The sequence below is a fragment of the Lygodium microphyllum genome, chromosome 6 (assembly GCF_053477565.2).
Source record: "Lygodium microphyllum isolate KBCC chromosome 6, Lygodium_microphyllum_v1.1.10, whole genome shotgun sequence".
Lineage (NCBI taxonomy): Eukaryota > Viridiplantae > Streptophyta > Polypodiopsida > Schizaeales > Lygodiaceae > Lygodium > Lygodium microphyllum.
The window spans coordinates 78,863,228-78,935,316 of NC_141140.1; the positions used below are offsets into that span (position 1 = coordinate 78,863,228).

The window sequence follows — 72,089 nt, forward strand, 5'->3', positions numbered from 1 at the left end:
TTGATTGATGGAGGCTCATAGTAATCATAATGACAGATGTGACAATACAGGATCTAGGCTTGCAAGGAATGCAATCTACAAAGTGTCTTATCAGATTGGCAGAACAAAGCAGAATCAAACTGTTGGGCATCCTCCCTTACATAAAAGAACCTTGTAGGAAGAGACTATTGGCTGACATATTTGGTGGTCAAACCAAATTCCTATGGGGCCTGATACCCTCTGTTGTTGGGAAGACCTTGGCTTTTTGAAGCAAGAGCAAGGACAGACTGGGTCAAAGGAACCCTAACCCTAGGTAGAGGACCCAATAAAGTGGTATTGAAGTTGTATGGATCACAAAAAGGTAATGAATCTATGTCCATCAAAGTCATAAGAGACTCCTCCAATGAAGTACCGGATGGCACATCATAAGATAAACTCGGGGGGTTCACTATATATATATTCTCTATATAACATACATTTATGGCCTATTTATAAATATCCTAATCTATAAATTTTTCTTGAATAAAAAACAACCCTTTTCTATTCAATATATAAGTAACCCCTTTATATGATATCCTTCTGTCTGTAAAAAATGTATAAAAATGACATTTTAAAAACCCCTTATTTTGAACTCACGTTATATATACATATATACATGAGTGACCCCCCCCCCCAAGAAGACGAAGAGGCTGTCAAACAAATCTTTCCAAGGAAAATAGAGGCACATTCCCTAACAGTGGGCACTATAAGCCAACTACCGAAGGAAGCAAAGTCTTTGTCCATGGGAGAATACCTCTTGCCTAAACCCGAAATGACTTCTAAAATCACCTCTAGCAGTGAAATAGAAGCATGGATGTATTGTTCTCCTTGTTACATAGTAGTCATAGTCACAAAAGGCAGAGACAGAGTCAGAGACAAATTCAGAGGCAGAGACAAAAGCAAAGACAAAGATAGAGTCATAGGCAAAGACAGAAGTAGAGACACATACAGAGATAGAAGCAAAAGCAGAAGCAGAGGACATAGTAGAGAACTTGTTCTTCTTTCATAGAACACCCACAGATGTAGAAACAGAACCTAAAGAGGATGAAAAAGATAATGCAAACGAAGAATATGAAAGAGAGCTAGAAGGATCTATCCTACTCAGAGAAGGCAAAGATGAGGAAGACATTCCTAAAGCCTTAGAAGCAAAATATCCATTTTTGTTTGACAGAATTATTGTGGAACCCTTTGGACTGACCCATGAATCATGTCATACACAAAGCCTTTATAAGAAATGGATTAAGAATAATAGGCCTTCCTTCAATAGTGGCTCTTGTCGTCCAAAGTTACCCTTAAAGAAAATGATGACAATGCATCCTACCAACAACCCCCAGCCCTGCAGCTCAAACAAAACACAAAAAGTTCATGTAATGTGACATTCTTGGATGCATCTTCAGAAGACGAATCCTCAAACCAAGAAATAATTTATTCCCAATCCAAACCCAAAACCTTAATGATACCCTTTCAAATTTTCAATGAGCGAGCTCAGCCTTCATTAAATGTTCTTGGTAAGTTAACTTATTTTGACTTGCTCTTTCCGTTGGGTTTTACCTTATGGTATCTTAACCCTAACCCAAATTGTGAAATATACATTAATGCCTCCGACACAAATCAAACTTCAGCCATGCTACCTTCTGGCCGCGAGCTCATTGTTGCACAAAGCCTTTCAAGGTTTTCATGAAGTGCTCCAAGAAGAACATCCATCACGTATGGACATGTCCAACAATCTCCACTTCATCTACAAGATGTACAAGAAGGTGGATTTGTATCATGAGCATGCTGGTGGGTAGGTATTTCTCAAAGAGACAGACCATCTCCACTACTCCTCGCCTTGCAGATTCAATAGAGGATGTCATGATCTCCTTCTGTGAGATCCATTACACTAAATTTGACAACCTATAAATCACCCCACGTATTTTTGGAGTAAGGCATCCTATGATCGTGATCGGTAGTACAATCTGTCACAAATGAAGAAGCATTATAAACAATGATTACACTCCAAATAGAAAAATACGTAGACCACTTACAATCCATTCGTAGTAAAAACCTGACGTCTTATGCCAATCATGGGATTTTAGCCTTGATAATTGGTTATCTTTAGAAAATGCGGACTTGAGGAAACGCATCATACCCATCATAGTGCGGATAGACTTGATAATTTGCTTCACAATGCGCTCTTCTTTAGTGGACAAAACCCAAGGAGTGTGAGGTAGCTTCAAGTGACCATCAGCACTCGACTGCGGCCAAAGTGCCTTCATCTTGCCTACCTCCTTCAAATCCATTCGTGCCCCTAGAGTGTCTCTCTTTCCTATGATGTGGTTCCATAGTAAGATACCCACATTCTTGAAAATATGCATGGGATCCATCAAGTGGTTGATCTTTTAGTGGATCCAATACGACAACTCATAGAAAACTGAGAACCATCACATTCCATTTGAAGGTGACTCCATGTGGACCATTTTCAGAACGTACTAGCTTTGGGTGTTCATATGTGCTGGAGGTTATCCAAGAAAACCTTCCCTTATCAGTTAATAACCCTTCGAAAGCAACATGTCCTTGATATACCATCGTCTTCATGGGTCGTGACCTTCGGGAGTCTAATTGTGGCCCACACAATGGATATGCATGATAACTTGAGGTAACCAGACCTGTCCCAATACCTCTATCTAGTGAATACAAACTTGAATAAGCTATGATAGATATTACCAATGAGAATGGAAGCCTACTTACCTAAGCACTCCCGAAATCCCAGAAAGTCATGCATGGTCCACATGAGAATGGCTCCAATATTGGCGGACCATCGACCATCGCGCTTGCTCATATCTTCCATGGTGATCCCCTCCTCCCATAAAATCTTAAGCTCATTGACTAATGGATCAAAATACACGTCCATATTTTTGACTTTGTAGCGGTCATGAATGAGCAAGATAAGAATGAGGTGCCATTTCTTCATAGAAAGCCATGGAGGGATGTTGTAGTTGACAAGGACTACAGGCCACACACTATAAGAAGTTGTGAGCACAGACTGAGCACAAACTGAATGGGTTCATGCCATCCATAGTAAGATGGAGCCGAAGATTCCTTGGCTCTCGGGCAAAGCCTAGAAAGGTAGAGTCAATGTGGCTCCATGCGCATGAATCTGCTGATATTAGTTGAACTCCATCTATGGATCTATTTTGCACATGCCACATTGTCAAGCTCTCCATGCCGGACGTACGAAACATGTGATTTATGCAGGGAATAAGAGAAAAATGTTTAATAACTTTTTGAGGATGGTTTGCCCTTGCAAGTCCTCTCGATACCTGCAAGCACCACACTTTGGAAATGTCCCTATAGTCTCGTATTCTCCTCGAAACAGTATGCAATCATTGATACATGCATTATGCTATTGTAGTCCATGCCAAGCTTTCGTAAAACATGTCGCACATCATTACGAGACTCAAGCATGGTATTTGCAAGTGGTAATATATAATATTTTAGTAACCTTAAAAAAATCATAAAACACCTTGAAAAAGCACAATTTTATGTTATGATAGTATCGAAAAGAAATCAACAAATCCTATGTACAAGGTACCTGAACAACTCGGTCACACTCACATCGCTCCACCCGTATTTTTCTTGCACACTTAGAAGTGCAAGCAGTGTCTTCAGGCAAGATACTCAACACCCATTATTTAATGGTATGGATGCTTCCTCTCTAAGTGGATCAGATGTCTTGACATCCATGGGCATCAATGCATCAATCATTGCCTCCATCTCACACTCCAAGATTGTAGGAAAGTTTGGAAGGTTGTTTGTCTCCTCTGGTATTGATGGTATAGATTGGGTAGTGCCTTCCAAGTGGTGGATTGGCTCAGGCACTCCATCCATCGCACGCCCATGAACTCTTTTAACTGGCCGCAAAGGGTGCACTCCTCCTTGGGATGAGACGTCACCCCCCTCTAATAAATTTGTCAGCCACATCCAATGTTTTTGTATATGATATTCAATTAGTTTTCAAATACAATGCATGATTGATATACACTTTTCTTACCATTTGCTCAAAATCTGAGATCTCCTTTTCAAACTTGTCAAAGCGTCGTAGGTGTTCTATAGATAATCGATGTTTTCGTCTAATTTCCAACTTACATTGAGAGCAAGGACATGGGACACACTGATTAAGATATGCCTCGCAATCTTGAACATCATAGCCTTCATTGTTTTCCATTTGGTCTATGTCACGACAAACAATTTGTTTTTTTATCATTATTTTTTTCTTTCTTAAATTATTTGAGAAGGTATTTCATCTCTTGTAGCTCAATAAAATTAATGTATGTAAAGTCTCCACCCACCTACAGATGGTAGGCCTACAGTATGTAAAGTATAATATGCTATGCATGGGGACGAGGGAGTAGCTACCCTATGTCGGAGTTCCTTGTCCCGTTGCGGTGATGTTATGAGGACACAGCGTGAAAAAGTATAGAATGCATCATCATCCAACTTCTTTATTGATCTAGAGAGTCAATGTGATTTGAGCCATTAGTACTAGTGTGAGTTGCATGGATTATCCAAAAATACTAGAGTTCTGGATAATTTTAGTCTATTTTTTATATTATTTATTATAAAAATCCAAAAAAGTTAGAAAAAGCTTCTAGATTATGATGGCATGCAAAAAGCTAGTTTCTTTTTCAGCCAATTATGGGATTTTCTTAAGAGGGACAGATGGACGAAATCACGCACGTCACAATCGCTATAAATAGACTGAAAACTGTAGATTGAACTAAAAGAAGGAGTGATCTGGGAGATCCGTGACCATGCGTTTTGTTCTACGAGCACATAATCAATGTGATTTGGATTATCCAAATATTTGAGGCTCGTAATTTTGAGGCACGTTTTGTTCTACATGAAGAAGCTCCAAGAGATCTAATGCCTGGAGATTGCTTCTGAGTAGTGCAAAGATTCCAGGTTCTTTCAATACATATTGATTCAATTCATTGTGCTTTGTCTTTGTAGTGTTTACCACTTGGGTATTCTCTATCTTCACTTCCATCTCCTATCTCTACTTCCTTCTACTTCTAATCCTCGGTGGATTTGACCTTTCAACAAAAACCCCTCCAACATTGGTGAACCTGACGTGAAAGGTCATTAGAAGAAGGAAAGACAAGATGGGAGAGTCTTTGAATACAATCTCTAGTGATGTTTTGCAACAGTTGGTGCAAAATATGAATATGCTTATGCAGGTACGACAATAACAATAGGTGATACAAGCTTCAGCTCAAACAGAAAGCATTGTGATGAATGCTTTGCAAGCATTGAGCATGAGGTGAAGTTATTCAATGGTAGGAATGTATCTACATATGTACATACCTATGCTCAGAAGATGGAATTCTTTGGGGTGGCTCAATTTGCATGGATCCGGCATTTTGTATGTGTTACTGTTCATGAACTGAAAGCACAGATTATTGAATTATACTTGCATGATGCTGATTGGGTAGCCTTCAAGAAGACACTCAGTGAAGAATTTTACATTGAGAACTCCAGTTTGATTATGCACAAGACTTTTCAAGTGTGGGTTTTACAACCCAATAATGGTCTCGTGGCTACGGAATTGTTAAGAGAATTTGAAAGTAAATTTGAGCAGTTGGATCTTGCAGAACAGCAAGCTCTTGCAAGTCAGAAAATTAAATTGTTTCTACAGGCAACTGATCCTGAGCTTCAAGAGAAGCTTGATGATTTGCTGGAGGATCAGACTATAAAGGCAGGTTTGAAAACGGAGTGGAGACATGTCAAGGAAGATGTTACTACACTTGTGAAGAAGCATAGAAGAAGAGAAATATTGCATGTCTCTAGCTTGCCCACTGTTATGGGCAAGATAGTTGAAGTATCCAGTAAGCCACCTACTTCTGTGACTAACTCTACGGTTGTACTTGCTATTGTTCCCTCTGTTAGGGAAGATGTCTTAGATGAATTGGTCAAAGGCATCTGGGATCTTCAATTGAAGGTTGCAAAATTGGACGAAAAAGGACAAGAGGAAAGGGGACGGGCAGTAGCCCCTAAGCCTGGAAAAAGATGTATGCGGTGTGATAGTTTGCAGCACGAGAGAAAGGATTGTGCTGCCTATTAGGAGGCCTTGGCACGATAGCTCATCTTTTGGAAAGATGGCAAGATCCATGCACAAGAAACGGGATTGCCTCTTGCTTTTAATTTTGGAAAATGAGGTATGTAGAAGTTGTTGAAAGACTTAGCTGTCCGAAATGCTTATGCGGCGGTACATGCTTCTAGTTTTGGTCTACAGTTGGATAGAATGCATGGCCAAGTGATGATTGGTTGAAAGGCTGAAATATGGACACATGCTTTACATGCAGCTGAAAAGAGAAAGGTCACTGATAGTGAAATGTGTCATGTAGGGCAAGACATTTGTGGCATAACTGGTTGGGAATCACTGATAGATGCATATTCAATGTATGCATATTTAGCAAAGGTACAAAACATGGATGTACTTGTAGAAGAAAAACAAAAAAGAGATGAAAATGAATCTTAAACAGTCGGGTGGAAATTACCTTGGGAGAGGTGCTTGGCATTGCCAAGTGAGAATTTCATGATGAGATCATTGACATAATTAAAAGGAAGCGTCAGTTTCTTGGTGATACCACTAGTGCATTGCTGCAATTTGAAGAGGAAACTGGTTTGTTGGGTATTCGGACTGAATATGAGCATGAACTAAGTACAGGATTGTCTATGCAGGATGCTACTAATCAGTGGATAGCATGTGAAAAAGAGAAGAAAGTGGCTGAAAATGCATTGTTTTGTAGCAATATGCATGGTGGAGTAAGGCAAATGCAACAATATGGAGAAGAGACTCTAGGATTTATTCCTTGAAGTCACTACACAAGAAATCATTGGGCTAGAGACCGTAGTGAAAATAGGGGAGCGTGAAACTCCTTGTGTTGCTTTACTTGACCATGGGTCTAAGATAAATGTCATTGAGCGTGGATTGTATGAAAATGGTGCTTGGCCTTTAGACACTGATCAAAGTTGGTGAATGAGGGCTGCAAATAATTCTTTAGGGGAGCTCTATGCTGCATGTCCTAATGTAAAAGTGACAATTGGTGATGTACACGAAGAGCAACACTTCTTTGTGCAAGATAATTCCTCATATGTAGTGATTTTGGGGCAGCCCTATATTACAGGTGTGCATATGGAAACAAAGGTGCTTGATGATGGTTATGATTATGCAAGAGTTTGAAGCAAGCATGGGTAAAAAGCAGTCCAATTTCTTAATGTTTGTGTTAATAATCCTAGAAATCGGGATATGCTTCAAGAGTCTCCTTTGGTTCCAAATGCAAGGGAATTCAAAGACTTGGATTTTCACTAAGCACTATTGTAATGCGGGGCTATAGTAGTGTTGTTCAAAGGATGTACTCACCTCTTAATGAAATGAAGCATGTATTTACTATTGGTAATTCTTAGTTTATAGCAAACAGTTCATGTTGGTTTAAGCCTATGGAAGCTATGTGCAGGGCTGAACGCATATCTATGAAACGGGCTACTAAGGAACTGAGAGTATTGGGACTATTAGCTGAAAATGAAGGCAATTCAAGCATGTTTTATGGGCTGAATATTAATGACACTATGGCTGAAATTTTGGCAATTATACATGCAAAAAATGAGATTGAAAATAGAGTGTTGTCAGTATGTTCTTTGGACATGTATGATGTTATAACATTGTTTTCTCAACAGGAAGGATTACAATGGGTTGAAGCACTTGTGGAGACAAAGTAAGACATTTGACAAAAAGGTGAAACCAATTGCTTTGCCACTTCCACGAGAGAGTGAGGGAATGTATGAAAAAGTGTCAAGGCAACCAAGCTTATGGGATCCTAATGATATAGGTCATCAATTTACATTTGAAACATTACAAGAATTGAAAGTTGGTGCAGAAGCGTTTCTTTTGCCTACTGAGAGACACTGTTTTATGGGTATGTTGGCTAGACACAGAAAGGCATTTGCATTTCAGCCAAGTGAAATAGGTTGTGTGGATCCAAATGTTGTCTCTCCTATGGACATATTTACGATGCCACATGTACCATGGAACTTGAGGCCTATTCCAATGCCTAAAGCTTACTTGCCAAAGCTGATGGATTTGCTAAATGAAAAGATTCGCATGAAGATCTTGGAGCCTTCTTCATCCCCGTACTCAAATCATTGGTTTAATGTGCCCAAAAAGAATGGGGCTTTGAGATTTATTCAAGACATGCAATCGATCAATAAAGTAACCATAAGAAATGTGGGTGCAGGTCCTATGGTTGATGAATTTGTAGAGGCTTTTGCAGGCAGAGCGATCTATTCTTTGGGTGATCTTTACTGAGGTTATTATCAGTTTTAGCTTACAATTGAAAGTAGGGATATCACAACCATGAAGATTCCCTTGGGGTGAGTACAAATGTGTACTCTCCCACAGGGAGCAACAAACTCAGTGGCACACATGACAAATGCTATGAATAGGATACTCAGGGATTTTATACCACAATTGACTATGCCCTTCTTGGATGATGTTCCAATCAAAGGGTGTGCAGTGGATGAAAAGAATACTTGATGAATCACTTATAAAAGGAGAGGAAACCATATAAAGAAGTGGTAGTGAGGGTTGTAGGTCAGTCCTTTCTACATTGCACCTTTTTGGAGCTACCATGTATACAATTTTCACTCCTAATATACCCCAAGTACTCCATTGATCTTTTCATGAATATGCACTTAATTTCTTTACCAAATAGCCTATGCTCTCTCAAGACATCAAACACCCTTACACATGCTAGGTGCTCATCCCTTGATCTATTTTGTAAATAAGAATGTCATTAAACAATATGAGCACAAACTTGAAAAGAAAGGAGTGTAAGATTTTATTCTTAAGGCTTTGTAGGGTCATTCATCAAACCAGAAGGCATAACTAGGAAATTATAGGGCCCACAATCAGTCTTGAAAGGTGTTTTTACCTCATGACCCTCTCTCATACATATCTAATGATAGACAGATTGCAAATCAAGCTTAGTAAAGTACCATGCCTCTTTTGGCTCATCAAGAAATTCATCAATCCTAGCGATAGGACACCAATTCTTGACTATGATTTGTTCGAGTCCCTATAGTCGATGCACATGTGAAAAGAGCAATCTTTCTTCTTGATTAACAGGGTAGGGGACATAAAGCGAAGAAGCTAGCTCCATAATTCCCATCTCAACTAAGTCCTTGACTTGCTTTGTGGCTTCTTTGCGCTCAAGTTGGAGAGTCTATAAGGTGGCTTGTTTACTAGCTTAGAATGGGACTCTAGAACAATAGGGTAATCTACGTGTCTCTTAGGGGGAAGGGTTGTAGATATCTCAAATAAGTCCTCGTACTCTTTTAGTAACACTTTCAGTACTGGATTCTTAGCCACTTTTGAGGATTGATCTATTGAGATGGCAAGCTCAATACGTGCGGACATTGATGATGGACTGCCTGGCTAGATGGGTCCGCACATCTATGCTTAGCACGTTGGTGGTCATTATGATACTCACATGGCCACTAACTTATCACTTATTATATTTAATTTGTTACACCTACAACTGGTAAAGATATAACGCCCATCGATTAGTGTAGTCGGTTATGCATTGTTTGACTTAGAAGGCCACTTTCCTTTATGTTGTATCTTATCTATACTTTGTGTACATTGTATAGTGTGTGGAAGAAGAAGAAGAAACCATCAAGCAAACGTTTTGGCCTCCATCTCTCTTCTTGTGTTCTTGAGTGAGCTTCCTCTTGTGTACATAGTGTGTGTTTGGCGTAGCAGCTCAAGCACATCCCCCCATCCGTGATTCTTGACATGGTATCAGATCCACGCCATTGAGAGAGGCTAATTTCGAAGGCTGAAGTGAAGGAGAAGAAGCAAGGTTCGTGCAAGCAAGAAATGGGTAAGAAGCTCTCCTATTCTTCCACTCTCTCTCTGGATAGTGCCTCTGGAGGCACCGGAAGTAGGGTCGAGCAAAAATCTCAAATTGCTGTGAGATTTGGTGTGCAAGTAGATCACTGTATATTTTGCAAACGACCCCCTCAGGGCTTCCCCGTAATTATTTTGGGTGTCTTAGACGGTTTCAGGCCCCGTTTTAGAGTCGCAAGGTTGCGGACAGCAGTTTCAGGGTACACTGTGATTTCGGCTATATTGACCGAAAATGGGTGCAGAGGTTATAGATTGCAAATTTGTAATTTTTGAGGTGTTTACAAGAAGAAAACATAAGGTTTATCTACAAACAGATTGTAGATTACATGTACTATTGAGCAATCTATGAAAAAGGTTGTTTGGTGTATTGTTGTGCATGTGTTGTGAAAGATTGCAGAAGACTAGCTTGTTGTGTTGTATCGTTGTTTGTGATAATGACAGAGAATAATGGAAATCCCATTATTGAGAAGCTCGACAAGAACAACTACCCTTCATGGAAGTTCCGTGTGACGAACTTCCTCATTGGAAAGGGCCTTTATGAGTTTGTCTCAAGTGAAGAAAAGGAGCCAAAGCTGGGTATCCCCGACTGCAGATGAGTTAAAAACATGGAAAAGTGGAATGTGAAAGACAAAAAGGTGATGTGTTGGCTATCTACAGTCATTGATAATACTATGCTAGGACATATCAGGAATGCAAAAAATTCACATGCAGCTTGGACAATTTTTGAGAGCATGTTTTCAGTAAATACAAAGGCACGAAAGATTCAACTCAAGCAAGAGTCTGACAGATGTATTATATGTGCCATCAATTATAAAGAATCTAATGTCTGTTGGTCAAATGGCAGAGCAAGGGTTGCAGGTCCGATTCAATGCAAAAGGTTGTTTTGTAGAAGACTTCAATGATAAGTGCAGGTTGTTCACAAAAGAAAGTAGAGTTGGCCGAAGCCGAATGTTCACTTTAGATGCTGGAATTCCAACAATGGATGCTCCTATGTATGCTAAAGGAAAAGTAGTAGTTGTAGATATTGAAATATGGCATAAACTATTGGACATGCAAATGTGCAAAGGCTGAAATTAATGTAGTCTAAAGGATTGATTACAGGGTTGCCTTCTTTTAGAATTGCAAAATTGCATAAAATCTGTGAAGCATGCCAGTTTGGTAAGCATGCAAGACAACCCTTCTTGCATGATAGAGGAGTGAGTAGAAATATACTTGATGTAGTACATACAGATGTTTGGGGGCCTACATAGAATTGTATCTCTTGGTGGTAGCAAATGCTTTGTCATATTTATTGATGATTGTTCAAGGAAGCTATGGGTATACTTCATGAAGGAAAAGAGTGATGTGTTTGAGCACTTCAAATCTTTGAAGGCAGCTGTTGAAATAGAAATAGGCTTAAAAGAGAAGTGCTTGAGATTAGATGGAGGGGGAGAGTACCTCTTTAATGAGTTCAGTGGCTTCTTGAGGACTCATGGGATAAAGAGGCAATTCAGTTGCACGTATACCCCATAGCAAAATGATGTTACAAAAAAAAAACAGGCATATTGCAGAAGTTGCACAGGCATTAATGGCTAAAAAGAATATGCCCAAACATTTTTGGTCTAAGGCTATCCATACTGCTGTCTACATTATGAACAGAACTCCCATAGTTGCAGTTCATGGGATGACTCCTGAAGAGTGCTTTACAAGCAAGAAGCCCAATGTATCGCACTTGAAGGTATTTGGATGTGTTGCATATGTTCATGTGCTAGATGAGCTACGGAAGAAGCTTGATCCAAAGACTGAAGAATGTATTTTTATTGGGTACTCTTTAGAGCAGAAAGGGTATCGCTGTTATAACCCTGTCACAGGTGAGTTTAGAGTGAGCAGGGATGTTAACTTTGATGAGATGGGCAGCTGGTATGCACCTACTGATGATGTATTAGATGATGATAATGATCAAGACAGCTATGTGCAAAATGAAAAACAAGAATCACAGAGTCTTAGTGGACTAGAAACATCATCTGGTACTATACCTACAGTGAGCCCTTAGTCTGGGAGACTAAGGAGTAGCCCACATCTTCAGGTGGATCTATAAGTGTTGCAGGGAAGGACAAAGGAAAGAAGAAAGTACTAGATGGTAATGATGCATCTACTAGTCATTTGGGATTTGACGGAGATTCTAGTGGTTCAGAGAGTTTGGATGATGAGTTGGGTATTCCTTCAGTCAGGACACCAAGTGTATAGAGAGCTCATAGTAATGTAAAGGCTCCATTGAGTGATCCGATGGTACGTAGATCTAGCAGGGTTAGATACCCTATTAAAAGATTTCGTTTTAAAGGTTATGTAGCTCACCATTATGCTTATATGGTGAAACTAGTTGAGGATGTTGAGCCCACTTGTTTTGAGGATGATGTTGGTTATGCTCATTGGGATGCAGCCATGGATGAGGAGATGGCTGCATTAGAAGCCAATAAGACTTGGGATTTGGTACCCTTACCTAAGGGTAAGAAGGCTACTGGCTGTAAGTGGGTTTACAAAGTCAAGCATAATGCAGATGGTTCAGTTAGTAGGTATAAAGCTAGGCTAGTTGCAAAAGGCTATGCTCAAACATATGGCATAGATTATGAAGAGACATTCAGACCACTTGCTAAGATGGCAACTGTTAGATGTGTGATTGCCTTGACAGTAGACAAAGTTTGGAGTTTGCAACAAATGGATACTAAGAATGCCTTCTTGCATGGTGAATTGCAAGAAGAAGTGTATATGGAGTAGCCAATAGATTATGAGAATTTAGAGCATCCCACATATGTGTGCAGGTTAAAGAAGGAACTCTATGGGCTGAAGCAAGCACCTAGAGCATGGTCTAACAAGATTGGAGAGTATCTTGTTAATATTGGATTTTGTATTTCTGATGCTAATCACTCACTTTATGTGAGAAAAGGAGATGCAGGTTTGGTCATCATAGTCATCTATGTGGATGACTTGATTATTACAGGTGACAGTGACAATGGGATTGCTAAAGTTAAGGACTTCTTGAAGAAGAAGTTTGAGATGAAAGATTTGGGTGAGTTGAAATACTTTCTTGGTATTAAGGTGATCAAATGTGATGGTAGTATATGGCTATCCCAAAGGCAGTATGGCTTGGATATGTTATCCAAGTATGGTATGACACCATGTAAGGCTCTTTCAGTACCATTGGAGCAAAATGTGAAGCTAAGTGCTGATGTTGGAGATGAGATAGGAGACCCTACTATATTCAGGAGGATAGTAGGGAGTTTGATTTACATGACTATCACAAGGCCAGACTTGAGCTATGTTGTTGGCCTTGTCAGTCAGTTTATGTAGATGCTGAGAAAGCCTCATTTGGATGCAGTTAGACATATATTGAGGTATGTGAAGTCCACTTTACATTATAGACGTTTTTATGAGGCACATAAGGACATATAGGTCTTTGGAATACATAGATGCAAATTGGGCTAGTAGCATGTCAGATAGAATATCTACAAGTGGATTCATGTTTTCCCTTAGTAGTGTAGCAGCTACATGGAGCTGCAAAAAGCAACCTACAGTTGCTTTATCAAGTATAGAGGCTGAGCACAGAGGTGCTGCTATGGCAACATGTGAGGTGGTATGGTTGCAAAAGTTATTAGGTGATTTGGATGTGTAGGGAGATTGTTTAGTTGTCATTCATTGTGACAACATGAGTAGCATACCGTTAGCTAGGAATCTAGTGTTCCATGCTAGGACAAAATACATTGAGGTGCACTACCATTTTGTGAGAGAGAAGGTACTTGTTGTAGGAGAGATTGACTTGTTATATGTCAACACACAGGATCAGATAGCTGACATTTTCACAAAGGCATTGGGTGCAGAGAAGCTTCTAAAGTTCCGAAGCTTACTTGGAGTTGCAGAGATAGAATTGAGCTTGAGGGGGAGTGTTGAGATGGCAAGCTCAACACGTGAGAACATTGATGATGGACCGCCAGGCTAGATGGGTCTGCACGTCTACACTTAGCACGTTGGTGGTTATTATGATACTCACATGGCCACTGACTTATCACTTATTACATTTATTTTGTTACACCTACCTACCACTGGCAAAGATATAATGCCACTCGATTAGTGTAGTCGGTTATGCATTGTTTGACTTAGAAGGCCACTTTCCTTTATGTTGTATCTTATCTATACTTTGTGTACATTGTATAGTGTGTGGAAGAAGAAGAAGAAACCAACAAGAAAATGTTTTGGCCTCCATCTCTCTTCTTGTGTTCTTGAGTGAGCTTTCTCTTGTGTGTACAGTATGTGTTTGGTGCAGCAGCTCAAGCACATCCCCCCATCACGCGATGCTTGACATGATCTATGTTCTCCTTATTCAAGTGAAAGACAAATATCTATTAGCATACATGTGTACTTATTTCTTCATCACCATTTGTCGCTTGAAATGTCAGGGGTGCTCTAATTTTCTAGAAAGAAAATTTAGCATATCAACAACTAGTTTATTGGCAAAACCTTGTGTGCTACCACTATCCACCAATATGAATACATAGTTTTGATTGATTTTCCCTTGAATGGTAGTATACTTAGGATCCTAGGGCATGTCCATGCATCCATGGAGATGGATCACATGAAACTGGTAGCATGAGAGGGCATAGTAGGAGTAATAAAATCAATATCATGAGGAAAGCAACCAATTGGGTCGAAGAGAAACCCAACCATCCACTAGATCATAGAACTATTCTTGGCATAGGTTCTTATCATAGTCCTCCTTTTCAAAATGTACTAAGTTATTTCTAGCACTTAAAGCATTTGATTTCTCATCTTAGTTTAGCTAATCATCCATAAAATATATGCTATGAACTTTGAACTTTGTTGTTTTGTTGGGGCATTTTGTGGCATGGTCCATCATGTACTTATCTCCTCACTTAAGACATAAGCCCTTTTTTTTTTCTTATCCTTCACAGATGAGATAAATTTTTAACCACTTGGATCACTCTGGACTAGTGAATTTCTTGGCCTAATTTAAGCATACTTACCATCTCCATGTGGGTTAAGTGCCATTTTAAACTACTTATTTCCTTTCATCATTAAAGGGAGCATAAATGGGGATTTTTGGGCTACTAATGGGCATGGTATTTCCTCTATAAACACAACCATATTGGTCCTACCTCATTGGAGTTCTCGGATGCACAAATCTTTGTTGAAAATCCTTATTCTTATTGTACTTTCTTGCATATATTTTAGCCAATTCAATTTCTCATCAATCTGATAAGTGCTTGATGGGATGCCTTTACTCCAAGGATATATCCTATAGGCCATGTATTGTGGCTTGAATGGTGGAGGCCTTCATGTTTCATGCTTGGACTCATTTGCCCTCTCTTGCACTGAAGTGGTGGCTAATTAGGAAAAAAGAGTGGTGAGTTGCTCCATTTTTGTTGAATCTAATAGTTGGAGAGGGCCACTTGCTTGATTTCTAGGTCAATATTAGATTGCATTTGATGATAGTTGGAAACCATGTCATCATACCTCTCTATATGATGTAGCTCATGCTAGTAGGGGTACGTATCTAGAACTTCTTCTTGCATTACACTATTATAATCTTCGGCTAGGCTAGATTCAGCATTCATTAATGCTCAAGAGTCTCTAATCTCCCTTTGGACCTTGTCCTAGGTCTTTGCTTTGCCTTTATGCCTTAGCATATGCAGTCTAGAGGACCCTACTACACAAAAAAAGGTGTGATTTTCAATTTGTTAATCCAAATTAAGAACTTTTTTATTCAATCCAAAGAGAGGAATTCCTTATATGAGTTGATGTAACAATTTTTATGAATAAAAATATTCAAAAGTTTGTGTAGCTCACTTTCTGTATTATATAGGGGCTATCTGCATCATGTCTCACTTGACCACGTACACAAAAAGGCCAATATCTTCCCAAGAATAGCTTTGATCATGGAGGTTGTTTATTTTAAATGAAGATGGTGTTTCCTTTTAAAGAGGAGATATAGGGCCTTTTCCTAGTAGCAACACTCAATTTTCTATAAATGGATTACTGTAGTAGTTCTAAAAGTCTTGCACCTAGTACACTACTTATTTTGACCCAAATTTGCACTTTTCTCATACCTCAAGACTGAAAAGCATATGCCATGTCTTGATCAAAATAAAATAAATTATTAATACCATGAACATCCATGTGAGGCTTGCATTAATGAGACAACCTATGCATGCATTCTCAATAGTAGTGATATATATCTTCATTCACTAAATATCTCCTAAGAGCATGGCATACATGACTTGACAATACAATTTCATTAGTATATTTCCTTTGAGATTTGGGTTCTTTGTTGAATTTACATGTACCTGTATATAACTATCAATCTTTGGATCACTGAGGGGTGGGTAAAGATCCCCCAAGTGGGTTGGTGCATCCCTTCAAGATCTTTAGTGGTAAGGGAGGGTCATCTTAGTCTTGTCTTGCAATCTTGCCCATCATTGGCCTTTATCGTAGCTAGTATGTGTACATGGCAAACATTTTGAATTAAGGAAATTAGCATGAGATGCATGTAGGAAATGAAACTTTGGTCCTTTTATAAAGTGCATAGAATGGGTAATGGATGGGGTGGAAGAGGGGCTTATCTTAGTAGTCCAGTGTGCCATTGAATGCCAGCTTATCATTTTACAATGCCTTAAAAAAATTTAATAATCAAATCAAAAAACACACCACAATGGAATTTTGAGGTTAAGCATCCACCAAATGGTCAAATTTTCCATGACTAATCTGATTCCTCATACAATAGTAAGAATAACGAAGCTATTGATTTCAATTGGAAAACATTCACTCAATAAAAATACTCCAAATACAAGGCAAGATTAAATCCTTAGGTATCTCTAACAAGTAGATTTAGCTCAAAAAATTGATTAGAAAGAGAGATTAGGATAAAAATAACATAGCTCTTCAATGCTTGGAGTGGATGGATGAAGCATCACCAATCAAGAGGCCCAAATCCTTCATCAACTCAACCTGGGAAAGCAAGATACCTTTGTTATATCATACTCTTCAAATATTTGAGGCATTCATTGATGGGGAGACTCTCCTAAGCTTGTTCCATCTTCTTTTCCAAGATTTGAAAGCTTTAGGTGAAGTTTTCATGGCTGCCCATGAAGAATCTTTGTATTTAGAGCTCCATGTCTTCAATCCCATACAAACTTGGTCAAGAATGGTTGAAGAAGATCCTAGGGATTGAGATTTAAATGTTTTTTGAGAGTTTGAGAGCTTGGGTTGAGTGGCTATGGATGCCCTTTGCTACACATAGTATGGTATACTTCAAAATGGGGATAAACGCCAAGAAGAAAGGGGAAGTAGGTCATTTGCAAGTCTAGAGGCTACCATTGGTGCTAATGATACAAGACTAGAGCACCAAGAAGTGGGAGAGGAGTAGTAAGAGAGAAAAAGGATGGCATCACAAATCATGCTAAAAATTATGGGAAATATCTTGGGAGACGCATTGACCTACATCACTTGAAAAGGATGCTTAGGTTGGTCTTAAGCAAGTGGATAAGGCTCTTGTGAGCTCATTGATTCATCTTGAGGGCTGATCTTGAAGATAAGTGGAGTTTTCCTTGCATGATGATCCATGGCAGCATGAACAAAAAGAGAGAGAAAGAGTCTTGAACAAAAAGTAACTGAAGTTTGTTCCTTCTCTAACTTTTTTTAGGTCTTTTTTTTTTCAAAAACTCCTAAATATAAGCACAAAACCTAGTGATGACCTAGTAACTTGAACATTTTACCTCTAAAAAAGTTAAAATATCTAGCCATAACTCTTGCTTGTCTTTGAGAAAGCTAGCAGCCAATAGTAATACTCCTTTTTCTACCATACCTATATCTTTTTCCTGCATAAATAGGGTTTCTTGTTCTGAAAAAGAGAGCTAGTTTGAGAAAAGGAAATAGTAATACTCCTTTTTCTACTATACCTATATCTTTTTCCTGCATAAATAGGGTTTCTTGTTCTGAAAAAGAGAGCTAGTTTGAGAAAAGGAAAATGCTCTATTACCAATTGTAGATAAGAGGACAAGAAAGATAAAAGGGAAGAGATAGAATATTGGAAAGAGGGGGGAAAGAGAGAGAAAAGGAGAGTGAAAGCCTAGGAAAGGATAGAGAAAGGAAATAAGAGAGATAAAGGAGAGAAGGAAGCCATGAAAGTTCAGTGAATGTGAAGAGACTATTATTTGATCATTTGTGGATGCCCTATACTAGGTCTCTTACACCTTTTATACCCTGGTCAATGTGATTGGTTATTTACCGATGTGAAATTTAGGCACTAGAATCGATAGAAAATTCCAAGATACAAGAGGGATTTATCCAATTTTATGTGTTGAAATATAGTAGATCCATAAAGCACTATCTCTATACACATGCAAGAAAATCCTTGCAGCCAATCTTCAACTCCTATAAGGACTCTGCCATAAAGAGATGCTCAATATTTTTCAAATCTCTCAAATTTGGTTCACAAGAAGCTAATTCAATATTTTTATCATTATCAAAAGGTAATGGCAATGCAATAGGTTTAACCTCTTTTGCCATAATTTTATATGTTATTTTAGCCCCTGCTTCAACCCTTTCATTCAAACACATACATTCTTGTTTTGCAAACACTTAAATCATCTAGTAAATATCCACATAGCATGCTTTGGCCATACTATTCCCAATATTCAATTCAAAATCTCAGGGGGACTCACTATATGTAAACCATTTATATTACATGAGTTCAAGGCTTATTTAAAAATACCTTTATCTATGAATGTTTTCTAAGTAAAACACATCTCTTTTCTATTCAATTTATGAGCAACCCCCTTATATGGACCCTTTTATACATAAAAATATATTTAAAAATGTATTTTGAAAATTCCTTCTTTTAAAATCATGTGATATACTTACATATATAAGAGTTTACCCCCCCTCCCCCTCTGAGTTCAAAATTTAGCATAGTTGAAAGTTTATCCATAGTATCAACATAGGATTATCTCATTATACATTCATGAAATACATTCCTTAGCTTCAACCAAAACACGTGCCTTCATATCTTCCTATTTATTATGAATACAACTCTTTTTAGCCCTACACATACTTTCAAAATTCTAGAAACATATTGTATTGTTTGTTGAAAACGCCACAAAATCTGTAGAAAAAGCACCTCTCTTACTATATGAGGCAAAATCCTTTTCCAATTTGCACCATTATAGTCTCACTTGACAATGGTATCCACATTGAAAATCCATTTTCTTACAAGAAATTTTGAATTCTTTAGCATTGGGAGGTAATGGATTGTCTCCCATACTATCATAATTTCTTGAATGATTAAGACATAAAGCTAGTTCAAATTGCATAGTCTGCTTTCCATAATGGTTCTAATTCTAGCATATGCAAAGCCATCATCCAAAAAATTGGCCTCCATGTGAACCACTATGATATATGGCTACCCAAGATTCAAATGATATAAAGAATGATCTCGTACGAAAGGTGTTGTTCATCCTAGACATCCCCAATAGTAACATTCACATTAGGACATGTTGTATACAAGTTTCATGGTGAATTATTCATAGCTTGCATCCTCTATCCATGCTCTCTATCAAATGTCCATTTTCCATTTTCATAAAGAATCTTGACCATAACATTAATTTTTGACCCATGATCAATCAAGGAAATGAATGGTACCTCAATATCTCCCACATTAACTCTGGAGTCTTAGTGGTTTATCTGGCCAAGTGACTCATGATGTATAGTGACTTCTAAGAATAACTTGTGCTACCTCATTTTCATTGAAATGCATTTGAATTATCCCTCTTGAGGTATAACTATATTTTCAGTATCAACAATTATATTTTGCAGTGTCATTATCATCTTCCTACATTACTTGTATACCCTACAAAATTTGGCCTTCATTTCCCTGCTATAAGGTAGAATTATTTGGATCTCCAACAAGTTGTCTCTTTCTCTTTATAATATAAAAATTCATAACCTAGTGTCTTTCCTTTCATCTTACCATGATCCTGCTTCTTTCCTTTGACATATTCTATATACTTCTTAGGTGGAGGCTTGACAAGAGGTGAAGGTTGATCAAACTTAAGCTTGCCACTCCCCTTTGTTTCTATAAACCTAGATTCCCATCATTCTACTCTATCTTTTCCTCTACAATGGCCTTAGTATTCTATATACATAGAGAGAGAAAGAATCCCTAGGAGCATGGCATTCTATCATTTGTTGAATATGGTTCCTTGTCTTGTTCAACTTATCTCTCAAAATCTTGTCTTTCTTTGTGGTATGCATTGCATGCGTCCAAGGTTCTATCTTCTTTCCAAACATAGTCTCGCATCCAAAATCCTTCTAAAAAATATTCTCAATCAACAAGCCAAATGTTTCAACCTCTATGGCAATATATGCATCTTTAAAAGTCATTTTATCTACCAGTTCTTACATAACACCCTTTCAAAGCTTAAATTGAGTGGAAATATAGTTTCATGCAAATTAATTTTCCCATTTTTTAAGAAAATTAGATATTTATCTAAATCATCCTTATATGTTGCACAATATTTGTATTCATGCTTTACATTATCACATCTACCCACAAATCCTTTAGAAATCTAAACATTTAGTTCTCTAGACTACCCTTTTTTTTCATGTTTGCAAATTTGAGCTTTAAGTCTTGCATGCCCTTCACCAACTCATCCATTTCATCATCCTTCATCAAAGACACAATAGTGACTCACTAATTATCTATTTTCTCAATTTCCTTGTTTGCAAGTGAAGGGACACCACTAACATGCATCCTTGACCTTCTCCGCTGTTGCTTCACTATCATAAACATATCATCTTTTACATCTTTCCAATTTGATTGCAATCCTTTCTTTCTAGTTTTATCCTCCAAAAGTAGCTTAAGGCTCAATTGCAATCATGTAGAGTCTGCCAACTCAATAAGAAACTCATTCTTTTTTTATTCAAGAAATTGCTATACTATATCATCCAATTGGATATATATGTGCTCAAATTCATGAAGCAACTATGTTATAGCAAACCCTTTGTCGGTCCTTTCAACCCACTCCATGAAATATTATTTTTGTGACCCCTACATCTTCTATAAAGTTTTCATTTTTTAGTGCTTACTTGAAATCATCCCATGTTGTTTCCTAAACTACATAAAGTTTATTTATGCATGACTTGAGTTTATGAACATTCAACTTTTTTACATAGACCCTCAAATACAATGATACATTCCTACCATCAAATAGTTTCATTGTAGTTTATATAGCTTGCAATATTATCAAGATTGAGTCAAGCTTAGTAGTAGCCTACTATTGTTGGAATTTACATATCTTCTTCTTTGCTATTAATGTTATTGTAAGTACAACTATTATTGCTACTCCTATTATTATTGCTCCAAATACATATGTAAGATCTAAAGCAACCATCTTATGTCATCTAATTGCACTACCTGATCCCCCATCTTATAAAAGTATTTCTTTTACCTTTTAGATTACGTTCACCAAAGATATGACAATGCTTGAAGACACACTAGTTTGAGTGTGTAATTGAGAAGAATTCAAAGCTTCTTGGTCAAGGTTGGTGAGACAACTAAGGGCATGGCAATTGAAGTGAATTTGGTTCATTGAATGGTAAGGCACATGAGGAATCATTAGCAAAGTTTGGTAGTCTATGATAGTCATGCTGATTGCATGGGTGAGTCATACAACGTGGTTTGTATAAAGTCTTATCTCCAAGATTAAAGCAACAATATAAGGGCTAAGGACCTTGACGGACAATCAAGTGTTATCTACCACATGAGAGAATTATAGCTCTCAAGTTCTTTATGTCATATATTTTCTTTGTTGACTTGAATAATATGTGTGCTGAAAGTTTACATTCACTACCCTATGGATTAGATCCATACGCCAATTTTAGGATTTTTCTTCGGTGGTTGTCATAATCCAACTACTTCCATCTTTGGGCATCTTATACTTACATTCATGCATTAGCAATATTCATTTATTTTAGATTCCTCTTTCTTTTCTATTTTTATTTTATGGGTTTTTATTTATTGTGTCCTTTTTGAGTTTAGTCATGTTCATAGTATGGACATGTCCCTATAGTCTCGTATTCTCCTCAAAATAGTATGCAATCGTGGATACATGCATGGATGCTATTGTAGTCCATGCCAAGCTTTTGTAAAACATGTCACACATCATCACGAGACTCAAGCATGGTATTTGCAAGTGGTAATATATGATACTTCAGTAACCTGAAAAAAAATCATAAAACACTTTGAAAAAGCACAATTTTCTTTTATGATAGTACCAAAAAGAAATCAACGAATCCTACGTACAAGATACCTGAACAACTTGGTCACACTCATATCACTCCACTTGTATTTTGCTTGCACACTTAGGAGTGCAAGCAGTGTCTTTAAGCGAGATACTCAACACCCATCATATAATGGTTTGGATGCTTCCTCTCTAAGTGGATCAGATGTCTTGACATCTTTAGGCATCAATGCATTGATCATTGCCTCCATCTGACGCTTCAAGTTTGTAGGAAAGTCTATCTCATTTGGTATTGACAGTATAGATTGGGTAGTGTCTTCCAAGTGGTGGATTGGCTCAAGCACTTCATCCATCGCACTCCCACAAACTCTTCTAATTGGCCGCAAAGGGTGCACTCCTCCTTGGGATGAGATGTCACCTTCCTGTAATAAATTTTTTGGCCACATCCAATGTTTTTGTATATGATATTCAATTAGTTTGCGAATACAATGCATGATCGATATACACTTTTCCTACCATTTGCTCAAATTTTGATATCTCCTTATTGATGATCTCTGATCAAAGTGTCATACATGTTCTATATACAATCGATGTTTTCGTCTAATTGAGAGCTTACACTGAGAGCAAGGACATGGGACACACTGATTAAGATATGCTTCACGATCTTGAACATCATAGCCTTCATCGTTTTCCATTTGGCCTACGTTACAACAAACAATTTGTTTTTGTTATCATTGTTTTTTTCTTTTTTAATTTGTTTGAGAAGGTATTTCTTCTCTTGTAACTCAACAAAATTAACGTATGTAAAGTCTCCACCCACCTACGGACGGCGGGCCTACAGTATGTAAAGTCTAATATGCTATGCATTGGTACGAGGGAGTAGCTATCCTATGTTGGAGTGTTTCCCTATCCCGTGGTATTGCACTAGACCTCACCACGTTTTTTCCTTTATGTGCACCTTTAACAAAACCTCTCTCTCTCTCTGTACTAATACCACTACTATTACTAGTACACGCCTTTCTGAAGCATCGAACGCACCCAAGATCCACCCTAAATAAAACCTCTCTCTCTCTCTCTCTCTCTCTCTCTCTCTCTCTCTCTCTCTTTGTACTACTACCACCACCACCACCACCACCACCACCACTTCTATTACCACCACCACCACCACTACTACTCTACTATTACTACTACTACAAACAAGAAAAGAAGAAGTTAAAGACAAGATCTTACCCTCTCTTTGTTTTTTATCCATTCATTCTTCTCTTTCCCTCACTCTCTCTCTCTTTCTCTCTTTCTTTATTATGTTTCATGTTTATTCCCTCTCTCTCTCTCTCGTTCCTTCTTTCTTTTTCTCTCTTCCTCTTCCTCTCCATCTCTCATTTCCTTTAACAAAACCTCTCTCTCTCTCTCTCTCTCTCTCTCCCTCTCTCTCTCTCTCTCTCTCTCTCTCTACTACTACTACTACTACTACTACTACTACTACTACTACTACTACTACTACTACTACTACTACTACTACTACTACTACTACTACTACTACTACTACTACTACTACTACTACTACTACTACTACTACTACTACTACTACTACTACTACTACTACTACTACTACTACTACTACTACTACTACTACTACTACTACTACTACTACTACTACTACTACTACTACTACTACTACTACTACTACTACTACTACTACTACTACTACTACTACTACTACTACTACTACTACTACTACTACTACTACTACTACTACTACTACTACTACTACTACTACTACTACTACTACCACCACCACCACCACTACCAACAACAAGAAAAGAAGAAAAAACTACTACTACTACTACTACGAAGAAAAAACAACAACAACAATTACTACTACTACTACTGCTGTTGCTGCTGCTGCTGCTACAAACCGAAGAAAAAGAAATTAAAGAACAAGATCCTACCCTCTCTTTGTTTTTCATCCATTCATTTTCCTCTCTCCCTCCCTCTCTCTCTCTTTCTCTCTTTCTTTATTATGTTTCATGTTTTTTCCCTCTCTCTCTTGTTCCTTCTTTCTTTTTATCTCTTCCTCTCCCTCTCTCATTTCCTCTCTTTCTCTCTCAGTACACATCATTTTTAACAAAAACAAGCAAAAGAAAAGGAGGAAAAACAAAAACAAACCAAGAGGGAATAATGCGCACCACAAAGGCCCAAGGATGGATTTGGCATCTCCTCTTTGCGACAGCGGCTCCTCTTCGCCCTCCGTTGTCGTACTGCTGCGCATCTGAGGTGTGGAATCCACCAAAAAGTTGTGTGTGTGACATTTGTTACTCTGTACATACTTAGTCGTTGTGTTTGCATTTTTGTTCTGCATGGGCAATATAGTGGAGAGGGGTTTGGAGCAAGAGGAACTTATCTGTAATGCTCTGGTTGACATGTATGCAAAATCTGGCATGCTTGGAAAAGCCCAAGAAGTATTTGACAATATTTCAGCTCGAGATGTCATATCATGGAGTGCATTGATTACAGGTTATGTTCAACATGGATATGATGAGCAAGCAGTGATGTGTTTTGTACAGATGTAGCTTGAAGGCATGTCTCCAAATGGTGTTACATTTGTTTGTAGCTTGAAAGCCTGTATTAGCATAGGATCCATGAATGCAGGCAAACAATTATATATGGAGGTTGTGAAGAGAGGTTTGGAAGTGAATATATTTGTGGGAAGCATAGTGGTGGATATGTTTGGGAAGTTTGGCTCAGTTTCAGAAGCACAGGAAACACTTGAACAACTACAAGGTAAAGATATAGTGCCATGGAATGCCATGATAACTTGCTACATTGATAATGGCTATGGCAATGAAGCATTAGCTTTTGAACAAATGCAGCTTGAAAGTCTATGGTATGGTAAGAGCAATAGAAAGAGGCCAGCAATTATTCATCAATTGTTTCATTATACATGGTTTAGAGAGTAGCCCCTGTATTGGAGGTGCTGCAATAGATATGTTCTGCAAATGTGGCTTACTAGCAGAAGTACATGAGGTGCTTAACAAGCTGCCAGTTTGAGATGTGGTTGTGTGGAGTGTGTTGATTGCAGGGTACGTTGAATATGGACTTGCTAGTGAAGCACTGCACTACTTCAAAGTAGGATGATGTTACTTTCGACCTGCTTTTTGGATTCAGGTGGAAGAGAGTGATAAAAAAGGGGACGACCTTATTCGAAAACATGGGGTGTTTTGGCAGCAATGCACATACTTGTGGCAGAAGACAATCCTATATTGCAAAGATTAACAAAGACACAATTGATTCGTTTAGGGGCAACGGTTGAGTGTGTTGATAATGGTGCCGAGGTTGCACGACAGGTTCTAAAGCACCTATATCGTGGAAAAGTTTCTTCCTCTAAGGAAGATGGGAGGCTTTCAAAAAATCAAGCAGAAGAACGAACAGAGTCAAAAGAGGGCTTTTGACTTGGTCCTCATGGATTGTGAGATGCCCATTTTAACTGGTTATGAAGCAACCCAACGGATTTGAATGGAAGAAAATAGATATGGTGTTCGAACTCCTGTTATTGCACTGACAGCTCATGCAATGGCCCAGGATGAAAAGAAGTGCATTGAAGCAGGAATGGATTTTTATTTAACCAAACCACTGGGCATAATCATCGAAGGAAAATAATCTCAAACCACATAAAGAGGCATTTCTTGACAATGGGTTCCAATGGGCATGCCATCATGAAAAAGAAACTATGCTTTATGCTGCTAAATTCCCTCCCAATATATGCTTTTCAAGCATCAGATGCATCCTCTCAATCAATGTCTGTGTATGAAAGTTTGAAAGGTGCATGGGGGGGAATGCTGAAATGGCGGTCTTGCTATTTTGCATTATAAAGGGCCTCCAATTTGGCTGGAGACTAGTTTGTGCTGGTCATGTTTTGTTCCTTGGTCACATAGTCTTTATCAGATCATGAGCTCTACCTAAGGAAGATTCGAAGGACACTCAGTCTGGTTCTGGGATTCAGCAACAACTGATTTGAATTACTTCTTTGGCATTATTTCCTTTAGAGAATACAAAATTTAAGTACAGTCAGCCAGCAAGATGATGCAATCATTGATGGACCCATATATGGATTTCAAAGTGGAGATTGACTGTCCAAGTAGAGAAGAATGCAGTGTGACTGCAATAGATTGGACTTCATGAGTTTGCTGCTTTGCTATGGAATGGGTGGATGTACAAATTTTATGCCAAGTCTCATGTGGACATTCTCAGAATGACTAAAAGCAGTATACATTGTTTGTATTTACTGGAAGGATGTTATTGATTGTAGTGTACATGTAAGCAATCAAGTTTCATGTTTCATGGGAAGAAAAGGTGTATGAATACTCCAGTATTCGAGTAGATTTTCCACAGCAGATTCACTTGAATGGGCATCTAACTTCTCTACAAAATGCAGTGTTTTCTACCATCCAGAGTATGAACATGCTCTCTGTTTTCTGTCGCTTTTGCTATTCACAAATTCTCTCATCTTGCTTATTTGTATGATTGATCTTCTATCCTAAAATTAGTCAAGGTCCTCTGTGGTCGCGACTTTGCTTTTGAAAACCCTTTGTCATCTTTGGTGAACCCAACGTGAAAGCGTTGCATGTAAATTTTAGGATGGGAGATACTTCAGCATCAGTTTCAGCCTCTTCTACGATTCGTGCTTTGTCCTCTACTTCAGCTTCATCATCGACTTCTGCTTCAAGTACTTCTACAGATGATTTAAAGAAAATTTTGTAGAATATGTCTATGTATATGCAGCTTCAAAATCAGCAGACACAATTATATATGCAGTAGCAGCAGCAGTTACATCAACAACAGTTGTCTCAACAAAGGCAACTATATTCGGAGCATGAGAATGAAATTAGTGCGACTAAGGCGATTGAAGCAGTTGAGAATGAAAAGAAGTTATTTGATGGCCGTAATGTATCAGCTTATTTGAAGACGTATGAGATCAAGATGGGATTTTTTGGAGTACCAACAGGACTTAAGATAAATATTTTCTTCGCCTTGTCACACCCGCCTTGAGGGTAAAAGTGATTGATATTTTCCTTCAAAATTCGCATTGGCAAGATTTTAAGAAGGCCCTAAAAGAGGAGTATTTTCTTGAGGACTTTGGGATGGCTACATGGCGATCATTCCGAGACTGGGTCTACATGCCAAACAAAGGTCTAGCTGCTTCAAAATTGATACGAGAATTTGAAGAGATGTATAGTTAGCTTGATGCTATTGAACAAAGAGCATTGAATGTTGACAAAGTTGAGATTTTCTTGCAAGCTGTGGATCCTGCTCTTCAGGAAGAATTAGGAGAGCTTCTTGAGGATTGAACGAAGCCTATGGGTCTTAAAACAAATTGGCAAGATGCCCAAGATGCGGTCTCGACTTTGACCAAGAGGCGGATATGGAAGACCCGCCTATAGAATGGATCTATGACACAGACGTCGTCTTCTGCTCCTATGTCTGCTTCTACCCCTGTCATTTCTTCTCTTCCTCAGCCAGATTCTTGGCCTATGCCAGTGCCTACTGTTTCTAATCCTCCTGTTCCTCCTGTTCCAAGACCGATGCCGACTCCTTCTGCTCCAAAACCATCCGCTCCGTCGGTTCCTTCCTCTCTTGATGACATAATCAAAGGCATAACGGATTTGACACCGGAGTCAGTTAAAGAAAAATTGGTGTGAAAATTGAAAGAGCAATTTGCTTCAACCATGCCTACTATTTCTTCTAGTGCTCCTAGTGCACCTAGAAGTGCTCCTAGTGCACCTAGGAGAGATCAAAGATGTATTTGGTGTGATAGTACGGACCATTAGCATTGCAGGGATTGTGAATCTTTTCAAGATGCAAGGAGGAAGAATTCGGTATTTTGGGGACAAGATGGCAAGATTTGGTTGACTGAAACAGGAGCTCCGCTTGCTACCAATTTTGAAAAAGGCGAAATGAAGAAATTAGTAGATAACATGGCTGCGTATACTTCTTATGTGGCAGCTAGAGGAGATGCTTTTGCATATGGAGTCCAGATTGAGAAAGGTCCAGAGAGTCAGTCAACATTTGGACATATGCTTTGGAGATGGCAAACAAGGGGAAAATTCAGCAGACTGTTTTGACTAGTGCAGGTTCTAGCATCAGATCTGAGACAGGTTGGGATTCGCTTGTTGACAGGTATACTATTTATGCCTACTTGGCTAAGTCTTAGGGAGCAGATGTACTTGTTGAGGAGAAGCGTAAGAGAGATGAAGAGAATCCAAATGCAGCTAAAAAGACTAGAGGGGGTGAGTTTGTTACTCCACCTACTACTGCAGGGCCATCTTTGAGACCAGGGCCAGAACGACAAATGGAAGATGCTCAAAAGAAAGAAAAGATGTAGGAACCTAGACAGAGAAAGCAGCCAGGATTTAGATTAATGTCCGATATTGAGACATCTACGGACATGAAGAAAATCTTTAATAATAAGATACTTGGCAGTGAGGTGACTTTTACTATTTCTGAGGTTTTGGGCATCTCGAAAAGAGAGTTTCAAGATAAGTTCCAAGAAGTCATGAAGAGGAAAAGACATACATTGCCCACTACTAATACACAAGGAGTTTTGATTGGGGAGTTGGATGAGGATGAGGATGAGGTTATGGTTGAGAATGCTTCTGTTTTTCCGCAAATAGAGAAGAGGGTTCAGCCTATGCATTATGTTGAAACTGATGAGCCTATCTTGGTACCGCGTAGTCATTTTTCGCGGAGTCATTGGGCTAGGGCAACTACAGAAACAATGGTAAAAATTGGAGAGAAATAGGTGCCTTATGTTGCTTTGGTGGATCATGGTTCAGAGATTAATCTCATAGTTCATGGAGTTTATGAAAGTAATAGATGGCCTATGGATGCAGAGCATGGGTGGCGTATGAGAGCCGCCAACAATACTGCAAGTGATTTGTATGTTGTCTGTCCTAGTGTCAGGATTTCTATTGGAGATGTTGAGGAGGATTTCCATTTCTTTGTGCAGGATTCATGCTCTTACCCCATAATCCTAGGATAGCCATTCATCATAGAGATGCGCATGGAGACAAAAGTAATGGATGATGGATCTGCTTATGCACAGATTCACAGTAAAGATGGTATGAGAGCAGTCTAGTTTATGACTGTGTGTGTAAATCACGCTAGAAACAGGGATACTCTTTGAGATGCACCTTTGACCACTGTGAGGGATTCAGGTTTTCATTAGGTACTGCTATTCCGCGAGACAATGGTGGTACATAGCAGAGGAGATTGGAGTTCTCGCCTCTTGGAAGCAGTGTTTTCTCCTCTAATTTTGTTGGAATTTCAGCAAACAGTTCGATGAGTTATCAAAAGATTTCTTAGTTGCCTAGAGCTGCCAGGCAGTACATATGTAGGAAGGAAACATATTTGAAAAATGCAAGTATTTTAGAGGATGACGAGCATATAGATGGGATGTGGGATAGTACGGTTTGTGCAAATATGATGACAGAGATGGAAAATATGCTGAAAACTGATATGCAAAGTTGTCACAGTAAAGTATCAGTGCAGTCCCTGGACATGTCATGAAATTTCAGATTTTGTGTCACAGATAGAGTCAGAGGCTAAGGTGACTCAGCAAAAAGTGTTGAGTGCTGAAGAAATTCAGCAAACAGAGTTTTCGGCTGATTATGATCAGCCTACAGAGACATAGAGGGCTGAAAACTTTTAGCCAATAGAGTTTACTGCTGAAATATTTCAGCATCCAGAGTTTAGGGTTGTTCCTATGCAGTCTATAGAGCAGAGGGCTAAGGATATTCAGCCACCAGAGTGTAGAATTGCTGATTTACAACAAGATTTGAGTAATGCAGAGGATCATAATGAAGCCAGGGTTGACACAAAATACAAGACGCATAAGAAGGTGAAGCCGATAGCTGGACCGCTTCCACCTAATAGTGATCAGCAAATAGAGAGGGCTGCCAAGCAGCCAATTTTGAGGAATTGAGAGCATATAGGCCACAAATTTTCAGCAGAGACTCTTGCTAAATTAAAAAATGGAAATGATGATTTCTTGCTATCCTCAGAGAAGCAGTGCTTTCATGATATGCTTGAGCAACATGGAAGGGGGTTTGCTTTCTTTTCGCATGAGATTGGATGTGTGAATCCGGATATTGTTGCCCCTATCCGACCTATTCCAGTGCCTAGAACACACCTGCCAAAGATAGTTGACTTGTTGAATGAGAAAATCAGGATGGGAATCCTAGAACCGTCATCTGCACTATACTCAAATAGGTGGTTTACGGTTCCAAAGAAGAATGGTACTCTCTGATTTATACAGGACATGCAGCCAGTAAACAGAGTTACTATCAGGAATGTTGGTATAGGTCCAGTTGTGGATGAGTTTGCAGAAGCATTTGCTAGACATGCCATCTATTCTTTAGGTGACTTGTATTCAGGATATGATCAGTTTCAGCTGGCTTTGGAAAGCAGGGATATAACCACTATGAGAACTCCTATTGGGCTTGTTAGGATGTGTACCTTGCCTCAAGGTGCCACTAATTATGTCGCGCATATGATGAATGCCATGCATAAGGTCCTTCGAGAGTACATACCTCAGCTTACCATGCCTTTCTTGGATGATGTTCCCATTAAGGGGTGTGTAGAAGAAGAGAAGAATGAGAGTCTAAATGAGTAGGGATGTAGATATTTTGTGGCTGATCATATTTCAGCTTGTGAAAAGATTTTGGCCAGGTTAGAAGAAGTGAACTTGACACTATTAGGGCAGGAATCTGTTTTTGGAGTAAATGAGGTCGTCATTGTTGGACATATGTGTGGGTATTATGGCAGGAAACCTTCACCTAAGAAGGTGGATGCTATAGGTAAGATTACGTAGTATTGTTCTACCACTTTAGAGGTACGGAGATTCATTAGAGCCTGTGTGCTTTACATGATTTGGATACCCCATTTTGCACACATAGAAGATTGTTTATATCAGCTACTTCGAAAGGGGCAGAAATTTTATTGGGATGAGAGCCACACTAGAGCCATGTGAAAATTGAAGAAATTATTGCAAATTGTTCCTACTCTCAGGAAAGCGGATTATAATTGTGGAAGGCCTATTGTATTGACAGTTGACACTAGTCCGATTGGCATAGGTTAGGCTGTGGGTCAAGATGATGCAGATGGAAACAGGTATGCTATTCTATTTGGGGTGAAAGTCCTAAACGAGAGACAGAGGAGGTACCCGCAAATCAAGAGGGAGTTACTGGGAATTTTTACGGCTCTCAAATGTGACAAGGAGTACTTTATTGGAGCCCTAGTTGTGGTAGAGACAGATTGCTTGCCATTGATAGGTATGATTACGAGTTGATCTACTCCGGATATAGCTATGCTGAGATGGATTGCATACATCAAGTCATTAAATCTAGAATTTAAACACATAGCAGGGAAGGATAATCCAGTGGCGGATATGCTGTCTAGAGCGAGATATGATGATGAGGAGACACTACTTGCAAAAGAGGATGATGCAAAAATTTCAGCCGCCGCTATGGGTGATCATGTTTGCCATGTCTATGATATTGTGGCCTTCATAGAAGAACTCTATGTTGGAGATTGGTTGCAGATTGGCAAGTACCTTAGTACTAAGCAAAAGAGATGAATGGACAGACGAAGCGTTCAAGAAGATCAGAAGAAAATCCTATGGTTATTTTCTCAAGGACGGATTTCTTTGGAAGCACCCGAAGAAAAGAGGAGGATTACCCTTGCGGGTTGTCTGCAATAAAGAGACCTAGTTACAAGTGATGAGAGAGTTTCATGAGAATCCTTGGGCTGGTCATAGAGGAGTGTGGGCTACTTATGAGAAAATCAAGGAGAAATATTGGTGGAAAGGCATGTACAGAGATGTTTCTTGCTTTGTAGAGACTTGCAGAGACTGTCAGATGTATTCCATAGTGCGTCATCGAGATGAGCTTCATCCGACCTATCCGCTATGCATTCATTATAAGTGGGTAGTTGACTTGGTTACTATGCCGATGGGTCTATGGCAAATGAGATATATTGTTTTGGCTAGAGAGGATCTTACCAATCATGTTGAGGGCAGACCTTTGAGAACGAAGACCACTAGTGCAGTGTGTAAGTTCTTATTGGAAGAAATTTTCTATAGGTATGGTTGTATTGGTAAGATTAGTGCAGATCGCGGTGAATTGGATGCAAATGAAGCTACTGAGTTTTTCCCTCAACTAGGAATCAAGTTGGCTCTAACCACAGCATACAATCCAGAGGGAAATGGAAAGAGTGAAAGAGGGCATCCGCCAATAGTGAAAGCATCAACCAAAGCATGCAAAGGACGGATTGGAGAATGGCCGAGACTTCTACCATTTGCTTTGTGGGATGATCATACGACTCACAATGTTATCACAGGATATATGCCCGCAGAGTTGATGTATGGTCAGAAACCGATTATGCTGACTGAGACTTGTACTTTAACTTGGTTAGTTTTACCTTGGCAGGAGGATTTGATGAGAGAGGAGCTCTTAGCTCTTCGGATCCAGCAGTTGGAGAGAAGACCAGAGGATATTCAGCTAGCTATTGATAGGTTGAAGGTTGATAGACTTAGAAATAAGGACAGGTTTGATAGTAGGCATCGCTTGCGGCCTAGAGCAATAGAAGAGGGAGACTGGGTATTAGTCTTTGATAGTAGCCTTGAAAATCAGCATACTGCACTTCAGAAGATGGTGAAAAGATGGTTTGGGCCATACATAGTCAGACATGTCTTTGATAATGCAACATATGAGCTTAAGAATTGGATTGGACAGTGCTTAGAGTGCCCATTGCAGGAAAAAGAATCAAGATTTTCAAAAAAAGAGATGATGAGGATTATGCATTGGAAGAATTTGCAAGAGAAGAGCAACGAGAAGAAACTCCAGTAGAAGAGACACATGATATGACAGATAACCTTGCTGATATACCGGAAATAGTCAATGAAGAGATTGATATGTTCCTGGAACTTGACAACAATGATCATGGGTAGTTGTCCCATCCGGAGGATGCGTAGGATCAGAGGGGGTGGATGTCGTATTGCTATGCCTTCGAGGTGTGGAATCCACCAAAAAGTTGTGTGTGTGACATTTGTTACTTTGTACATACTTAGTCGTTGTGTTTGCATTTTTGTTCTGCATGGGCAATATAGTGGAGAGGGGTTTGGAGCAAGAGGAACTTATCTGTAATGCTTTGGTTGACATGTATGCAAAATCTGGCATGCTTGGAAAAGCCCAAGAAGTATTTGACAATATTTCAGCTCGAGATGTCATATCATGGAGTGCGTTGATTACAGGTTATGTTCAACATGGATATGATGAGCAAGCAGTGATGTGTTTTGTACAGATGCAGCTTAAAGATATGTCTCCAAATGTTGTTACATTTGTTTGTAGCTTGAAAGCCTGTATTAGCATAGGATACATGAATGTAGGCAAACAATTATATATGGAGTTTGTGAAGAGAGGTTTGGAAGTGAATATATTTATGGGAAGCATAGTGGTGGATATGTTTGGGAAGTTTGGCTCAGTTTCAGAAGCACATGAAACACTTGAACAACTACAGGGTAAAGATATAGTGCCGTGGAATGCCATGATAACTTGCTACATTGATAATGGCTATGGCAATGAAGCATTAGCTTGTTTTGTACAGATGCAGCTTGAAAGCTTGTGGTATGGTAAGAACAATAGAAAGAGGCCAGCAATTATTCAATTGTTTCATTATACATGGTTTAGAGAGCAGCCCCTGTATTGGAGGCACTGCAATAGATATGTTCTGCAAATGTGGCTTACTAGCAGAAGCACATGAGGTGCTTAACAAGCTACCAGTTCAAGATGTGGTTGTGTGGAGTGTGTTGATTACAAGGTATGCTGAATATGGACTTGCTAGTGAAGCACTGCACTACTTCAAATTAATGCGGCTGGAAGGAATTTCTGGAGATGCTGTCACTTATGTGTATGCCATAAAAGCTTGCGGGACCAGAGAGATTCTTTTTAGTGGATGATGTTGCTTTCGACCTGCTTTTTTGGATTCGGGTGGAGAAGAGCGATCAAAAAGGGGACGACCTTATTCGAAAACGTGGGGTGTTTTGGCAGCAATGCACATACTTGTGGCAGAAGACAATCCTATATTGCAAAGATTAACAAAGACACAATTGATTCGTTTAGGGGCAACAGTTGAGTGTGTTGATAATCGTCGAGGCTGCATGACTGGTTCTAGAGCACCTATACCGTGGAAAAGTTTCTTCCTCTGAGGAAGATGGGAGGCTTTCAAAAAACCAATCAAAAGAACGAACAGAGTCAAAAAAGAGTCGGGATTTTGACTTGGTCCTCATGGATTATGAGATGCCCATTTTAAATGGTTATGAAGCAACCCAGTGGATTCGAATGGAAGAAAATAGATATGGTGTTCGAACTCCTGTTATTGCACTAACAGCTCATGCAATGGCCCAGGATGAAAAGAAGTGCATTGAAGCAGGAATGGATTTTTATTTAACCAAACCATTGGCTATTGCATCTTTACTTGATGTGGTTAGCAAAATCATCGGAGGAAAATAATCTCAAACCACGTAAATAGGCATTTCTTGACAATGGGTTCCATTGGGCATGCCATCATGAAAAAGAAACTCTGCTTTATGTTGCTAAATTCCCTCCCAATATATGCTTTCCAAGCATCAGATGCATCCTCTCAATCAATGTCTGTGTATGAAAGTTTGAGGAGTGCATGGGGGGGAATGTTGAAATGGCGGTCCTCCTATTTTGAGGGCTTCTAGTTTGGCTAGAGACTAGTTTGTGCTTGTCATGTTTTGTTCCTTGGTCACACAGTCTTTATCAGATCATGAGCTCTACCTGAGGAAGATTCAAAGGACACTCAGTCTAGTTCTAGGATTCAGCAACAACTGCTTTGAATTAATTCATTGGCATTATTTCCTTCAAAGAATACAAAATTTAAGTACAATCAGCCAGCAAGATGATGCAATCATTAATGGACCCGTATATGGATTTCAAAGTGGAGATTGACTATCCAAGTAGAGAAGAATGCAGTGTGACTGCAATAGATTGGACTTCATGAGTTTGTATTTACTGCAATAGATTTGTATTTACTGGAAGGATGTATTTTCCACAGCAGATTCACTTGAATGGGCATCTAACTTCGCTGCAAAATGCAGTGTTTTCTACCATCCAGAGTATGAACATGCCCTCTATTTTTTGCCGCTTTTGCTGCTCACAAATCCTCTCATCTTGCTTATTCGTATTATTGATCTTCTATCCTGAAATTAGTCAAGGTCCTCTGTGGTCGCGACTTTGCTTTCGAAAACCCTTCGACACCGTGCACTTCCTTCTCTTCTTCGCAAATGGCGGCGGCGGAGAAACTCTCCTTCTCCCTCTTTCTCTCTTTCTCTCCCTCTCCCTCTCAAATGCAAGATGCAATTCGCTCTCCCTTTCACTTCCTCTTTTGCTCTTTCACGCAAAATGCCACTGTAATATTTCCCCCCCATGCTTTCCCTATGCCTTCCCCCATAAGAACCTCCCCTAAAAAAATTTAATTTTGAAACAATTTTGTTTACTCTCCCTCTCTCTCCCCCTACCGTCTGCATTGGCAGGGAGACAGGTGGTGGGGGAGAGGGGGGCATGCCACGACATGCCATTCATACCACGGAGGGCCCATGTCCATGTGAGCACTAAACCCCACCCACATAAGATTGAGTCATAGAATCCATGCCATGGACAAACTTGGAATGCCATCCCGTACCCTTTATGACACCGAGGGCAAGCATCCACGCAAAGAGAACCTCGCTCACATAAAGGCAATGAGGTACAAAGTATTAAGTCATAGAATCCACGTCGTGGAGGGTGCATGTCCATGTGAAGAGAACTCCAGGCACGTGGACATGACGCACAGAAGATCCGAGTCGTAGAATCCATGCCACGGCGGGTGGACTTCAAATGTTGTGGATGCTGACGAGGTAAGACAAGCATGAAAACCACACTAACACAAGTGATCTAGGGCAGGGAATGTGAAGAGAAGGTGATCAAACCACCCACATGAGCTAGACTAGATTAGCTGCATGGTGTGCGTAAGGACTTCGGGGCATGCCATGACACACAAGGGCCAAGGCCAAGAAAACCCCATCGAATAGAGCGGAAGGGGGACAAATCAGTGCGGCGGCGGATTAAATCTTAGTGGATCATAGCAGCAAGGCTACTCTGCCACTTACAATACCCGGCCACATATTTAAGTAGTCTGCAAAGGATTCATCCCCACGATCGTTCGGAATTTCCATTCAGAGTCCTCGAGGCGACCACTTTTGGCACCTTGAGGGAGACTCTCGACACATGCTCTCGGCGACACACAAGTGCCCCTACTATTAGTCAGGTAACAACCGGGGAGGTAGAGAGCACCGCATCTAGCATGGATTCTAACTTAGAGGCATTCAGTCATAATCCTACACATGGTAGCTTCGCGCCAGTGGCTTTTCAACCAAGCGCAATGACAATTTATGTGAATCAATGGTTCCTCTCGTACTAAGTTGAATTACTATTGCGGCACCGCTCATTAGTAGGGTAAAACTAACCTGTCTGTCTAAACCCAGCTCACGTTCCCTATTGGTGGGTGAACAATCCAACACTTGGTGAATTCTTCTTGGCAATGATAGGAAGAGCCGACATCAAAGGATCAAAAAGCAATGTCGCTATGAATGCTTGGCTGCCACAAGCCCATTATCCCTGTGGTAACTTTTTTGACACCTCTAGCTTCAAATTCAAAAATACTAAAGGATCGATAGGCCATGCTTTCACAATTTGTATTCGTACTGAAAATCAAAATCAAATGAGCTTTTACCCTTTTGTTCCACACGTGTTTCTGTTCTCGTTGAGCTCATCTTGGGACACCTGCATTATCTTTTAACAGATGTGCCGCCCCAACCAAACTCCCCACTTGACAATGTCTTCCACTTGGATCGGCACGCGAGCGCGCCTTAAGACCAGAAGCAGGGGCCGAGGCCTGCCTCCACCTCACGGAGTAAGTAACATAACGTTTAAAGTAGTTGTATTTCACTTGCGCCAAAGGCTTCCACTTATTCTACACTTCTCAAGTCATTTCACAAAGTTGGACTAGAGTCAAGCTCAACACGGTCTTCTTTCCCTGCTAATCTATGACTTTTGTAAGAAAACTGGGCATATTGAAAAAAAATTATATGCTAAGAAAAGGTCTCAAAGAGCATATCTTGCTACAGTCAAAGAAATGAATGCAACAATAAAGAAGAATAATAATAATAATAACCCTAAGAACAAAAGGATAGGACTTGCCAGTCCCTCTTGTGTAGCTCATTTTCTGATAGACTTTTTTAATTTTTAAAATGTGGACTTGCCTAATGTTCCCACCATAAGCTCCTATACTCCTCATGTAACCTCTGCACACTATAGCCTCTACACACTTAGTGAGGCCTTCTAACAACATCTAGCTTTGTATGGTTGGTTCTTTCCATCTCTACACTTAGCAAGGTTCTACTCATGACAACCTCTGTATACTCTGTGTCTTTCTTGGTTGTGATTGAGGGGTGTTGAGAAATGTGCAATGACATCCACCATAGCCTCTTTGCAAGGAACAAACAAGGCAAAGAAACGCATTGCAATTAAAGCCTTAGACTAGGTCATGTATGCATGGTTTATTAAAACCACAGTTGGTGAATACCATGGTCACTTTCCACCTTTCTCCACCTACCAATACCACCTACTCTAAGCCTATAAAAGGCACTCACCCCCACACTCATTCTATCGGTTATTTTCTCATCAATTGTACTTGCATTATGCTTGGATAATATGAGTTGGTCTTCTTTGTTAATGCTTCTGCCTCATTATGATTGTCTATTTGCTCATTAGAGATCCTCCTTAGTATGCATCCTCAATATTTTATCACCCTCCCCATCCCATTGCCTCCCTTGCCCACCTATGGTGGTGACCGCGCACCCCCCCACTAGGCAACCACCCACCTCTACGATGCCCACCACCCACCCAAAAAGGCCCCTACACTCCCCCCACCTGCCCATCCATTGCCCTCCTAAGGTTCCCACCCGCTCCCCTCCCCCCCCCCCCCCCCCCCCCCACGATACCCCACCCACCCCCTCTACCTTTTAAATTCTTACCCTTAAAATTTAAAAAAAAAACAATAGACAACATTCAAATTAAGTTTCATTTAATTTCACAAAAATAACCCCATTACAAAGTCCCCTATCCTCCTTCTCTGTATATATATATATATATATATATATATCTTTTTACCCCATTCACAAAAAAAGAAAAAAGAAAAACACCAAACACAAAACCACTCTACTCATAATTCCTATCACCCCTTTTCCCTCACCCTACCCCCGCGCTTGTTGGCCCCTCATCTTTTCGTTCGTCTTCCACGTATGATCCCCCTTTCCTTTGTGTCATGCGCGTGTGTGCCTTCTTAGGCCTTGTTCGCATGCGGGCTTTGTACATCTCATGATGTGTGTTTGTGATTGTGATTGTTCATACGCAAGGATGTATGTGCAGTTCTTTCCATGGGGTGATGTTTACATGGAGCTGACACTCAACCCATTCCCAGGTAGATTTTTTGAATTTTTAAATCTCTCAAAATTGAAAAACAATAAAAAACACATGAAAACTTACAAAAAACATATAAATGCATAAATTTTTTATTAAAATGCCAACTAGATATTTAAATATTCTAAAATATTTGCTAAAAGGATTTTATATTTTTTGGAAAATTTCAAAATAATTCTCAGTTAGCAATGCGAATAGAAATTTTAAAAATATTGAAAAGCCATTAATTTCATGGAAATTTATCAAAGAAATATTTAAAATTTATTTTTAAAAAATTCTTAAATTTTTCTAGAAAATCATACACACCTTTCTATATATTTTTAGATCACTTACATGTGCTAAAGTGATCAAAATTAATTGGCAACCAATTAATTGAATAAGAAGCCCTTATTTCACATGTGAATTCATTGCAAAATTCTTTTTCCACTCTGAAAATGGCTAAAATTTTCTAGAAAACTTTGAAAAATCCATCGAACTTGTGTGCTTAAATTTCAACCCATAATTTTTATTTTTAAAAAAATATTAATCCAATATTCATATCCAAATTCATTAATATTTGGGAAAAATTTCAACTTGTTAGATTTTCATGTTAGATTACATTGTGGTTGCATTCTCTCTATTACTGAGAATGCATTCAAATTGTGCTTCCATACATATCCCTCCCAAGTATTTTTTATTTTTTTAAAATTTTCTACTCAAAATCCACAATGAATTATTAGAAGAAATCAAGATCACTAGGTGTTTCACATGTGTTCCTGTCACATATACACCTATTTTTTAAATTAAAATCAACCCACCATTCACTTAGCATGCACTGCGTATGCTACAGACACATTTCATTATAATTTAAAATGAACCAATCATTAACAAAAAGCACGCGTTGGCTAAAAAACACCCAATATACAATTAAATTTTAATAAATGAATGTGCATTTAGAGACCCACAATCAAGGTTGGAAGTCTGGGTTACCCAAAAAGTATCGTTTCAAACTTAATAATTTTTAAATAAGTGATAATAATAAACTAACACCCATTATTAATACTTTTATTAAAATTAATCCTTCATTATATTTCCTTCCCCTCACATTGCACATTTTCCTTTTTAATGAATGTGCTTTGTGGGGATGGGAACACTGGAGTCTTATCTAGTCCCTCTTGTCATGATGATGGTTAAAGAGTTCAAGTGTCATGTTAGTATGATCAGTTCTTATGTGATTCTATATTTTTTTTTTGCTCATATTGATGAGTCAATGTATGGTATGTATTTTTCTTTTTCTTTTCTACTTGATATGGGGTTTCATGGTGTATGATTATCTGCATCGCATGAAGCTTTCGATCGCATGTATGTAGAGGTCATGCCATATTCTTCCTAGGATGTGGACTACTAAGGGTGGTTAGTCGATCATTCGAGTCATGTGGGTTTATTATTATTAATATCATATATGTTCCTATCCTGTTATTTTGCAGGCATTCATTGTGACTGTGTATATGTGTAAACCATCTTAATGGTGCCTCAAACCCCTCCCTCAATCCAGTATGTGTCTTTGGTATTGCATGATTATTCCTTGTTGCTAGATTCAGATCTCATTGCTAAAGCAGAATTATCTAAGTTTGTGAGTATTTCCTTATGGCTAGTTCCAAACGATCCTGACATTTATTATCAATTTTTAACCTCTTACAATAAGAGGTCTAGTGTTGTTTATGGTATAACTATTCTTATGACACTTAAGAGTTTGGGAAAGGCTCTTTCTTTGCCAGATTGTGGAGAGTCCTTCCCTAGTACCCGCCATCAATTGTTCTCCAACAATGATATTTTGAAGCTATTACGCTACAAGAGAAAGGCCCTATAGACGCACATTGTACATGTGAAATAGCGGGCACTTTTATCAATGCGTCTATTGGTGCTAGTATATAGACACGAAAAATGCATCTATATACCCGCGTTTTTAAACGTGCTTATAGATGCAAAAATAAACGCTCAAATTTTTCATTTCTCATAAAGTCCCTAAATATGATCAAACATCTTAACAGCTAATCTTTTTTAGAATACATTACCAACTTTACTTCTTTGTGGTCTAATATAGCTTACCTAATTGTACTTCTTTGTGCATCTTGGCGCATTGTTCTATGGATGTGTGCATTCAATTCTAATACTATAACACAACAAACATTATATGTATCACAAAAGTAAACGGCTGTTAATTGATATTTTAGTTGTTTTTGAGTATTACAAATATACATCCAATCATTAAAAGATAATTATATTCTACAACGAATTATCAATCTCATCTTCAATGAGATCGAGACTATCTACCTCTAAGTCTATGTTACCAATAGGCAATGAAACAAATAAATCTATCCCACAGTCACATGTATTGCTATGCTCAATTTCTTTATCATCATCCACAACCATATTGTTATCCTCTTCTGTGCTTCCTTGAACATCCTCGCGGGGATCATCTTGCACTGCATCGTGTATATCATCGAGCATGGCATCATCATGTACATCATCATTGATTGTTGGATTGTCATCAACTATCTCTATGTTAGTAGCATTGCCATGTATTGGTTTTGAACGATTAGATATGGGGATGATGTGCCACCATCGGTTATTGTTTACCATTGGGTAATACACAACCTACATTTAAAAAACAAAAAGTAAGAAACTTAGATATTTATTGTATTTTGAGAATGTATTAAGAAGTAATATATATAAAAATAAATAGCTTCTAATATACCTGCTCGCATTGTTGAGGTAGTACAAATGTGTCATTCTTGCCTTGGTGAAATTTTGTAGAGTCAATCACTACAAAACCACTTGGATGATGTCTAATTGTGCAATGCTCACCCGTTGTTACTATAAACCACTTCATATCTAGTACATATATAAAAAATCACCTAAAGTCAAGCTTCAAAATATCTTGAATCAAGCCACAATAACCTTCCATGGTGCCATTGGTATCCTGGAAGTTTGCAAGAATACCACAATCTTGGGTATTTCTCTTAGCATCTATACGTTGAGTTTGAAAATGTTTGCCTTCACACCAAATAGCATTGAACAATGTGCACTAGTAGTACATTGTTGAGATTATATTAATGATTTAGTTAAAGATGAAACATGTGAAATTATTATATCATATATAACTAAAGATAACTTAATTATAAGTATGTCTCACCTTTGATAAGCAACCTTGTGTGTATTCCCACTCCTCTTGCGATATATCCATTGCCTCCTCTTTTTCCATCTTTTCCATTTCTTCATGTTGATGCCAGGAGGCATATTCCACGGTGGATTCCGTGAGGTTTTACGGTGGATTTCGTAAACTTAGATGACCAGGGCTCATACACAAAGAGGATTCTTTGTGCGAGAAGTTGATGGGGACGCCTGTCCTTTTCGGGCGTTTCATTAATTTAGTGTGTACATGGGTGATTCCATAGCGGGTGATTCCGCAAAATGCATATTAAATTAATAAACGTTTATGAGTTTAGAGTGCGCACTCGTAATAAATTAAGGTTAGGATTTATTTCTAACCAGTTGATTTATTTATGTAGCTGAAGACTGCTAGGTATTCACTTTTGTCGGTTTAATTGTATTATTTTACTAACGATTGTGAATGCTTCAGTTGATGTGTAGAGATAGCAGCAGTGGCGGAGGAAAGCATTGGAGTCTAGCGGATTTTCGACCTTTGGACTAGATTTTGATAGGCGCCACGCCTATATTTTGTTATGTCTATTGAGACATCGATTATTTATTATTATTTTGTATGCGCTTATGCGCCCGGATATGTTATTTCTATTTGGACATTGAGATTGGGCGTGCCAGACTCTATGGGCACCGTCCATTAGCTTTATTTTCCTATTTTTGTAGAAAGCAAACTCAAAAGCTAAAAAGCTTGTCATATTTTTGTAATTGGGCTATTATTGAGCATGAAGATTGGAAATATACATAAAATACATGCTTTGTGAAGCGCTCACACAAGGCATGGGGGAGATTGAACCCAATTTGTCTCTTGCCTCTTGTCGTGTATGCTTTTACATGGTTTTTTGTGCAAAAAGGTAGAGTACTTTGTTCTTGGGGACCTTCCGGGATTCACCACGTGAGCTATCTGCGACCGATCTGCGCACCAGTGGTATCAGAGCGGAGCAGAGATCAAGAGCTTCCAATCGCTACCAATCTCGGGCGAAGGCGGAGCTCCAGGAACAAACGGGCTCTACAGTCAATCTCGTCGCGAACCGTCGATACAGGCAGACTTCTGGCGATCAAGAACCCCTATTTCCACTGTCAGATCGCGAAGGACCAGGCTCTGCAGGCGGAGGACCACGCAAACACCTCCTTCATCAAGTCATTGAAAACCAGAGATAAGCTTCATTGTTTTTATCATAATTTCTTTCAATAAGCTTAGAGAAAGCTTAAGAAGCTTATTAAGCTTCAAAATTTCACGTCGATCTGCAAGAAGGGCCCTCCGAATTTCACGCGCGGCCAAAAAAACGGCCCCCCCCTCACGAAAAAAAAACGACGGCCTGCTAGTCCACCATTAAGCTACTAAGCTTAATTACCAAGTCAAATTAAGCTAAGTCACACAACTCTCTGCAAGTTACACTGGGCAGACAAGTTCAGTAACTCCAGGTCCTGCGCTGTCAAAGTCAAGTTCCGCAAGTCGACGGTAATCAAGTTCTGCAAGTTTTGCAAGTCGGCCTAAGTCCAGCAAGTCAACAACTCTGCAAGTCTGCTAAGTCTGCAACTCTGCAAGTCAGACTAAATCAGAACTGACTAGTGCTTAAAACTCATAGAAGACTTGTTCGTATGCAAAAACTCTGAACTGGAAATTTGTTCGCAGCAAGCTGTTCTACTTATCTACAAGTTCCTTGAAGTACTTTCAGCAAACGGAGACAGAAATATTGCAAAATTTCTGAAAATTGAAGAAGAAATACCCAAGAATACATAGCCTTGTAACCCCAAATTTGAGCTACGCTCATCCCGCTAACTGATTTTGAGTGGGAAAGGTTTGTTGAGTTTTACAGGATGACTACCCCACATATGGATGATCCTATGGCTGAAGACGATCTACCCAAGCCTACCATGGAACAAAAGCTGGATCTTATCATGCTGCAATTGGAAGAAGAGCGAAGAGCTAGGCAAACCTTGCAAGCGCAATTGACAAAGCTACAAAGAGCGTCCACCGATAAAGAAGAACCTCAAGCTGAAGATTTGATTCGCCGTACCATCGACGCCACTCTTGAAGCACAAACCATTCGCAAGGAATCCAAGATAAGTAAACGAAGTTTCAAGTTTCGCACTTTCAATGGCATAAGAGAAGGAAAGACTATTTTATCATTCATTAGCCAGTTTGATGACTATTTCCATGAGGAAACTTATCCCGAAAAAGATAAAATCAAGTGTGTTACTAATCATCTGATAGACAGAGCATCACTTTGGTGGACTGTAGTCTGCAAGAGCATAGAATGTCCTGCTACTTGGGAAGATTTCAAGAAGAAGTTCATGCAAAATTTCCTTCCACCGCAATTTCATGAGAAGGCTATCAAGCAATGGGATTTACTTCAACAGCGAGATCGTGAGCCTATTCCACAGTATACAGAGCGTTTTTGGAATGCACTTCTACAGCTACGCATGCTTGAAGACGTACCAGAGACGACACATAAGCGGAAGTATATGTCTGGACTTCTTGGACATTACTACGGTGAAGTAAACATGTTCAAGCCTGCTACCCTTGAAGACGCCATCTCCTTAGCTCACGACACTGAAGATAAGTTACGCGGAAGAGATCGACGACCACAGCCATTCCAAGAAAACGGTAATTATGGATCTAAACAATTCAATTCCAATTTCAGAAGGTTTAATCCAGGTCGTTTCTCATCACCATCTTTCTGCAAGAATTGGCCTAAACCACCTGCATTACCATCCACTGTCAATCCAAATCCAAAGCCTATTCCACAAGCAAATCCAAATATACCCAGACTCCCAGCCATTGCAAATAATGTGACCAAAGCTAAGCCAATAGTATGCTACAAGTGTCACCAGCCAGGGCATCTCGCAGCAAATTGTCATTCAAAGAAGCCACCAGCACATATCAACTACCTTGGAGCTATGGACGAAGAAGAGCATGAGGATATGCCAGATTTCACTGAAGATGAGGATGATCCTACTACTACTTCCGACACTTTACCAGGTATGCCTACTTCATATTCATTGTTGACTATGAAATGTATGGTGCATGGAAAAGAAAGAACTATATTGCATGATGACGGTAGTACCCATGACTTTATTTCAGCAAAATTGGTAAAGGAATTAAAATTGCATACTGTACCTACGCATTATCGCATAAAAGCTGCATTTTTAGGCACTAGGTACAATGGCACACAAGAAGTTCAAGATTTAGAAATTCAAATTGGTCCATACATTGAAAGAAGAAATTTCTTAGTTGTCCCATTACAGTCAAGCGACATTATTCTAGGAATGCCATGGAGACACCAACATAATCCCAATATAGATTATTCCACACACACAATGAATATTAATTTTCAAGGAAAATCTATTACATTATTTGGTATGCATGCATCTCATATTTTTCCATTGCTTTCGCATACTCAAGCAAAACGTGCACTACGCAAGAATACTAAATCATATCTCATTTGGGTGAATGAATTGCATGCAAAGGAAAATCATATGCACCCTAGGCATAAGGAATTTCTCGCATATTTTAAGGACTGTTTTGCAGAAGACCTACCACCAGGTTTACCTCCATCACGTCCAGAAGACCATAAGATTGACCTAATACCTGGCACATAACCACCTTGCAAAGCCCCATATAGGCACAATCAAATAGAGCAAAAAGAAATCCAGAATCAAGTTGAAGAATTACTAAATAGAGGCTTAATTCGACCTAGCAGTTCTCCATTCGGTGCACCTGTGCTCTTAGTCAAGAAAAAGAATAATACTTATCATATGTGTATTGACTACCGAGCATTAAATAAGATCACTATTAAGAATAGGTATCCTATACCTAGAGTTGATGACCTTATGGACAAACTGCAAGGATCTTCTATATTTAGTAAAATTGACCTTAAGTCTGGATATCATCAGGTGAGGCTAGATAGATCTGACATATTTAAGACTGCATTCAGGACACAGTTTGGCCATTACGAATTCTTAGTCATGCCATTTGGATTAACTAATGCACCTGCCACTTTCAGTAGAATGATGAACCGTATTTTTCTAAAATATCAGTATTGTGTGATTGTTTTCTTTGATGATATTTTAGTGTTCAGTCAAAGTGAAAAAGAGCATTATGAGCATTTATCATTAGTTTTTCAATTACTGAAAGAAAATCAATTGTTTGCAAATCCTGACAAGAGTGAATTCTTTAAGACAGAAATAGAATATCTAGGTCATATTGTATCAAAAGAAGGAATTAAAGTTGATCCTAAGAAAATTGATGCAATATTGCATTGGCCTGTTCCTAAAAATGTACATGAACTACGCTCATTCCTTGGTCTTGCTAGTTTCTATAGGAAGTTTGTACATAATTTCTCATTACTTGCTTTACCATTAACAAAACTTCTTAAGAAAGGAATTGTTTATCAATGGACTGAAACTCAGCAGAAATCCTTTGACTTACTCAAACGTGCATTAACTAATGCCCCTGTTCTACAATTGCCTGACTTTAACAGACCATTCTTTCTAGTTGTGACCGATGCTAGCGGATCAGGAATAGGAGCTGTATTAATGCAAGACAACCATCCAATAGCATATTCTAGTTCTAAGCTGAAACCCTCTGAGCTTAAATATTCCACTTATGACAAGGAACTCTTAGCAGTTGTACAAGCATTAAAACAATGGAAGCATTATTTAATGGGTTCAGAATTCATGATAAAGACTGACCAGCAAAGCATTAGACATCTACTTAGCCAACCCCAAATTTCTGACCGTCATATCAAATGGGCTTCATTCATTCAAAGTTTCTATCCTATCATTCAATACCAACCTGGAAAAGAAAATGTAGTTGCCGATGCATTGAGTAGAAGACCTGCAATTCATAACATTTCTATCATATCTTTTGATTCTTTGATTGCTATGAAAGACACATATCACCAGGATATTACTTTTCATTCTGATTGGCAAAAATTAGTTCAAAATAATTTCATTCCTGTTGATTCATTGTCATATAATAATGGATTTATGTTCTTTGAAAAGAGACTGTGTGTTACTATTCCATTCCGATCTTTTGTTTTGAATGAAATTCATTGTCCACCATATCAAGGTCATAGAGGTATCATTTCTACATTACGCATGTTAACTGAAGATTTTTATTGGCCGCATATGGATGCAGATGTATCTAATTTTGTTTCTGAATGTTTGATTTGTCAAAGAATAAAGAGACATCATGGTAAACAGTATGGATTATTAATGCCTTTGTCTATTCCATCTAAACCTTGGGAACATATATCTATGGATTTCATTACTGGTTTACCAAATACTAAATCTAACCATGACATGATTTGGACAATTGTAGATAGATTTAGTAAGCAAGCATATTTCATTGCATGTAAGAAAACTTTAACAGCATCACAAGCAGCACAGTTATTTTTGAAAACTGCTTTTACTAACCATGGATTGCCGAAAGTGATTATTTCAGATAGAGATTCTAGATTTTGTAATAATTTTTGGATTACACTGTTTGCAAATCTAGGCACAAAGATTGATTTCTCATCTGCATTTCATCCAGAAACAAATGGACAAACAGAAGCCACAAATAGCACTATTTTAGATCTTTTACGTGCATACACTATCTCTAAACCTCAGACATGGGATACTCATTTACATTTATTACAGTTTGCTTACAATAATACACCGCACACATCTACAAAGAAAGCACCTTTTGAAGTTATTTATGGGTATAGATTATCTACCCCTGTTGCATCTTTGTCTAATAGAATACAAAGTGCCGATGATATTGCTGTTATGCATAATAGTATTTTTGATGAGGTCAAGGATATGATTGCTAAAGCCCAACAATCATATACCAAACAAGCCAACAAGAAAAGACAAGCCATGAATTTCAAAGTTAATGATTATGTTTGGCTTAGAATAGAAAAGCGTAGACTGCAAAGTGTAGATAGACAACCAGTTGTCAAATTAGCTCCTAGATTCTACGGACCATTTAGAATCATTCATAAGATTAATGACAATGCTTTCAAGTTAGAACTGCCATCTCATTGGAAAATTCATAATACATTTCATATTAGTTTATTGAGACCATTTAGAGGCCAATTACCTATCCACCCTGTCTATGAAAACCCACCTTTACTAGAAGCAGAGACTGAAATACTTGAACCAGAAGCCATCATAGACACTGACTACATGACCACTAGAACTGGCCGAAGGTATTCTAGATATTTAGTCAAATTTAAGAACCATCCTGTAGAGGAAGCACAATGGATGCACGCTAGAGACTTAAATGCTTTCCCCACTCTGTTAGCTCCACATTGAGCTAATAGCAATTGAGGTCAATTGCTATCCCACCCCGGGGGTATGATGCCAGGAGGCATATTCCACGGTGGATTCCGTGAGGTTTTACGGTGGATTCCGTAAACTTAGATGACCGGGGCTCATACACAAAGAGGATTCTTTGTGCGAGAAGTTGATGGGGACGCCTGTCCTTTTCGGGCGTTTCATTAATTTAGTGTGTACATGGGTGATTCCATAGCGGGTGATTCCGCAAAATGCATATTAAATTAATAAACGTTTATGAGTTTAGAGTGCGCACTCGTAATAAATTAAGGTTAGGATTTATTTCTAACCAGTTGATTTATTTATGTAGCTGAAGACTGCTAGGTATTCACTTTTGTCGGTTTAATTGTATTATTTTACTAACGATTGTGAATGCTTCAGTTGATGTGTAGAGATAGCAGCAGTGGCGGAGGAAAGCATTGGAGTCTAGCGGATTTTCGACCTTTGGACTAGATTTTGATAGGCGCCACGCCTATATTTTGTTATGTCTATTGAGACATCGATTATTTATTATTATTTTGTATGCGCTTATGTGCCCGGATATGTTATTTCTATTTGGACATTGAGATTGGGCGTGCCAGACTCTATGGACACCGTCCATTAGCTTTATTTTCCTATTTTTGTAGAAAGCAAACTCAAAAGCTAAAAAGCTTGTCATATTTTTGTAATTGGGCTATTATTGAGCATGAAGATTGGAAATATACATAAAATACATGCTTTGTGAAGCGCTCACACAAGGCATGGGGGAGATTGAACCCAATTTGTCTCTTGCCTCTTGTCGTGCATGCTTTTACATGGTTTTTTGTGCAAAAAGGTAGAGTACTTTGTTCTTGGGGACCTTCCGGGATTCACCACGTGAGCTATCTGCGACCGATCTGCGCACCACATGTAGCCAATCTATATCAATATGACATGGAAGCGCACTTAAATGTTCTGGATATGGGACATTACATCCATGTCTAGCATGAAATGCTTGCCTTTTGCTTACTCTTCTTACCCTTGCTTCTTTATATAGTGTCACCCATTTGCTCATTACTTCGCTGCTAAGCACACAAAATACATTTAACTTATGAATTTCCTCTTTCATTAGCACTTTGCTCCTTCCTTTTCCTTGAGGTATTATAGAGGTCATCCTCAAATCTTCATCATCTTTCCATAGTCGTGGTAAAGAGGGGTCCACTTTAGTAAGATATTCAGAGATTTGTACAAGGGATGATTGCACTAACCAACCCTCAGCCATGATTCCCTCGGGCCGTGCATTTTGCCTTACAAAATCTTTTAGGGTTTTCATAAAGCACTCTAGAAAAAACATCCACCTTGCATGAACTACCCCACAAATTGCGATCTCATCAATCACATGTATGAGTAAGTGTACTTGAGTAGTCAAAATGGAGTGAGGAAAAGTTTCCTCCACCAAACAAACCACCTCAATGGACAATACTCGAGCCGCTTGCAATGTATTTGGATCGATTTCCTTCAAACTCACAAATCTACCAACATGCAATCAAGAACGATGATTAGTTTTGTCCATAAATTCAAGCGGGTTTAGTACGTGATGTACGTAATATGTAAACTAAAAAATAAGTATAATGTATACATACCTTGTGAGCTCACCCATCTTGTAAATGATATCACACATCTTTCAAAACACAATGGGATATGCTAGTAGGAAGGATGAACTGTATGTAAATATTCATACATTGTTAATTAGTCTACATAGTTACTCCACTAATTAATATATTTATGGCTATGAAAATCCTTATCTAAATCATTTTGTGCCAATCATGAGACTTCAAACCGAATAGTTGCTCCACACCTCTTTTCTTTTTCTTTATGAAGGCTCCCTTGAGGCATCTCATATATCCTGTGGGAGTTCGAAAGCTACATATCTGCTGCTTCACCATCTTTTCTTCGGTCTTCGACAACATCCAAGGTGCACGTGGTAACTCGATCTTTCCTCTGGGTCCAATGCGTGGCCAAGCTTGTCTCATACGTCCAATGCTACATAAATCCTCCCTTACATTGATAGAATCACGAGCCCCAATTAAGTGATCCCATAATGTAGAGGCAACATTCTTGAATATATGCATGGGGTCCAATAGGTGATTGATCTTGAGTTCAGTCCAATATGGGAGACAAAAAAATATAGAGAATCTAAGGCACAAACAATATATTATTTCTTGTTCTCATAATGGAGTATACTTTAAAGGCAAACAAAAGAAGTAAACTAGTTACCGACTCATGCCAAGTGGAGGATGATCATTGGCGTGTGTCCAAGCGTCCTTCCAATCTTGAATGGTCAGAGATTGTGGAGTTCTTTCATTAGGGGGGTGCATATTTGGGGTGGTCAATATGAAGAAAACGATGATGATTGTCATAGATAACCTTCTTCAAGTGTGTCGGTCTAGAAGAAACCAGAGAGGGATTGCAAATTGGACATGCATGATATCTTGATGTAGTTAAACCTGTAGAAATAAGTGGGTTAATGATGGCATATATTTGAGAAGTGAAGAAGAAGAAGAAGAGAGAGAAAGAAGGGGAAGAAGAAAAGAAGAAGAATAAGAATAAGAAGAAGAGAGAGAGAGAGGAGAAGAAGAGAAGAAAAAGAAGAAGAGAGAAGAAGAAGAAGAAGAGGGAGAGAGAGAAGGAGAAGAAGAGAGAAAGAAGAAGAAGAAGAAGAAGAAGAGAGAGTGAGAGGAGAAGAAGAGAAGAAGAAGAAGAGTAATTCTTGGAGATACGCCCCTTTCTCTTCATTATTTTTTTCACCACTCAAGGAGAGACGGTGAGGATCTTGTATAGGAGAGTGTGAGAACTCTATCATATGTACATGCATCTTCGAGTATGGCCCCGAAGCGTAGTTCCACAAAGATGGCCGAAAACCCTGCAAGCGTGGATGGAGGTTTGAAACAAGGTGGCACCGCAACTGTGAACGGTTCATCACGCATCAATACCACTAGAATCATGGCATCACTCCAAACCTAGGTTGCTCTATTATTAAACCGTAGGTTATAATCATCACTGTGAAAAACATCACATTCACATGCATCACATTAATTGCGTGTTTGACAATTTCCTAGGTATGAACTTAGTTGTGATGTATGTAACGAGCAAGTTAATTTTTGTCCTAAGATGTCATCATAATAGGTGGAATTGATTAGAAACTGCATCGTAAATTACCAAAAATTCTTGCATAAATTCTTGCATAAAGTGCATTGTTCCTTGCATAAGTTCTTGCTTAAAATGCATTTCAGAGGACATTGAAAGAAACAAGTGCATCTCCATACCGCAAGATGGATTCTAAGGTACATGTAATAATCTGTTGAAGAGATTAAAGTGCAGCTAGGCTCATACAATGATCACATAAAGTTAGATCATTCAAGAAGGCTCATAGATAATGTAAATAATTACATAGAGGATAATGTTAAGATTGCATGCATAGAAAGTACATTCGCATGTGTGGCACAAAATATCATATGGATTATATCAAAATTGTAAGCATTGAAATGAAGGCATGGCATTAAGTTGCGTTCATTAAAGTTGTTGGGAGAATTCAAACGTTGTTTGTAATTCAGCAAATGGGACTGAGATCTATAAGTCCCATGTCAAAGCCCTTGATGACTTCAAGAGGGATAGGTAAAAGCTTAAGCGCCTGTGAGTATTATTAAGGGGGCTTAAGAAGATTATACTTAAAATGGAGTAGGATTGTTCTAAACCAAACCATCTTGACCAACCATTGTCAAGGGGATAGACAATCTTGATCAATTAAGATCAAAGATAAAGGTACATAGGTACTACAAGGGATCTAGGAGATAACCAACGCCAACCGAGGATGACGAGGTTGTCCATGACCTATTTTTACCAGGAGACCTAGGGTAAGGATAATTAGGGTTGGCAGGGTACAAACCCTAACCCGAAGATAAAGGGAAAACAAGAAACCTAGCTTGCCAAGCCCTTGGAATCTTGCCAAGTTGCGAACGATCCAGGATCGAATGTTGGGAGCATTCAAGAAACAGGAATCAGACCTTAGCAAGTTGGTCATAAAAATGGCCTCCGAAATGATCGTGATTGTACACTGAGACACATTGTCTGAATTTCCTTGCTCAAGGAACTAATTCAAGGCAAAACACTTAATGCTTCAGGTTAAAATCCTAGAGGGAGAGGCACGTTCAGTTACCTCTGATTGTCTGCCTGGACCTATCCAAGGGGGTTGTTAGCCGCATCGGGTATGTGGACCGAACCCGCCACGAGAGATCTCTCGGTGGGTGCTGCTTGGAGTAGGGGGACGCTTGGGTGCCAGGGGAGGCTCTGGCTATAAATTCCTTGCCTCCAGATCCTGCACAAGAGGCTGACGTGACTCAAGATGGGATCTCGAGGCCCGTGTAGTAGTCTACGGGCGAAACTTGGAGCATCAATCCTATTGATTGCTGGGATAGCCTTCGGGCATGATACTTGATGTATTCCGGGACTATGATAAATAAAGATCAGATATTTGAAAAAGGAACTTGCTTGACATTGTTTTTGTGCCACTGCTTAAGTTAGGTGAAGAAACCTGTGATTAAATTGATTAATTAAGTTAGCTTCTTTTGCATGTCAAACATAATGTGGTAGGTAATTAGATAACTAAGAAAACCGAGGGAAGTGCGGTGGACGTGACTTGGGTCCGTACTACGTAAGGGTGGTCCCGGTTAGCTGGGAACTTTTATCAAAAGACGTAATAACGAGACTGTAAAGACCTAGCATTAGTAGAGTTAGAATCCCGATTTATGCTATTTTAGGGGAAAGGAATGGGACTATGCATTATGGCAGAGAGGTTGAGCTTTGCATCCCTCTTGTTTTCCATTCTCCATGAACCAAGTGTAGCATAAATCTACTTCAACTCTATTGTTCCTACTCAAAGTGGGTCATCTGGAGCTCGATGCTAGCTACTTCCTAGAGACTTTGATGATAGGAAAGAAACCTTGACTTCAGGTCGGTCCTAAGTGGGAACGGCCGGACACTTCCACTCGGGGCAGACTCGGGAAGACCTAGATCACAAACCCTGTGACATTCCTTGTGAGTGCCAGGGGGCGCTTTCTAGACTCTCTTCCCGATGGGCTACGAAGACGTGTCCCACAATGGACAAGCGAACACATTATACTTGGTATTAGAGTGAACCAACGAGATCTAAAGGTGGTAAGGGAACTTACTGGAGAAAAATAAAGGGAATAAAGGGATAAATAGGGGAAGGTGAGTAGAATAGAGCAGTGTTTTTAGTTGAAAACATTTCTTTACTCACTTATGGATGCTGGATTGTAGAGTCATGAAGCATGGAGCAAGTTCTTGTGTTCGAGGTCATGTTCATGAGTGTAATGCACACTTCAAATTATCGCCAGAGGCTTGGCATGATGCATATTCTGGACCGCATCTATAATCCTTTGCCCCTGTATGCGGAATGGAGATGGAGGGGAGACTCAAGAATATACTACATAGCAACCCACCGACTCGCGTACCTTCATACCAAATTGAAAAGAATCAAGTGGATGGAGGATTTAAAGATTGTGAAGCTGTTCATCTTTGTCGAAACTCGCGTAAACGTAACTTTGCATGTTAGCGGTCAACAGGTCAAGCAGAACAAGTATGTCTATGAAGAAGTGACCCGAGTGAACTTTGCTGACAGAATCAAAGTATTAGGGTGCTATGACAAGAACGGGTATCAAAGGAGGGGATACCCCAAGCTTCCTATGACTTACTGTTTCCTGAAAATCCATGATCTCACTCCATATTATTATTCTGTCCCTAATACAATCCTATTTTCCCCAAACTGATGTATCAATCAGCCTGTCCTACTTATCAATCAGCCTGTCCTACTTATCCAAAATAAATGTACTCAAAGGGTTATGCCCTCATGAATAAATAAGACTTTTTAAAATTGTCTACCTTGATCATAAATGGTAGCTAAGGTGTTAAGTGATTAAATCACTTAGCTAAAAGTTGTGCTAGTCATATTAACATAATATGGGAATGTATGATAAGATGTTAACATAAAGAATCTTATTGTTCAGACACAACCCCAAGCGCAGGTTCCAAATTCGAATCTTGTACTAAGCCCAGCTGTGGCTCAAGAGAAGAAATTCCTTCTCAAACAAATTAAGCCATCCGAGTTTGATGGCAAGGGAAGGATTTTTTAAGCCGACACCAAGATCTGGATTGAGTCCATGGAGGACTATTTTGAGGTAGCAGGAACTGCACCTGCTAACCAAGCCATGCTCACCAAACTTAAGCTTACAGGCGAAGCGAGACTTTGGTGGAAACAATGGTTCAGAGACCAAGCGATCTCGGAGGGGATAGTCACTTGGGATAAGCTTAAGAAGCTGTGCGAGGGAGGTATCTACCACTTGCCTACCACACACAAAGATGAATGAATTCTATGACTTGAAGTAGCTAGGATTATCCTTGGAAGCCTATTATTCGAAGTTTGTTTCACTCCTAAAGTATGCACCCCTAATGGATATGACACAACAAGTGTCAAAATTCTATGTTGGGTTGAATCCACCCATAAACACTCGATTGGAATCAATGTGCCCAATGGACCTACAAGACACACTCATTCAAGCTGCTCTAATAATACAGGAGGTGTAGACTAAACTAAGGAACAACATGATTTGGCCTTACAAGGATCAGAATAAGGTTATGTTTAAGGCTCAGACCAAGAGAGTGTAGGGTCAGAATCAAGGCCAAAGAAAGAAAGCTAGGGCCAATGCTATCAACAACTTTGTTCGAATACAAAGCAATGATCGCAACCCACGTTTCTTCCATTGCAACAAGCCCGGACACTTCAAGAGGGAGTGCCCCAAGCTTAGCAGAGGATATCGCCAAGGGAAATTCCAAGGTCAAATTAGAGCCACTCATGGCCAAGGAACCACCCCAAGGAACCAGATGGAGAACCTCCATTGTTTCCAACAAGGAGCTGGACAATGAAGAAGATCTATCCATGGATGCTAACATGGAGAGGGCAACAGTTCACGCCACTCTTCACAAGAAGGGTCCGAATCGCCAAAGTCCAACAAGGCTCCAGAGCCTGTAAAAGAAGTGGATGTGGCTAATGCTTTCCTAGATCCGGGTACTCCAGAGACTGGCGCGTGGATAGAAGGCTGCTTCATTGCAAATGCACTGATTGATGGTGGTTCATCAGTGAACATTATGACGGATGTGACGATGAAGGATCTAGGCCTACAAGGTGTGCAACCCACCCAATGGCTCATCAGACTGGCGGATCAGAGTAGAATCAAGCCTTTGGGCATTCTTCCATATGTGAAGACTACTGTGGCTAGAAAAGATTATTGGCTAACCTATTTGGTGGTGAAGCCAAACTCTTATGGTACATCCTATCCCCTGTTACTGAGCAGACCATGGCTTTTTGAAGCTAGAGCAAGGATGGATTGGTTTAAAGGAACTTTGACCTTGGGCAGAGGACCCAATAAAGTGGTGCTGAAACTGTATGGTTCTCAAAAAGGACATGGATCCACCTCCTTGGAATTATCTTCTGATTCCCCTAATGAGGCTACAGATGAAACATCAGCAGACGAAGATGCTGTCAAACAGATCCTTCCCAAGAAAATAATGGCACATTCCTTAACAGTGGATACTGTAAGCCGACTTCCAAAAGATGCAAAGCCATTATCAATGGGTGAATACTTCCTGCCTGAATCAGGAATGCCTTCTGAAATCACTTCTGACAGTGAGATAGAAGCATGGATGTACTGCTCTCCCTGTTATATGGCCATAGCAGAGCCAGAGACAGAGGCAGAAGAGGAAACAGAGAATCTGTTCTTCTGTTACAGAGCTCCTACAGAAGCAAAAGCAGAAGCAGAAGCAGAGACAGAAGCAGATGCAGAGACAGAGACAGAGACAGAAGAGGATGAATATGATATGGATGAAGAAGATTATGAAAGTGAAACGGAAGAGTCTATCCCACCTGAAGAGGATACATTTGAGGAAGAAGTTCCAGAAGCATCAGAAGCCGATGACCTCATGCTATGGGACAGAATGGCGATGGTACCATTTGGTCTGGTAAATGGATCTTCTCATATGCAAAACCTTTATAAGAAATGGATTAAGAAGAACAAGTCATCTTTTAGCAGTGGCTCATGCCGTCCTAACCTATCCTTGCCAAAGAAAGATGATGATGATGCACCGTACCAACAAGCACCAGTCCCACCAACCCAACAGGCATCAGAGGGTCCCTGTTATGTGACGTTCTTGGATGTATCTTCAGAAGATGAGTCTTCAAGCCAAGAGGTAATTAATTTTGAAACCAAACCCGAAACAGCTCTAATCCCATTCCAACGTCTTAAGGAGCAACCTAAGTCTCTACCAAAAGAAGAAGTGGGTTCTAGTGGGACATCAGAAGAGGACACCACTCCCTTGAAGGAGTCGGATCTGTATCCAGAAGCAGTCCGCGGGACCTTCATCCGTGAAGTAGAAGGTGAAAGACAGTTAACCTTTGTGGATGCTGAAGGCACTGAACGCCACTTGAAGGTGGGTAGCAGTCTCCCAGAAGAGGAGTTGTCAACCTTGTACAACTTGTTGAAAGAAAATTTGGACGTGTTTGCGTGGTCCTACAAAGACCTAAAGGGGATTGATCCCACAATATGTCAACATCATATTGACTTGGAGCTTGATGCCAAGCCAGTACGGCAACGACAGAGGCGAATGAACCCGAATTATTCCACATTGGTGAAAGCGGAGCTGCTGAAGCTTCTAGAAGCCGAGTTCATTTATCCAGTGGCAAATAGTGAATGGGTTTCACCCATCGTGGTTGTACCCAAGAAGAATGGCAAATTGCGAATATGTGTGGATTTCCGAAAACTTAATTCCAAGACGAAGAAGGATCACTTTCCAATCCCTTTCACAGACCAACTGTTGGACACAGTGGCAGGACATGAACTTTATTCTCTTCTAGATGGATTCAGCGGATACAACCAAGTCCAAATCGCAGAAGAAGACCAATCCAAAACGACCTTCACCACAGAATGGGGGACCTACGCTTACCGAGTGATGCCATTTGGGCTTTGCAATGCCCCTGCTACTTTCCAACGAGTCATGATGACCGCATTTCAAAATCATCTGCACGACTTTATTGAGGTATATTTGGATGACTTTTGTGTCTATAGTTTGATTTGTGAACACTGAGAACATCTGGAACAATGTTTTGACTGATGCCGGGAGTATGGGATTTCCCTCAACCCTGACAAATGCATCTTTGGGGTTTCTTCTGGAGTTCTATTGGGCCACATTGTCTCTGCACAAGGGATATCAATAGACCCTGCAAAGATTGAAAAGATTGCAGCTCTGACAGCACCCACCAACCTCAAACAGTTGAGGGGATTCCTAGGCCATGTGGGTTACTACAGAAGGTTCATAGCCCATTTTGCAACAAAGGCAACTTCCTTGCACAAGCTCCTGAGGAAAGATGCAGAGTTTACTTGGATAGAAGAATGTGACAAAGCCTTCCACACTCTGAAGCAGTGTCTGATAGAGGCACCCATTCTGCAACCTCCTGATTGGACGAAAGAGTTCCATGTACACACTGATGCATCAATTGAAGGCTTAGGTGCTATCCTCTGCCAGAAGGGCTCCTCGAAGTTGGATCAACCGATCTATTATGTAAGCCGAAAAGTCACTGATAGGGAACGGAACTATACAGTGACCGAGCTGGAGTGCTTGGCAATGGTGTTTGCCCTAGAGAAGTTTCGCCATTACCTCCTATCTACCCACTTTAAAATTTATGTGGATCATGAGGCCCTGTCCTTCTTGATGAACAAAGCAGATGTGAAAGGACGATTGATGAGATGGCTCCTTTTATTCCAGGAGTTCGACTTTGAGGTGATTACTAAGCCTGGTCGTTCCCATGTTCTGGCTGATCATCTGTCGCGTATCCCACAAACTGCAGACGAGGAGCGGGATGATCCAGACCTCCCTGATGCTTCCCTATTCTTGGTAGAAACTGTAACTCCCTGGTATGCAGACATTGCCAATCTGCTGGCAACCCAACAGTACCCTCCTGGTATCTCTAGTCGGGAAAGGAAGAAGCTCATGCTAGAATCAGCCCCATACACCCTGCTAGGCGGTGCACTGTACAAGAAAGGCAAAGATGAAGTACTCAGAAGATGTGTTGCAGGAGAAGAGATTGGGATTGTTCTGAAGGCTTGCCACGACGAGCCATGTGGAGGTCACTTTGCAGGAGAAGCTACGGCCAGGAAGGCTCTGCTAGCAGGTTATTGGTGGCCTGCAATTCACAAAGATTCCTATGATTACTGTAAAAGATGTGATGCTTGTCAAAGAATGGGGAAACCCATGAAGACAAGTGCCATGCCGTTGCAACCTATCCTTCCGTTGAAGCTGTTTGAGAAGTGGGGCATTGACTTCGTAGGTCCGATCGACCCTCCTACCAGAAGGAAACAGAACAGATACATCCTCGTATGTACGGATTATGTCACAAAGTGGTGTGAAGCTAAAGCCCTAAAGTGGGACGATGGTAACAGCGTGGCCCTGTTCATGTACGAGAATATCATCACCCGTTTTGGTAGTCCCTTAGAGCTGGTAAGTGATAGAGGCACGCATTTCCTCAACAAAGTCATGAAAGAGTTGACAGAGTTGTATAAGATCCGCCATCGTAAGTCCACTCCTTATTACCCCAGAGCCAACGGCCAAGTCGAAGTCACGAATCGCATCCTCTGCTCGATTCTAACAAGAACAATTGCCGCACATCGTCGTGATTGGGACGATCGACTTACAGAGGCCCTCTGGGCGTACAGAACCTCCCATAAAGCAGCAACAGGACAAACACCCTTCCAGCTGGTGTATGGTACAGAAGCTGTTTTTCCTGTTGAATTAGAATTACCCTCTTTGAGAGTGGCTATCAAAGAGCGTTTGGGGGATGATGATTCACTGCAATGCCGTCTCCTGCATTTGGAATGTTTGGACGAAATTCGTCGGATGGCTCTACAGTGCATGGAAGCTACTCAAGCTCGACGTAAGGTTTACCATGACAGCTTCATCAAGCACAAAGAGTTCAAAGAAGGTGATTTGGTCCTAGCCTATGATTCACGCTTTGGCAAGTTTCCTGGCAAGCTCCAACAGCGGTGGATGGGCCCCTATAAGGTACTTGCAGTCAACCCTAATGGCTCTGTCCAAGTGCAGACTGTTGATGCCTCTGATGCTCCCTTTCTGATCAATGGATATCGCCTGAAGAAGTACTTCCCTCCTTGGGGATCTTGACAATTACGGTCGCTTGATCTTTTCCCTCGTTGGCGCCGCACTGTATTTGTTATGATGTTACTTCTGATAGCCGTTCTTCAATCACTTCTGATGAAGTGGACGCAACCCTCTGTTCCCTCCAAACCCCCTTCTAGTCTTGATTTCTTATCCTCTATTTTCCACCAGCGACAATGGCGAGGTGGGTTCTGACAAATGGTCTCTCTACCATTCCCTTGCTCAATATTGAAAAGAAAAAAAAACATATCGGTTATGGGAGAAAAGGACTTAGGTCCCTATCATGCCGACCTCTTCTTCGAGAAAAGGTGGAAACACCCTCGGGAATAGGGAAAATAAATTTAAAAAAAAAAACCAACGAAGAAAGAAAAAAAAAAACAAACAAACAAATCTGTTATGAGAGAAAAGGAAGCAATTCCCTGTCATAGCAGGCCTCGTTCCAAGAAAAGGTGATAAACACCCTTGGGCGAGAAGCTGGCTGTGGAAAAGGTGGTAACACCCAGCAGTCCAGAAAGTGGATTCATTAATTGATATCCCTAGGATCCAATTCCGACGCTGCCTCCCTTGGTACGCTGTGTCCTGGGTCTCTTTGCAAAGTGACTAACTGTCCTCTAGCAGACGACATGTTCCTATCCAACACAATGTTCGATTTGATGGCTACCTCCCTGGGTATGCCTCTTCAACAACTGATGACGCGATCTTCATCGACAACCCCTTGAGTGATGTGAGCTTTCATCCTAACCGGATGGGGATGTGAGTATGGGTTGCCCTCTGTAATTATCAACAGAGAGTGAGACAGGGGGTGGGGCGAGAGACCAGTCTTTTTCCTTCAAATCGAATGAGAGGTGAGAAGTGTGAATGAAGTGTTGCACGCACGGGATGGGCCTCTCAATGCACAAAGCACAATTTGTTTCTGTGCACTGCACCATAAGGCTCCCTTGCCTTCCTTCTTGCACCGTATGCCGGCACAGGGCGGGATGCACTGTTGCACCATCAACTGCGCACAAGGCATACACCCTTTGCACAAGCGACTATGAGGATTACATCAATGGGTTTCAGGAAAAGGCTGCCCTCCTGTATCTATCAACAGAGAGTGAGACAGAGGGTGGGATGAGTGTGACTGGAGTTTCTTCAATCAATTATCGAGAGGTGAGATTGAGGGACGTTACGACACTTGGAGTCAGGTATGTTCCACTTTCCCTATGCACCCACGGGATGGGTTTTTGCCATCATCACAAGACACATTACCCTGTTCTGTACACTGCACTATAAGGCTCCCTTGCCTTCCTCCTTGCACTTATGCCAGACGGGTTGGACGCACTAATGCACCATCAAATGTGCACCCTGGCATACTCCTTCTGCACCATTTCCCCTTTGTCGATTCCTCAAACGGGTATGAGATATGGGTTTCAATCCTTATTCCTCGAGTGATATTAGTCATGGGGCGAGTGACTGTTCTTTCATTCCAATTGAGTGATTGTGAGTTGAGTGTACTATCCCTCATCATCGACGAATTTCCTGCGATTCCTTCCATCAGCTACCTCCCTGGGTGCTGCCGCGTGGTCCCTGTCATGACGAACGTGCGCTGTAAAGATGCCTTGGTCCCTCCAGCGCCGACAACCACACTGGACGTGCCATCGATACTCAACCTTGATTCTTGACGAAACGGGCCAAGTTTTTCTAACCCTACACTTTGGGTTCTTCGTGACGTTTATGTTTTAAGTGTGGGGACGTTAGTGGATGGTCTATGGCATGGTCCTAGGTCCCTGTTGCTCGGTTAACCCTATCCGTTAAGGTTTTAAGTGTGGGGACGCGTCCCTGCGCGTCTACATTGCATATTCTTTGCATATGCCTTAACCTGTTCATGCATGAATGCCTTTCCTTGCTTTTACCCTAATGGGATCCCTTCCCACCCTTCCGGTTATGTTCCACCCACCCTTGGGGCTGTTCCCCTGCAGTTTTCCTTCATTCCTTGATTTTGAGGTTTTTCCATGTGAATGTACCCTATGTTCACTGAAGTCCAAATCCAACCTCATAACCCCGTTCCTCCCTTTGAACTGACCATTTTTCCTTTTTACCTACCTTTGTTCCGGTGCACGGTTTTTGAGTTATTAATTTTTGAAGCATTTTACGCAATTTAGACGGTTTTCCATGTGAACGCGCTTTTCTTGCTTCGGAACCGTGATCTGACGTCATAGCCCTGACAACCACTTTTCCCCTGACATTTTTCCTTTTTATTCCGCATCATTTCGATACATGGTTTGTCCGTTATTAATTTTCCGGTTTTTTAAGACTTTTTCGTGTGTATTTTTGACATTTTTCCATGTGAACCTGCCCTATTTGCATCGGAATTCCAATTTGATTTGACAGCCGTGTCCCTTGTGCCTTCCCCCACCTTTTTCCTTTTTCTCCACCCTTTTTCGACTTCTGGATTTTTACTTATTAAATTTTAAATGACTTTTCGGGAGTATTTTTGGAGTTTTTCACATGTGAACCCCTCTTACTTCCACCGGAACTGCGGTTTAACATGATAACCCTGTGCCACCCCTTTCTGCGGACATTTTTCCTTCTTACTACATGTCATTCCGGTGAATGGGTTGTCCGCTATTAATTTCTGATCCCATTTTCGGGTTTGTTTTTTTGGGGTTTTTCCATGTGAACGCGTCTTATCTCAGTCGGAATTATGTTTTGATGTGATAGGATTGTCGGCCACATCTTTCTGCACAGTTTTCCTTTTTTCTGCACTTCATTCCGATGCACAGATCTTTCGATATTAATTTTTAAATTGCGTTTTTGGTTCGTTTTTGGTGTTTTTTTGCACGTGACCGCCCTTTACCCCTCCCGGAACCCCCGTCCCGTATTTTCCTTATTTTCCGCCTGCCGTCCTGTCCACTTTTTGTTTTTACGCTATTTCGTTTTGACATCCGGATTGGGAGTTATTAATTTTTCTTTATTTTTACGTGTATTCGCGCGCCCGTTTTACGCGTGAACGCGCCCTTTTTCGATTTTACGAGTCTCCACGCGCCCCGGTCGTGTCCGCCTAACCCGTACTGTCATCCCAGCGTCCTTTCAATCCCGTCACGGCAAATTTTTTTACCCCGCCCCGTGCATGTGCGCGGGACGGGGGTACCTACCCTTGTCCCCACCCTGCCCACCCCCCTACCCTACCCTTGTCCCTACCCTTCCCTACCCTTCCCCCCACCTGCCCACCCCATGGCCCCCCCCACGGGCCCCCCCACCCCTTCCCCCCCAACTGCCCACCCCTTCCCCCCAACCGCCCTTCCCTCTCTCTTTTTCTCTCCCTTTCTTTCTCTCTCTCTTCCTGCGTGTCCTCCTCCCTCATCTCCTCCCCCCAGCCCACCGTGCCTCCTCCTTCCTCACCCTCCTACCCCTCCCCCAGCGGCCGCCTTCCCCCCCCCCCGCCAGCACCTTCCTCCTCCTCGCCTTTTCTTCCCCCCCCGCCAGCAGCCCCTCCCTACCCCCCGCCCGCGCCTGCTGCCTCCTACCCCTCCCCCAGCGGCCTTCTTCCCCCCCCCCCCGCCAGCACCTTCCTCCTCCCTCGCCTTCCCTCCCCGCCCGTATCTCCTCCCTCGACCTCCTCCTTCCTCCCACGCAGACTCCCTACTCCCTTGCCTCCTACCCCCCCTGGCGGCGTTTCTTCCCCCCGCTCGTTCGCTGTCTTCTCCCTTCCCCAGAAACGCCACATCGCCCCGCCGTCGCCGCCAGCGTTCCGACCACCGTCGCCGCCGTCGCCGCCGCGTGGAGCCGCCGTCAGCTGTCGAAACGCCGCCATCCACCTCCCCTTCCTCCTCCTCTTCCTCTTCCACCTCCTCCCTCAGGCTAGTAACTAACCTCCCTAGTTAATTGACTAACCTAACTAGGTTAAAACTAACCCTAGTTAATTAACTAACCTAACTAGGTTAAAACTAACCCTAGTTAATTGACTAACCTAACTAGGTTAAAACTAACCCTAGTTAATTAACTAACCTAACTAGGTTAAAACTAACCCTAGTTAATTGACTAACCTAACTAGGTTAAAACTAACCCTAGTTAATTAACTAACCTAACTAGGTTAAAACTAACCCTAGTTAATTGACTAACCTAACTAGGTTAAAACTAACCCTAGTTAATTGACTAACCTAACTAGGTTGACCTAACCTTAGTTAGGTTAACTAACCTAATCCCACCCACTAACCCTAACCTAACCTTAGTTAGGTTAACTAACCTAATCCCACCCACTAACCCTAACCTAACCTTAGTTAGGTTAACTAACCTAATCCCACCCACTAACCCTAACCTAACCTTAGTTAGGTTGACTAACCTACCCTGACTAACCTAGCTGACTGACTTACCTGACTAGACTTAGGTAGACTCACCTGACTTATCCCACTAACCAGACTTAACCGACTTATGCTTAACTGACTTATCTGATTAATGTGATTTAGGTGACTTAATTAATCACTACATTCATTTTTCCATTAAAAAATTTCAGAAAAATTTCTAAAAATTCATTTTGCCTTTTGCCAATTTTTGGGAATTTGTCCGTTGGAAATTGCCTACCCTAAAATTTCAGAAAATTAAATATTTCCTCATTTAATCCCCTAAATTGCCAATCAATGTAGAAAATTCATTTACAAATAGTAAAAAATTCTCAAAAAATTCTTAAAAATTCTAAAAAATTCCCCTCACCTCCCTTGCTCATTTTCCATTTATTCAACCATAAATAATCACAACTAAAAATAAATAAAAATAAATAAAAATAAAAAACCAACACACACCAAATCCACCCATCTGCTAAGGTGTTGTCATTGTTGTTTTATCAGTGCTCTTTACTTTTCCTTTACTGGAACTCTTCCGTGCGCATTCCTGCATTACATACATACCCCTTCCAGGTATTTATTTTATGTGCTTTATTTATTTTTATTTTTCCCCTTAATCACAAATTAATTGTTAAAATGAACCCTTTAATTCACCCACAGTTTCCACGCGCATTCGCGCTAAACACACATCTTTTTTTTAAATTAAAATCGACTAGCCGTTCACTTAGCACGCGCTACGTGCGCTAAAGAGGCACTTTAAATTTTAAATTAAAAAGAACCAGCCGTCACATGAGCACGCGCTGGCAAAAAAGCGCTCCACATCACCTTAATTTGTAATCAATGAATTGCATTTAGAGACCCAGTCGGGAATCGAAGTCTGGGAATCGAATAACTGCACCGCTTAACCTAATAATTGGTAATTTAATTTATAATAAGGAACCGCCGTTTTCTTATTAAGGTTTATCACCTAATAAAACTTCACCCATTTTTAATAATTGATTAAAATCAACCCTTCATTAAATTAATTCCCCCCTCACTGCACTTAATTTCCCTTTTTAATGAAGCGTTTTGTGGGATGGGTATGCGCAGTCATTAGTGTTATTTTCCATGGTCCAGTCTTGGTTCTATCACAAATGTCGTATTGATATGTGTCGGATATGGTATGGTTTTGGTTTCCTGTCTTAGTTACGGTTACGGGTACGGTATGCAGTTTTTTTTCTTTTATTGCCTGATACGGGGTTCAGGGTGTTTGTCTGATGCATCGCATGAAGCTTTCGGTCGCATTTGTCTCAAGGTCATGTCAAATTTTTTCTAGGATGTGGTTTGCTTGGGGTTAGTTGGTCGTGTCACGTCTTATTTGGTAATTCTCTTATCGTTGGTTTTTGTCTGTTGTTTTGCAGGCATTCTCCTTGATTGTCTGTGTTTGTGGTGTGTGTGTAACCATCTGAATGGCGCCTTCTCATGCTCCTCCCCCTATCCAGTATGTCCCATTAGTTAGTAGGGATTACTCTTCCCTACTTACTTTTGAGCCCCTCACGAAGGCGGGACTTGCTGCTTTTGTGGCCACTCCTTTTCCATTGCTTCCAGAGGATCCGTTGTTATGTGATGAGTTCCTGGCCTCTTACAGCAAGAAGACAGGCGTAGTCCACGGCATGTCTATGACATTGACGTCTCGCGGCTTAGGGAAGGCTCTGTCTCTTCCCTTCAAAGGAGAACCTTTTGTGACCACTCGTCAGCTCTTCTCTAATGAAGAGATTCTCAAGCTGTTGCAGAAGCAGACAAGGGAAGTCCTTGATGTTAAGAAGGTGATAAACTCTTCAGCAGTTTCGTTTTCTATGATTACTGATCCCGTATGGAAGACGATGTGTCAGTTCCTTCAGGACAGGTTCATGCCTGCCAAAATGCCATCCCACTATTTGTCCAAAGAGCTTTTCACAGCTTCCAGGATGGTGCTGAAAGGAGTCGCTATTGATTGGAGCACATACCTCCTTACTAAAATGGATCAGCATTTTGTTAAAGTCACGAGGGGAAATGTTACCAATGTTACATACGGATCATATTTGTCAGCCTTCTTGACCTATTCAGGTTTACAGAAGACTGTGCCTCCACCTCCTCCATCAGATCCAGTACCTCCTCCTCCACCTTCAGAAGAGTCAGCTCCTATTGACATTGAGGATGATGATTCTCCGCCTCCCCTGGTCATACAACGTAAACACTTGAAGAGGGTAGCGGATAAAGCCCCTGCTGTACTTCCCTCAGTGCCTATCCCTGCTACTTCTGGCAGTGAACTCCCTGGGTATCTCACTTGCAATAATCTGTTCCGAGCACATAGAGAAGGATCCTTGGAGATCTCAGTTCCTTCCCTGAACAGTCTCGTTTCAGGAGATGCCATTCCTTTCCTCTGCAAGGATATTCAAAGTTCCATTGAGTTGTCAGTGACAGCCTGTGTTCAACAGCTGTACGCATCTTTCTATGAAGAGCTCATGCAGTCCAAAGACCAATTGCATAAGGCAACATCTGAGTTAGCTTCTGCTAAGGATACCCTAGCAGATCTATTTAAGCAAATGGAACAGCAAACCCAACTGGTTGCCACTCAAAGCGATGAGATTGCTTCATTGAAGACCCAGTTATTCGAGGCTCAGTCACAGGTTACTAGCCTTTCAGAGGAGAAGGAGAGGATGTCCAGAGAAGCGAAAGAATTCCAAGTTCTTTTAGATGACAAGCTTTCAGCTTTACAGATGGCTAATGACACAGTGGCCAACCAAGCCTCCCAAATCCAGCAGTTGCAAGATCAGCTTGCAAAGTCCCGCTCTGTTCCTCCAAGCCCTCCTGTTCCATTAATTCCTTCTCTTTCACAGCAGGACTTGGCTGCCCTATAGAGACAGGCTACTTTGTGCCCTCTATTCCAAGACAAAGTGGAAAGATTGCAGTCCAGAATGGACTTGTTATGGTCTACCTTTGAACAGTTTCAGGACTTTGTCCTACCAGACCATTCTTTCTTTGTCCACTACCACTTACAGAAGTTGGTCTTCTATATGAAGCTTTCCACGATGGATTTACCTTTTCCAGAGGATGGCTGGAGTGGAGCTTGGTCTGCTGAGTTGTTGACAGAGGTAGTCAGAATGGTCTTTGAAGATTCTGTCACGCTAGATACCATGTTGATGTCATACATGTATCTCCGAGGAGATTTGTTAATTCCAGATGAGATAGATATGGCATGGTATGTGGGGGATGTGGTCTTACAGGCTGTTCTATATGTCAATCATTTGGAGTTGCGCATAGCTGATATGTTTCAAAGTTATTCCTCCACAGTAGCTGATTGTCAGGATAATTCGTGGCATCCCATGATTGATTCGGTGGTCCTCAATCAAAGACAAAACACAGCTCCTACCTTTGCCCAGAGTACTAACCAACTGAGGATGGATCTCTTAACCTATCTTTCCAAACATAATCCGTTTGATGCTCCCTTCTTTGATGCCTATCATAGACGATCTCTCTTGGGACCTTCTGTTCCTACCCTCCTCTATTACCAACAATTGGCTCACCGCTATGCTATATATTTTTCCCTTTGTCAAACTAATTCCACAGTAATTTTACCCCTTCTTTTCCAACCTTCCAATTTCCCTCAAATTCCTATTTTCACTTACTGTTCCTTTATTGAGGATAGGGTATTTTCCCCTTCTCCACCCTGTCCTTCACCCCTCATTAATGTACCCTCCACATTTCCTATTTATCAGTTAACACCGTTCCTTAGTGATTCCTTACAAATTTCTGCCACTCCTTCTTTAACATTTTCTTCCTTTTATAATTTTTCCTATCCCTCCCTACATCCACTTTCCCTTATTCCACTACCCTCTCCTAACACTTCCATATCTCAACCACCTTAGTTGGTTAGTGACTGTGACGGTTTTGATAATCAGATTTCCAGAAGAAGGGGATGGAGTTCGGATGATTGCCTTACAGGACCGCAGATTAATTGGCCAGTAATTCCAGGAGAATGGACAGCTTCCAGTCAAGCTTATCAAAACTATGTTCATTTTGCCCAGCAGTATTCACAGTCTGCAGATCCCTCAGTGAGATTAACTGCTCACTTTGCTTGGTACCTGGCGTATATGCATAGGCACTCTCATACTGATTCAAAGCCTATTCCAAAGTTGTGCATGAATGTCAATGTTAGCATTGATTCCCAACAGCTGGAGATACTGTATTTTCATGCCCTCTGTTTGCCTAGCAGATACTTGGTCCTGTTGGAAAGGATGTGCTGTCTCCAATTTTTTCAAAATCCTCCTAAAAACTTTGTAGATGAATCCTTATCTATGGATCGATTCCGACAACATCAATCTTTTAAAAGGGATCATCTTCATTGATACCTTTCCAATGTATGGTGGAAGCTTTTAATGACCAACTCTCTTTTTGAAGAAGTCATTCAGATGGTTGTGTTGTGTATTAGTGTTTGTGTTGTGAGTCCCTTTATGTCAAACGAACGTGGTGGTTTCCTATTGGATTTCGTGTACGAGCTATGTTTTGGAGATTTGTAGAGATGGGTTCGTGGATGGAGAGTTGAAGCTGATGCTGATGAAGAAGAAGCAAATTCTTATATCCTTTACAAATTTGTGATGATTTTTAGTTTGATAAGAGGTGTTAATTTCAAAAGAGTTTTCCTTTCTTTGTATTTTTATATCAGAAACAGGTTATAAGATGGGGTCGTGGTGGATGGATTCTTTGTAAGAAGATATTGAAGATCAAAGTTGAGCTTTTCTATGAACTTGTATTCCCTTTTTCCTGGGTCGCGAGGACGCTTCCTTATTAAGTGTGGGGATATGTTGAGTGTTGAAATGACTTGTTTTTTGGATGATTTTTGTTATTTTTGAGAGCTGAATGGTTGATTTTATGGGATGATTGATTGATTTGGAAGTGGTTTGAGAATGTTTTGGATGATATTGATTGTGTTTTGGAAGTTCATGATGTTTGTTGATGGTTCTGTGATGTTCTGATAGGTTCTGAATGGTTCTGTATACCTTCTGTTTTGCTCTGTTTTGGTCTGTTTTGTTCTGATTATCTTCTGTAAGGAGGGATGAAGTATTGATTGATGAAGAATGAGATATTGTGAAAGCTTATTGAATGGTTTGTGAGAGTTTGGAATGATTTGAGAGTGAGTTATGAAGTTTTGATAACCTTCTGTAACCTTCTGTAGGTCTTCTGTAGAGCTTCTGCTTCTGTTCTGTTTCTGTTCTGTTCTGTACTGTAGCTGTTCTGTAGACTGTTCTGTATGCTTCTGTAAGTGTTCTGTGGAATGTATGTGTGACTTTGGGAAAGTTTTCTAGCCTTGGAAAGAGGTGAATACAAGTGCAAAAGAGCTGAAGGAAGTGGAAGAAGTAGCTGTTGAAGACTCAAGAGAAGACTAGAGTGAAGTGACAGTAGTGAGCTGTGAAGAGACACTGTAGTGGCTCTGGTGACCCTTCATATCAGACATACCTCTTGGGAGGGGTATCCACGACCTAAGAGTGATTATTGAGAGTGATTTTGAGAGATTGTAGTGAGGATATGATGTATTATTGATGGAGTGAGAGAGAGAGAGTCAGAGATAGTCAATTTTACTCAAACAGAGTGATTGTATATGAGAGATTGAGAGAGAAGACTATGAAGATATTGAAGATGAATACTATGTGATGTATTTCCATTCAAAGATGGTGTACTTCTTTGTTTTCTTTGTTCTATTGATGGATTTTGTGAAGATGTTGAAGAATATGGTTGGTTCTATTAAAATCCGTGGGAGATTTACATGATGCTGTATAAAGATTTGTTGTGCCCGGTGTTCTTTTCTTCATTGTGATCATATGAAACATGATAAACAAGCTTGTTGATGTTACAAGATAGATTTTCTTGCAAGAGAATTCCCTTTTCCTTGGTGTTCCTCTCAGGGCTCTAGTGACGCTTTCTTCTGATTGCCAGCTTGCATTGAGAGCAAGGACATGGGAACGTTGATTAAGATATGCCTCGTGATCCTGGACATCATGGCCATCAGTGTTCTCCATTTGGTCTATGTTACGACAAACAACACGTTTTTGTTTCCCTCATTGATGATCTTCCTTCATTTTAATATGCACTCCTCTTTCTCTCCCTTTCCCTTTATTTGTTTACCTCCCTCCATTTCTCTTTATTTTTTCCTTTTCTCTCCATGTCTCTCTATCTTTATTTATACCCATTTCTATTTCTCTCATGCCCCTCTTTCTCTCTCTCTTTTCTCTTTTTTTTAATTTGCCTTCCTTCCTCCTTTATTTCTCTTCCCACCTTTCAAATTCTTTCTCTCTTTCTCTTTTTTTATTTTCCTCCCTTCATCCTTCTTTGTTTCTCTCTCTCCCCTCTCTCTCTCAATGTTTCTTTCTCTTCCCCATCTTCCCTCCCCACTCTCACTTCTTCTCTCTTTTTCTTTCCCTCCCTTCTTTTCTCTATGTCTTTCTCTCTTTTCCTCTCTACTTGCACTCGATGCATCTTGTTATAATCAAAATCAAAGATAGAAAATAAAAAACTCATTAAAAAAGACATTGAAGGGCCCTCTTTTCCCACCCCTCTTAGTGTCCCTCTTCCCCCTCTCCCTTTGTTTTCTATCATTCTGTTCTCTCTAATTCTCTCATTGTTTCTATTTTTCTCTCTCCTTCTCTCTCACTCTCTATTTGTTGTTTTCTCTATCTATATTTTTCTCCCTCTTTTTGTTGAGATATCGAGCTCCACTCGTGATATGCCAGGGTGACCATTGTGCATTTATGTCACCGACGTGTCAGTTGCAGATGCGGTTGGTACACCGCCCATGAATAATAGCTACATGATAGCTATCCTTATCTATTCTAGTTCGTGGCTCAGTTAGTATGCCACCTTAGTTAGTTGAGTTCGGTTTGAGACCCATATATAGGGTTCTTCTATTTCTTTGTACGAGAGTTCTTTTTGGCTTACACAACTAAGAAGAGGAAAACTGTTTTCAGCCTCCACCCTTGTGTGTATTCCCCCATTGTGCAAGCAAGAAAGCTTCAAGTGAGACTCCTTCCTTCTCTCCCACAATCTTGACATGGTATCAGAGCCTTGTTCGTGGTAAGGAGCTCAAGAAAGCAAGCCAAGCTCGCGGTGTTCTGGTAAGAGGAGCAGTGTTGCTTTCATTTTCTGTTTTGGGAGCAGATCTCTGCAGGTAGCACAACCGGAAATTGCAGGAGTGCATTGTCTCAGGTTGAGACGCCCTTCGCGGTGAAGCAAGAGGGCAATATATGCTGCGGGAAAAGGCTTTAGCCGACCTTGTTTTTTTTATTTGAGGCCATTTCGGGGCCTGTTTTGGAGGCGGAAGTTTTCTGCACGCACTCAGGAAAAGGCCCAGTTTTATGCTGTGCAGCCACTGTTCTACAGGTCGGTGAAAAGTTTCTGTAGAAATTGCATCGTATGCTTGTGCGCAGAGACATTGGGAGTTACAGAATCATCCCTGTTGCCTGTTGATACAAAATCGTCACTAGGAAGTGACTGTGTGGTCAAATACCACTTTCGTCAGTTTTGCAGATTTGCCTTTGTGAGGCTGAAGCTGTGTTCTTTGCAGTGACAGAATTTTTTACAGTGTTCTGTAATGGCGTCTGATTCTCTTTCACAGATTGTCACTGAAAAGCTTGACAAGAACAACTTCCAAGCATGGAAGTTTAGAATAACGAATTTCCTTATGGGAAAAGGATATTGGGAATTTGTTGCAGGAAATGAAGAAGAACCAGTTCTTCTTGATGTTCCCAATCAACAGCAAATGCAGGCATTTAAAGCATGGCATGAGAGAGCCAGGAAAGTTATGTACTGGCTGTCTATCAGCATTTCAGACTCTATGATTGTGCATATTCAGGATGCAAGTACGCCAAAGGAGGCATGGGATACTTTGTCAAAAATGTATAGCACAAATACGCAAGCCAGGAAAATGCAGCTCAAGCAAGAGTTGCATAATGTGCAGAGAGAAAATATGAGCATCAATGACTACCACATGAAGGTGAAGAAGATTGTAGATGCACTTGCTTCCATTGGGTCGCCAGTGGAAGATGATGATTTAGTTTCTGTGACCTTGAATGGTCTAGGAAAGGATTATGCACAGTTCCGAACATCCATTTCTGTCCGTGAAAGATTT

General features: G+C 40.3%; 1 protein-coding gene and 1 pseudogene across 1 annotated transcript; one reads left to right on the plus strand and one right to left on the minus strand.

Annotated features, from left to right (window-relative positions):
• Window positions 1–24,893: 24,893 nt before the first annotated feature.
• On the plus strand, window positions 24,894–34,264 carry LOC148034716 (pentatricopeptide repeat-containing protein At5g55740, chloroplastic-like). The gene is made up of 3 exons (XM_087680702.1): window positions 24,894–25,143; window positions 33,560–33,937; window positions 33,996–34,264. The coding sequence occupies exons 1-3, from the start codon at window positions 24,894–24,896 to the stop codon at window positions 34,262–34,264; spliced, it is 897 nt and encodes a 298-aa protein (XP_087536828.1).
• A 2,150-nt stretch (window positions 34,265–36,414) lies between these two features.
• On the minus strand, window positions 36,415–37,414 carry LOC148034717 (25S ribosomal RNA; annotated as a pseudogene).
• Window positions 37,415–72,089: the final 34,675 nt, after the last annotated feature.

Coding starts and splice junctions, on each gene's coding strand:
- LOC148034716 (XM_087680702.1), top strand. CDS start 24,894: ATGAATGCAGGCAAACAATTATATATGGAGGTTGTGAAGAGAGGTTTG. Junction 25,144..33,559: donor GCTTGAAAGTCTATGGTATG/GTAAGAGCAATA, acceptor CGTTGATTACAG/GTTATGTTCAACATGGATAT. Junction 33,938..33,995: donor GCTTGAAAGCTTGTGGTATG/GTAAGAACAATA, acceptor TACATGGTTTAG/AGAGCAGCCCCTGTATTGGA.